This window comes from Mus caroli, unplaced genomic scaffold (assembly GCF_978045245.1).
Source record: "Mus caroli unplaced genomic scaffold, Mus_caroli_1 scaffold_18, whole genome shotgun sequence".
In the NCBI taxonomy this organism is placed as follows: domain Eukaryota; kingdom Metazoa; phylum Chordata; class Mammalia; order Rodentia; family Muridae; genus Mus; species Mus caroli.
Window position 1 is genome coordinate 74,171,499 of NW_028227273.1, and position 72,089 is coordinate 74,243,587.

Genomic DNA, 72,089 nt, shown 5'->3' on the forward strand with positions numbered 1-72,089 from the left:
TGTCCACACTTTGGTCTTCGTTATTCTTGAATTTCATGCGTTTAGCAAATTGTATCTTATATCTTGGGTATCCTAAGTTTCTTGGCTAATATCCACTTATCAGTGAGTACATATTGTGTGAGTTCCTTTGTGATTGGGTTACCTCACTCAGGATGATGCCCTCCAGGTCCATCCATTTGTCTAGGAATTTTATAAATTCATTTTTTTTAATAGCTGAGTACTCCATTGTGTAAATGTACCACATTTTCTGTATCCATTCCTCTGTTGAGGGGCATCTGGGTTCTTTCCAGCTTCTGGCTATTATAAATAAGACTGCTATGAACATAGTGGAGAATGTGTCCTTCTTACCGGTTGGGACATCTTCTGGATATATGCCCAGGAGAGGTATTGCTGGATCCTCCGGTAGTACTATATCCATTTTTCTGAGGAACCGCCAGACTGATTTCCAGAGTGGTTGTACAAGCTTGCAATCCCACCAACAATGGAGGAGTGTTCCTCTTTCTCCACATCCTCGCCAGCATCTGCTGTCACCTGAATTTTTGATCTTAGCCATTCTGACTGGAGTGAAGTGAAATCTCAGGGTTGTTTTGATTTGGATTTCCCTGATAATTAAGGATGTTGAACATTTTTTCAGGTGCTTCTTAGCCAGTCGGTATTCCTCAGGTGAGAATTCTTTGTTCAGCTCTGAGCCCCATTTTTTAGAAGTCAAAATATCACTTTTTGCAGATGATATAATAGTATATATAAGTGACCCTAAACATTCCACCAGAGAACTCCTAAGCCTGATAAACAGCTTCAATGAAGTAGCTGGATATAAAATTAACTCAAACAAGTCAATGGCCTTTCTGTACACAAAGGATAAACAGGCTGAGAAAGAAATTAGGGAAACAACACCCTTCTCAATAGTCACAAATAATATAAAATACCTTGGTGTGACTCTAACTAAGGAAGTGAAAGATCTGTATGTTAAGAACTTCAAGTCTCTGAAGAAAGAAATTAAAGAAGATCTCAGAAGATGGAAAGATCTCCCATGCTCATGGATTGGCAGGATCAACATTGTAAAAATGGCTATCTTGCCAAAAGCAATCTACAGATTCAATGGAATTCCCATCAAATTTCCAACTCAATTCTTCAATGAATTAGAAAGGGCAATCAGCAGATTTATCTGGAATAACAAAAAACCTAGGATAGCAAAAACTCTTCTCAAGGATAAAAGAACCTCTGGTGGAATCACCATGCTGGACCTAAAGATGTACTACAGAGCAATTGTGATAAAAACTGCATGGTATTGGTATAGTGACAGACAAGTAGACCAATGGAACAAAATTGAAGACCCAGAAATGAACCCACACACCTATGGTCACTTGATCTTTGACAAGTGAGCTAAAACCATCCAGTGGAAAAAAGACAGCATTTTCAACAAATGGTGCTGTCACAACTGGTGGTTATCATGTAGAAAAATGTGAATTGATCCATTTCTATCTCCTTGTACTAAGATCAAATCTAAGTGGATTAAGGAACTCCACATAAAACCAGAGACACTGAAACTTATTGAGGAGAAAGTAGAGAAAAGCCTCGAAGATATGGGTAAAGGGGAAAAATTCCTGAATAAAACAGCAATGGCTTGTGCTGTAAAATCAAGAATTGATAAATGGGACCTCATAAAATTGCAAAGCTTCTGCAAAGCAAAAGATACCGTCAATAAGACAAAAAGGCCACCAACAGATTGGGAAAGGATCTTTACCTATCCCAAATCGGATAGGGGACTAATATCCAATATATATAACGAACTCAAGACGGTGGACTCCAGAAAATCAAATAACCCCATTAAAAAAATTTCTCTTTCACAGTCAGGTCTCCCAGAACTTCTGGGCATGGCTGCCAAAATGAATGCATCCACTGATGCAGATAAATATTTGGATAACTGTCACAGGAGCCAGTAACTTTTTCTTTAAAATAGGCTACTCGGTCTGCACATACTGCTTACTCAGGTAAAAATATTCCATCTCAGGTATTTTGTGGGTTTCAAAAGTTGATTAATGGTGGGCATTCCAAAGTACAATGGTGAACATTAATCAGCAAAGTTCTGATAATATTACCTTAGTCACAAATCCAAAAACTAACATTTCTCTAGGTTGCTTTCTAAGTATAAACTTTAAATGCACTTTTCATTGTGCTCATTTGACAAAAATCCTTTACAGAACTTTGAACTAAATATGATAGAAGTAATTTGTTGAAAATGGTTAAATACAAATGAACTGAACATTGTAATTGTACTTCTTACTGTGATATTTCTCATAAGCTTTCATATTGTATAAAGTTTACAGATATTAAAAATAAAGTCCATTATTGGGCTAAAAACAGAAGATGTTGAGATCAGCTACATCAATCCATATTGTAAAAACTGGTTTGGAAGATTTTTCCCATATCTCACACTTGTCAGCTTCCACTAAAAGCTTTACAATATATTAATTTTGAGTGGTTATACCTGAAATACTTTCTTTTTAGCCTTTTCCTTTTCACTTAGTTGATCAGCTCTAATGTAAACAGTGGGAATCAACCTAAATTGTTTTTCATATTAAACGTTTCTTGCATCATATGCTTAGCCAATTTATCCCAAGAGAAGATCAACCCAGAGTTCTTGGTGTTTGTAGAGTTTGATGAAGTCAAAGTGCCTTTGGCTACAGAAGAATATGAACAATTATCTTTCTCAACTTGTTTTTCACATGAATAGTGGGCATCAGCAGCAGAGTCTAAAGGAAAGAATAGTTTCAAAATTCCCATTGACATTTTTAATCCCTTAGAGTGATTTGTGTGACAGACTGAGTTATGAACAAATTCAAACATACATGGTCACAAAAACTTGATCCCAGCATATATATACTGGACATTTTGTGATCTACATCAAGCTGACCCATGTATTAATAGGATGTTCTCCTGGATTTTTTGGGGGTGGCTCGTGCAGAATCACAAAGTTTGCTCTGACTTAATTCCTATCAGGGGAAATGTTAGTAAATGTTTCTATTCAATTACTGGACAATTTCAGCATGAAGGAGATGTGATGATTGGTGCATTTTTCCCTGTTCATACTTTCTACACTGAAAAGAGAAAGCCACATTCATTTCTACCATATCAATATGTGGACAATTATGTACAGTAAGTACCTTAATTTTTTTTCTGAGTTCAGAATTCTTATGATTTTGAGGGTGTAGTCATTAAAATTTATTTACTGTTTTTTTTTTTTACCTTGAAAAATTTGCTCTGAGAGTTTCTAAAATCTTTCATCATTTTATTTCCTTTTAGATTATTTTCCTCACTCAAGTGGAAACTTTGACTATTTTCACCTTAATTTCCTTGTTGGATTGCTAACCATTAACTTCTATTTGACATTCTTGTTATGCCACAATGTCTGAATACTTTTCAGTGTTAAGATTTCAAGGAAGAATGACTTATTCTAAGCCTGACCTTGTTGCTCTTAGCATTTTTGAAGTCATGTTAGTGCCTGTGTTATTAGATGATGTCACTTTTCTGTGTTCCTTAGATGTTTCATCTATCTCTTGATTTATTATAAATGTTTGTTTGATAATTTAATTTTTATTGTCAGACAGATTTTCTGTGTTTACCTGTTTATTCCATTGGTTTGCAGGATTTATTCTTATTTTATATATGTGTGTACCAAGACATAGTGGTTATGAGAGTTTCACCTTGGTGTTGTTTATTACTTTGGGTTAAATAATCCACGCTAATGGATAATGTCAGACAGGAATTGCTGATTCACACAGAAGTATTCATATATTTTTCTTAATAAAGTAAATAAGATGATTTATCCAAACCAGACCTTTCTTTTCCAAGAATACCTTCTTATATCTATATGGACATAGATAGTATGTTATGGAAATAGAACTAGAACATTAACAATTCCCTGTTAGTATACAAATAAATGTGTTGGAAATTAATAAGTGGAAAATGATGAAAAGAAATTCATGAAAGATTTTAGAATCTCTAAAAGTGATTTCATTGAAATAGTAATTTAAAACAAAAAAGAGGTGTTAATCTGAATTATGCTCAATGAGACAATATTCTGTGCTGGGAACAATCTTTAGAGTTAGTACTGCATTAAATCAAAGACTGTGGAGGAGAAAAAGTTTTAGATATATATTAAAACTTAATGGTTTATTTCCTTAACAAATATATTTTGAATGTCTAAAATATATCATACATGGTTATATAAAATTTGTTATTTGGATAAATTATTTCATGGTCTTCCTAGTTTTTTAGAGATACATGTGTTAACTCAAAGGAAATCATAATATTTTCTCATATGCACAGTAGTTGGGACAACTTTGGTTGTTAGGTGGGACCTCTTCTACTTCAATATAATTAATGCTCCTTACAAAATCACTGTTCTGGTGCCTTTTCCTCTCAGCTATTCAGGTACCAATGTATATGGGTGTGTGTTTCTCTTTGTTTTGTGCAGCAGGAAATTATTCACTGCAAAGATTCTACTTCCAGATATATGAGCAATTAATGTCTGGTTTAGTCCTTATAAATAAGAGGATTGACTTCTATGAAAGCATTGAATTTGCATAATATCATGAAAACATAAGCTAAATTGATGGCAAAATTCAGTGTCTTTTATTATAATATATTAAGAGCATTTGTTGTATAGAGTTTATCTTGTGAGTATGGAAAATTTTGAATAGAAAAGTGGCTTGCTTTATAGTCAAATTTATGGCACAGTCATTACAAAGTTATTATCCCATTTATTATTTGCATGTGTGTACATACTTTTGACATAGAATACATTTGCAGGTGAAGGTAAAACTGTTTGATCAAATATATATATTTGATCAAATATATATTCGTTTTTACTGTGCATGGCTTGATAAAACTGATGTATCACAAAAATTCAATTCTAGGCAATTTTGTTTTGAATAAACTTTATTTTACTGGAGTTATGAACCATTCTTCAAAATTCTATATATTAAAAGACTAGCCAATTTTCTAGAACATTTCTCATGTGGATAATGCCATTCTGGATTCTCTCTACCATGTTTTCCCTCATATATATTAGTAGTGAACATGGCTCCACTCCTAACTATATTGAGATTCTGACTTGGCATTATAATTGATCTCACTCTTTCTTTGAATTTCAGCAATGCCATTTTTCAGTACAAAAAATTTTGAATCCCAACACAATTCCTTGGATACCTAATTTACTTTATTATTAGATATTTTCTTTATTTGCATTTCAAATGTTATCCCCTTTCCTGGTTACCCCTCTGAAAATCCCCTGTCTCCTTCTTCCCTTGCTCACCAACCTGCTTACTTCAGCTTCCTGGCCCTGGCATTTCTAACTACACTGAGGCATAGAGCCTTCACAGGAACAAGGGCCTCTCATCCCATTGATGACCAAATAGTCTATCCTCTGCTTCATATGCAGCTGGAGCCATGAGTCCCACCTCATCTATTCTGTGGTTGGTGGTTTAGTCCCTGAGACCTCGGAGGGTACTAGTTAGTTCATATTGTTGTTCCTCCTATGGGCCTGCAAATTCCTTCAGCTCCTTGGGTACTTTCTCTAGCTTCTTCATTGGGGGCCCTGTGCTCAGTCCAATGAATGGCTGTGAGTATTTACTTCTTATTTTAATTAACTACAAAAGTTATTCATTGTTGCCTACCCTGTTGTAACTATTGGCCTTCATTCATCCCATTTGCACTTTTCCTTGGCGGTAAAGTCTTTTCAATGAGCTCTCTTTTTTCTGTGTTTATTCTAAGGAAGACATAATCTGCAGAGGTATATTCGATCAAATGTAAAAATACAAACAATAGCAGCCCATAGCATATACTGTAGACTATGTGGCATACGTTTTTTTGACAAGTTCTCACTGTGGTAACAACTGATGGCCCTTTTTTGTCAGCCCTGTAAGGACTATTGTACCATTCATCCCCTAGAGGTGGATGTGTTGTCCAACTAACACATTCACATTCCATAACTAATTAGACAGGTATCAACTGATTTTAGGTAAAATTTTCCTGAGGAAAATTATAACCTTTCCTATAAAAAAATATTATACCTGGGTAAATTATTTCATAGTAGTCCTTAGTTCCTTGCAATTGTGTGTGTGTGTGTGTGTGTGTGTGTGTGTGTGTGTGTGCGTGTGTTGTGCAAGTTTAAGTCCTTCTGGGCAATTAATCAAAATGAGTCCATGACATTAAAATGAGAAGGGAAGTGTATAAGAATTTGTTTAAAGAGAATGTAAGGAGGAAATGACACAATCATTGTATAGTCTCAAGAAAAAAATGATACAAATATTTTTCATTTTCAATATATATTTATTATAATTAATGTTCTTTAAAATTTATGTGTGCAAAAGAGTGTGATCAACTCTGTTTTATTGAAGTTGCCTCTGATCATTGTTTTGTGACTGTAGATTTTGAGTCCTTTTTTCTTTTATTAGTGAGTATTACTTAATTCCTCATATGTGTGGAATTCTCTAAAATAATGTATCTTTAAATTTTATATGTATATATTTAAATATTTAATATTTATACATGAAAAATTGTCATTGACCTTATTTCTCAAATTAAAATTAGTACTTATCAATTCCTGTCCTTTGGACTATACTACTTTATTTCTATTTTTATCTTTCTGCTTTCATTTAAAAGTAATTTCTGAAATTTTTTGTCATTTCTGTTGGTGATATCAAAGATCTTCATTAATCATTTCAGTAAAAAAATGAAATTAATTTTAGAACACATGCATGTATTCCCCCAAAAGAACACTATATTTATTTTCCTAGATATACTTAAGGAGATACAATAAGCAATTTTCATATACTCAGGCTACCAGGTTATTGATCTCGCTTTTTATGTTCAACACCTCTGTTGCTTGCAATCACGTTAATGCTATTATGACTAACTTATTTCTTTCTTTTCGTCTATGTATGTGTCTGTATTTATGTGTGAATATATGAGCCTTTCATGTTTGTACCCATTCAGTCCAGTACTTGTATTGAATTCTCAAAATTTGGATGTTTGTGAGATGCCTAATATTATTGCCAGGAAACAGACTTGGATTCTCTGGAAAAATCAGACCCTTAATTGCTGAACAAGTCCTCCTACACATCATAAAAAATTTCCTTTAAAATCTTAATAATGATAATATATTTACACTTATTAGCAATTTAGTGAATTGATCAAATTCTCAAAAGCACCCACCTAATTAAGAATCTACCCTCTCTGCCCATATATCTAATCCCACACTTTTAAGTTTTCTCAGGAGCCATGAGAGGACAAGCTAATAGCCACCAGGTTATTTTTCTGAAATGTGTTTACTTAAGATTATATCTTTGAGAAAGGTCCAAAAGGCAAGGCCCAGGAATAAATCATTTTAGGAAAGATTCCTGCTGTAAATATGCTTTTCCTCTTTGTATTAAATATATATAACCATCATAAGGTATTTACCCACAATTTAGAGCAGATCTTTGTAGATGCAGGAAAATGTACTGACTTATAGTGGTGCTATATATACAAGTAAATGATTTTTTTTTTTACTTAGTTATTTTCTTTATTTACATTTCAAATCCTAGCCTCTTTCTGGAAATCCCCTAATCTTCCCCCCATCCCCTGTACCCCAACCAACCTACTCCTGCTTCCTGGCCCAGGCATTCCCCTACACTAGGGCATAGAATTTTCACAGGACCAAGGGCTTCTCCTGCCATTCATGACAAACTAGGCCATCCTCAGCTACATATGCAGCTAGAGCCATGAGTCTCTCCATGTGTGTGTTTTCTTTGATTGGTAGTTTATTCCAATGGAGCTCTGGGATTAGTGATTAGTTCAAATTGTTGTTCCTACTAGGGGATTACAAAACCGTTCAGCTCCTTGGGTATTTTCTCTAGCTCTTCAATGGGGATCCCATACTCTGTCCAATGGATGTCTGTGAGCATCGACTTTTGTATTAGTCAGTTACTGGCAGAGCCTCTCAGGAGGCAGCTATATCAGTTTCCTCTAAAAAATATCTTGCTGGCATTTGCAATAGTGTCTGTGTTTGGAAGTTGTAAATGGTATGGATCCCCAGGTGGGGCAGTCTCTGGATGGTCATGCCTTCAGACTCTGCTCTGAACTTTGTCTATGTAACTCCTTCCATGGATATTTTGTTCCCCCTTCTAAGAGTGATTGAAGTGTCCACACTTTGGTTTTCCTTCTTCTTGAGTTTCATGTGATTTGCAAATTGTATCATGGATATTATGAGCTTCTGGGCTAACTTCCACTTATCAGTGAATACATATCATGTGTGTTCTTTTGTGACTGGGTTACCTCACTTAGGATGATATCCTCCAGATCCATCCATATATCTAAGAATTTCATGAATTCATTGTTTGTAATAGGTGAGTAGAATTTCATTGTGTTATTGTACCATATTTTCTGTATCTATTCCTCTGTTGAGGGACATCTGGTTTCTTTTCAGGTTCTTGCTATTATAAATAAGGCTGCTATGAACATAGTGGAACATGTGTCCTTATTACAAGTTGGAGCATCTTATGGGTATATGCCCAGGAGAGGAATTGATGGATCTTCTGGTAGAACTATATTCAATTTTCTGAGCAACTGCCAAACTGATTTCCAGAGTGGTTGGTTGTACCAGCTTACAATCCTATCAGCAATGGAGGAGTGTTCCTCTTTCTCCACATCTTTGCCAGCATCTGCTGTCACCTGAATTTTTGATCTCAGCCATTCTGATGGGTGTGAGGTGGAATCTCAGGGTTGTTTTGATTTGCATTTCCCTGATGATTAAGGATAGTGAACATTTTTCCCCCCTTTAGTTGCTTCTTAGCCATTCAGTATTATTCAGTTGATCATTCTTTGTTTAGCTCTCTACCACATCTTTTAATAGGGTTATTTGGTTTTCTGGAGTCCAACTTCTGAAGTTATTTTCATGTACATTGGACATTAGTCCAATATTGGGTTTAGGATTGGTAAAGATCATTTCCCAATCTGTTGGTTGTCCTTTTTTCTCATTGAAAGTGTCTTTTGCCTTACAGAAGCTTTGCAATTTTATGAGGTCCCATTTGATGATTCTTGATCTTACTGAACAAGCCATTGGTGTTCTGTTCAGGAATGTTTTGCCTGTGCTCATATTTTCAAAGCTCTTCCCCACTTTCTCCTCTATAAGTTTCAATGTCTCTCCTTTTATGTGTAGTTCCTTGATCCACTTAGACTTGAGCTTTGTATAAAAGGAGATAATAATAGATCAATTTTCATTCTTCTACATGCTAACCTCCAGTTGAGCCAGCACCATTTGTTGAAAATGATGTCTTCTTTTGGTTTTAGCTCTTTGTCAAAGGTCAAGTGACTAAAGGTGTGTGTCATTTCTGGGTCTTCAATTCTGTTCCATTGATCTACCTCTTTGTCACTGTACCAGTACAATGCAGTTTTGTTTTATTTTGTTTTTTGGTTTTTGGTTTTTGGTTTTTTTTTCACAATTGCTCCTTAGTACAGCTTGAAGTCGGGGAAAATGATTCCACCAGAGGTTCTTTTACTGTTGAGAATCGTTTTTGCTATCCTTTGCTTTTTGTTATTCCACGTGAATTTTCAAATTCCCCTTTCTAACTCTGTGAAGAATTGATTTGGTATTTTAATGGGGATTGCATTGAATCTGTAGATTGCTTTCCACAAGATAGCCATTTTTAATACATTAATCCTCCAATCCATGAGCGTGGAAGATCTTTCCATCCTCTGAGATCTTCTTAGATTTCTTTCTTCAGAGACTTGAAGTTCTTATCATAGAGACCGTTCACTTTGTTAAGTACAGTCACACCAGGATATGTTATTTTGTTTGTGACTATTTTAAAAAGTGTTGTTTCCATAATTTCTTTCTCAGCCGGTTTATCCTTTGTGTAGAGAAAGGCCACTGATTTGTTTGAGGTAATTTTGTATCCATCTCATTCACTGAAGTTGATTATCAAGTTTAGGAGTTCTCTGGTGGAGTTTTTAGGATCACTTATATATACCATCTTATCTTCTGAAAATAATGATATTTTGACTTCTTCCTCTCCAATTTGTATTCTTCAATCTCCTTTTGTTGTCTAATTGCTCTGGGTAGGACTTCAATCACTATATTGAATAGGTAGAAAGAGAATGGGAAGCCTTGTCTAGTCTCTGATTTTAGTGGGATTTCATCAAGTTTCTCTCCATTTAGTTTGATATTGGCTACTGATTTGCTGTATATTGCATATATTATGTCTAGTTATGTGCTTTGAGTTACTGATCTTTCCAAGACTTTTATCATGAACAGATTTGGAATTTTGTCAAATGCTTTCTCAGCATCTAATGAGCTGATCATTTGGTTTTTGTTCTTGAGTTTGTTTATATAGTGGATTATTTTAATAGATTTCCATATATTGAATCATCCCTGCATCCCTACTTGATCATTATGTTTGATGTGTTCTTGGATTCGGTTCGCACAAGTTTCATTGAGTATTTTTGTCTTGATATGCATAAGGGAAATTGGTCTAAAGTTATCTTTCATTATTGGGTCTTTATGTGGTTTAGGTATCAGACTAATTGTGGCTTCATAGAATGAATTTGGTAGAGTACCTTCCATTTCTATTTTGTTGAATAGTTTGAGGAGTATTGGAATTAGGTCTTCTTTGAAGTTCTGATAGAACTCTGCACTAAACCTATCAGGTCCTGGGAATTTTTTGGATGGGAGACTAGTAATGACTGTTTCTATTTCTTTAGAGAATGTGGGATTGTTTAGATCTTTAATCTGCTGATTTAACTTTGGTACCTGGTATCTGTCTAGAAAATTTTCCATTTCATCCCTGTTTTCAAATTGTGTTGAATATAGGCTTTTGTCATAGGATCTGATAACTTTTCGATTTCCTCAGATTCAGTTGTTATGTCTTCCTTTTCATTTATAAGTTTTTAATTAGGATACTGTTCCTGTGCACTCTAGTTAGTCTGGCTAAGGGTATATCTATCTTGTTGATTTACTCAAAGAACCAGGTTCTAGTTTGGTTGATTCTTTGTAAAGTTCTTTTTGTTTTTATTTTGTGATTTCAGCCATGAGTTTGATTATTTCCTCCTATCTATTCCTCTTGAGCAAATTTGCTTCCTTTTGTTCTAGAGCTTTTTGGTGTGCTGTCAAGCTACTCATGTATGCTCTCTCCAAATTCTTTTTGGAGGCACTCATAGCTATGAGTTTCCTCTTAGGAATGCTTTTATTGTGTCCCATAAGTTTGTATATGTTGTGGCTTCATGTTCATTAAACTCTAAAAATTCTTTAATTTCTTTCTCTATTTCTTCTTTGACCAAGTATCATTGAGTAGAATGTTGTTCAACTTCCACATGTATGTGGGTTTTCTATTGCATATGTTGTTATTGAAGATCAGCCTTAGTCTGTGTTGATCTGATAGGATACATGAGATAGTTTAAATGCTTTTGTATGTAGAGGCCTGTTTTATGACCGATTATATGATCAATTTGGGGGAAGGTACCATGAGGTGCTGAGAAAAAGGTATATCCTTTTGTTTTAGGATAAAATGTTCTATAAATATCCGTTAAATCCATTTGTTCCATAACTTCTGTTAGTTTTACTGAATCTCTGTTTAGTTTCAGTTTCCAGGATCTGTCCATTGATGAGAGTAGGGTGTTGAGGTTTCCCACTACTATTGTGTGCCGTGCAGATTATGTTTTGAGCTTTATTAAAGTTTCTTTAATGAATATGGATGCCCTTGCATTTGGAGCATAGATGTTCAGTATTGAGAGTTCATCTTGGTAATTTTACTTTTGAAAAGTTGTTGTTGTTTCCTGATATTTTTGTTGTTAGGATTGGAATTTTGTTCATGTGGCTATCTTCTTTTAGGTTTGTTGAAAGATTACTTTCTTGGTTTTCCTAGGGCATAGTTTCCCTCCTTGTGTTGTTTTTTTCCCTTTAATTATCCTTTGAACAGATGGATTTGTAGAAAGATATTGTGTAAATTTGTTTTGTCATAATATACCTTGTTTTCTTTAGCTATGGTAATTGAGTGTTTTGCTGAATATTTTACCATATGCTGGCATTTGTACTCTCTTAGATTCTGTATGACATCTGTTTAAGATCTTCTGGCTTTCATAGTCTCTGGGGGAGAAATCAGGTGTAATTCTTATAGGTCTGCATTTATATGTTACTTGACCTTTTTCCGTTACTGCTTTTAATATTCTTTTTCTTTTTCTGTTTTGTTTTGTGCATTTGGTGTTTTGATTATTATGTGACAGGAGGAATTTGTTTTCTGGTCCAAACTATTTGGAGTTCTGTAGGCTTCTTTTATTTTGATGGGCATCTCTTTCTTTAGGTTGGTCAAGTTTTTTTCCATAATTTTGTTGAAGATATTTTCTGGCCCTTTAAGTTAGAAATCTTCCTTCTCATCTATACCTATTATCCCTAGGTTTGGTCTTCTCATTGTGTCCTGTATTTCCAGGATACTTTGAGTTAGGAACATTTTGCATTTCATTTTTTCTTGGATTGTTGTGTCAATGCTTTCTATAGTATTTACTCTACCTGAAATTCTCTCTTCTATCTCTTGTATTCTCTTGGTGATCCTAACATGTATGGCTCCTGACTTCTTTTCTAGGTTTTCTATTTCCAGAGTTGTCTCCACTTGTGATTTATTTATTGTTTCTAATTCCATTTTTAGTTCCTGGGTGGTTTTGTTCAATTCTTTCACCTGTTTGGCTTTGTTCTCCTGTATTTTTTTTTAAGGGAGTTACTTATGTCCTTCTTATAGTCCTCCATCATCATCATGAGAAGTGACTTTATATCCATATTTTGCTTACCTATTGTGATGGTGTATCCAGGACTTGCTATCGTGGCAGAGTTGGGTTCTGATGATGCCAAGTAACCTTGGTTTCTGTTGCTTTTTTCTTATGCTTGCCTCCTACCATCTTGTTATCTCAAGTGCTCCCTGCCCTGGATATGTCTGATTGGAGCCTGTCCTTCCTGTAATCCCAGTTGAGTTAGAACTTCTCAAAGTCCAGCTTTCTTTGTGATTCTGTGATTCTGGCATCCTGTGATGCTGAGATTTTGAGTGTGTCACAATTCTTGGCAGTCAAGCTTCCTCTGAGACCCTAATATCCTGTTGTGTCCAAGCTCCTTGGATCCTGAGATCCTGAGATCCTAACACCCTGAGTGTGTTAGAGCACCTGGAAATGGTACCTCCTCTGGGGACTGTGGGGCTGTCCACTGAGTTCGAAACGAAGGTAGACCAGCACCAACTGGAGGGAACCTGAGCCACTGATCAGACAGTCTTCCTGTGTCTGTGCTACATCTGTCCACAAGCACTCCTGGTTCTGTTGGAACAGATATTGTGTTCTACTCACCAGTGATCCTAAGATCCTGGATGTGGTAGAGCACCTGTATGGTGCACAGTCCTCAAGAGACCGTGGGACTGTTCAGAGGGTTGCGGCTCAATGTGGCCTGGCATTAGTGCCAGCCTGAAGGATCCTGAGCCACTGACAGGGCAGAGTTCTTGTGTCTGTGCTACAGCTGTTCCCAGGTGCCCCATATTGTACTGGAATAGTTGTTGTGTTCCACTCACCTGTGATTCTTAAGATCCTGGGTGTGCTAGGGAGCCTATGGGGTGGAGAGTCATCTGGAGACTCAGGTACTATCCAACAAGTACGGGGCCAAGATGGCCTGGCACTGGTGCCAACTGGAAGGAAACAATTTTTTAGTTCTTAATGATGAGCCTATAAGAATTTTTTATGTTATATTGGTGTTTATTAATTTTTTTAAATAGTGGGACTCCAATTATGTCATTTTTAGATAGTCAAAAATGCAAAGAGAACTCTGACAGTCTCCCATGTGACACCAGTTAATTGCTTCTAGATAGTAACCGGACTTTCTCATACTCAGAGCACATTCCAAGAGGTTGTAAAACAATTAAACAAAGGTCATAAAAAGGGAACCATGATTTATTATAGGTGCTAGGAAAAAGATATTATATTGACTGAATTTATCTATACATAACTTCACTAATAACTTAATTTTGGTTTTTAACTTTCAATGAACCTCTGGAGCTGTGACAGATGATGAATGTTTAGACAGATAATTACTCCTAATGGATATGCATATAAACATTCTTTGTTATAAACCTCTATTTCAATTAATTATTTGATTTTATGTGTGAAATTGTGATGAAGTTTTTACCCAGTAATCATGTACTTTGAAAGATATATATGTGCTGAGGACAAAGAGAAGAGTCAGAGGAACTGAGCTGAGGAGAATTTTTTTTTTTTTGAAAGAACACTTCTTCCACAAAGAGGAGAAGGAAAAATATTTTATTTTCAATTACCCGAATTGGGATCTTTCTTCTTTTCTGTATTTTCTTAGATAACTTTCTTCACAAACTATTTACAACTTAGAAATAAACTTGATAATTACTTTTCAAAGTGTCCCTTTTTCTCCCTGAGACACACACACACACACACACACACATACACACACGTGCGCACACACACACATATATATGTGTGTGTGTGTGTGTGTGTGTAATTCACTAACAATTTATATGTGTGTGTGTGTAATTCACTGACTATATATATATATATATATATATATATATATATATATATATATATGAATGAATCAAATACTACAGTTTTAATCAGGCTCTAAGAACAATGCTTATTCCTCTACATATGTATATGAACTCAAAAAGAGTTATCTAAGATGTCTGTAAAAAAAGAGGAGAATGAAAGAGTTAAAATATGAAATGTTTATGGAAATGGGGAACGGTTTGAAAACACAACTCACTAAAAATGACAAAGGAGGTTCTAGTAAAAATAGCAGCTGCAACTCTAAAAGAATGGAGATTCTTGCTAGGTAGAGAGACAAATACACAATGTTTGCTAATATAATCCAGAAAGCAAAAATATACTACACCTTGGCAAGGAATGGCCCCATAGACAGTTCTGTTCAGATGTTTTGACCATATTATATGGCACTATTAGGATATGTGTCCTTGTTATAGTAGACATGGACTTATTAGAGGAAGTGTGTTACTCTGTTGGTGGTGCTACAGTCTAAGAAAAACAACCCTAGCCAGTGTGTCTCAGTTTCTACCTTTGCTGCCTGTGGATTAAGATGTAACATCCTGAGATAAATTTTGAAGACCATTTCTACAGGTGTATTTCATGGTTCCCAACATGAGGATAATAGACTCTGATATTGTAAGCTAGACTCAGTAAAATGTTTTCCTTTATGAGAGTGACCATGCTCATTGTGTCTCCTCACAACAATAAAACCCTAAGAAGAATTCCCTCTTATTTAGCGTTTGGAATTAATGCTGAACATCATTTTTCTTGCTGGTGTCTTGATTCACGTGAACATTCACAGTTCATTGCATACTTTTATTTTTAATGTAAGATCATAAATATAACTTCCCTCTTATCCAGAGAATTCATTGTTTCACTGAGGTTTAGCTAACCACTAGTTCTTAGTTTCTTTCCTCTGCTTTTGACCAACATTTTTAAGCAGTGTTGGAGAAGAAATATATATATATACAATGAAACTCTAATGAAGTCTTGTTTTGTTTTGTTTTTGTGATCAACTCACTTTGACAGAAAAATTAAGTGACAATCTTTTGTCAGTGTAGATTTGGCACCATTCACAGTACTATATATATATATATATAGTACTGTGAATTTTTGTAGAAAAACTTTTGTAGAAAAACATATATATATATGTTTTTCTACAAAGGTTTTCTATATATTTGTAGAAAATTTTCTACAAAAGTTTTCTATATATTTGTAGAAAAACATATATATATGTGTGTGTATATATATATATATATATATATATATATTTCAACAAAAGTTGTTATTAAGTAAAGGAAGAGATGTTTTGGAGTAGAACACTCCAAGTGTGAGGAATTCAGTTCATACTTCCCAAAAGAATATCAGTACATGCCTGTAATCCAGTAACCATATGGAGGCTAGGAGAGAGAAACAAGAGAATATCTATAGGTTTGCTTTGTAGAGATCTAGGAGGTTTGCTTTGTAGAGATCTAGGCATATGTGATAAGAAAATAAAGAAATCCAGCAGGTAGATATGCTAGAGAAAGACTTTATTCCCAGTAGGCTAGAAAAGAGACAGATGGGTATTTCTGAGTTCAAGATTTGCCTGATATACAGAAAAACTCACAGTCAAGTCATAGGCACTGTGTTTTTGAGTAAGCCAATGAAGACACTGAGCACCAATTGAATGAAATTCACAAATGCATAAATACATAAATATATAAAATATAAATAAAATATAATATAAAAAATGTATATATCTAGGAATCAACCTGGAGTTTCCTTGACTTCAAATCATTCCTTCTGTACTCCATACAACTGTACATACTGAGTCATGCATGCACACAGTCACACATAAAATTACCATAAATAGACATAATGACAAAAATTCCAAGGGCATGTTGCTGCCTTCATTTAATCTCATCTATCAGATACAGAAGCAGGCTTTTCTATGGTTGTTCTATGACACTAGCTTTTCCATGCTGCCATATTCAAAAAATTATATTAGAGAAATACCTACAATGGCCACATGCAATGTAATAAACTTCAGAATATCATTTAATTTAATTAAGATGCTGTATTTAAAATTACATTGGGTTGATAGTTAAAGAGTGGGTTTTTATATACATTCCAACAGATATGCTATTTGTGGTCAAATGATTCCTAACCTGTAAACAGAATGTGTAAAGAATCAAACTATGAAATATGAATAGCATATGCTTCAGGATTCATAAATAATGAATAGTAATGATAAAAGGTTTTGCTTAAACCTAACATATTTACCTAATCTAGTTCATCTATTCTTGGTGAAGAAATTAAATTACATGGTTTATATAATCAAGGTTGAAGTATAAAGTTTATTGTACTAAATATGTAGATGGTTTTTGCTGTATATGATCATCTGCTTACATGTTTCTATGCGATTTACACAGGTATAACTTCAAGAACTATCAGTATATTCTGGCTCTGCTATTTGCCATTGAGGAGATCAACAGGAACCCCAATATATTACCCAACATATCTCTTGGATTTGATTTCTACAATAATGACTACACTGAAAAATTAATTCTTAAATTTACTTGTCGTTGGCTCACAGCCCATGTAAAGAGAGTGATGATACCTAATTACACTTGTAAAAAGAGAAATCTCATTGCTGCACTCACAGGATCATCATGGATAACATCTGCCCGAATAGGGACATTGCTTCAACTCTTTAAATTTCCACAGGTGAGAAAATTTGGATTGTGGGAACTGACAGTCAGTTCTCTTTGTTCATATTATAGGAATCTTTAAACCGAAAGTGTGATTGATCAATTATCCAAACAAAAAAGTACGATACAGACACAAGGAGATCAATCTATAAATCTCTTGCTTATAAGAAAAGTTTGGTATACTAAATAAAACTGCATAGGTCCTTGAAACTTACAGGCATAACAGAAATTTCTGTAAAAGGTTTTAAATTTAATCTTCCTTTAAAAGGTTCTTCTGTTATCATCTATTGATTCAGGAAGGAAATTTTGTTTGATATTAATATTCTTTCTCTTCTTTCCAATTTGCTTCAGATTACCTTTGGATCTTATGATACAATATTGAGTGACCATGGTCAGTACTCTTCTCTCTACCAGATGGCCTCCAAGGACACTTCTCTTACACTTGCCATTGTTTCTTTGATGGTTCATTTTAGGTGGACTTGGGTTGGTCTCATCCTCCCTGATAACCACAAGGGAAATAAAATTCTATCTGATTTTAGGGAGGAGATGGAGAGGAACAGCATATGTATAGCTTTTGTAAAAATGATCCCAGCCACAGTGACCACATATTTTACCAGATTATGGGAAAATATGGATGAGACAAATGTAATAATTATTTATGGTGACATTGATTGTCTACAAGGTCTAATGAGAAATATTGGTCAAAGGATCTTGACATGGATTGTCTGGGTCATGAACATTGAACATACTATTGCTCATGGTTCTGACTATTTCATGTTAGACTCATTCCATGGAAGCCTAATTTTTAAGCACAATTATAGAGAGAATTTAGAGTTTACCAAATTTATTCAAACAGTTAATCCTAATAAATACCCTGAAGACATTTATCTTCCTAAGTTTTGGAATTACTTCTTCAAGTGCTCATTTTCTGACACTAGTTGTCAAGTTTTGGAAAAATGTCAAACCAATGCTTCTTTGGATGTATTACCTAGTTACATATTTGATGTTGTCATGAGGGAAGAGAGCACAAATATTTACAATGGTGTATATGCTCTGGCTCACAGCCTCCATCAGATGAGACTTCAGCTACTTCAAATGCAACCATTTAAAAATGGAGAAGGGATGGTATTCTTTCCATGGCAGGTAATAATCTTTCTACAGTATTTTATTGTCAACACTCTGACATATGAAATTTGCAACAACACCAATTAAGTATTGTAAACTTCAGGTTACCTTGTCTACAATCAATGGATTGTTAGTGTTTCAAAGCTTACCTAGAAGTCAAGATAGTTTCAAGTGTATGATGTTGTGATACCAAGAGTATATATGCTTAGTCACAATCAAGCTCTTGTGATCAATATCTAGCTATACAATCTTTTTATGGAAATAGTTGCAATTAAAAATTCATTGCTTTATATATTTGTTATCAGAGATACTATAACTGGGACACTTAAGTGAATCAATGATAGCTGTTCTATAACAAATTAAAGTCTTTTAATTAATTTCTAGAAATCAGGATACTCATTTTATACAGTGGAGTTCTGAATAAATTTTAGAAGCCACTAGTTCTTGCTAGGTTTCAAGAATGTTGATGTTTTCATAGAACAGTAATGACTGACTGCTTACTTGAGCTTGTTTCAAAGATTTCACTTGAAGATTAATAATAATTCAGAAACAGAATGGTGTTCTGAACATGCAGGTTTTCACTTAGTCATCAGTAATTGAATCTTCATTATGTTGATGTTCACAAAAGAAATTAAGAACAATAACACACATACCAAAACCTCCATTTTTTACTGCACCTTGGGCACAATGTAATATAAATTATGTTTCTCTTTCAGCTTAACACTTTCCTCAGGGACATTGAAGTGAGAGACAAAAGGAGATTAGATTTGAGACAGACAAAAGATGAAGAATATGACATTCTTAACCTGTGGAATTTACCAAAGGGTCTTGGACTAAAAGTGAAAATAGGATCCTTTTCTGCAAATGCTCCCCAGGGTCAACAGTTGTCTTTATCTGAACAGATGATACAATGGCCAGCAATATTTTCAGAGGTGTGTTATGTATTATCTAAATGCTTTATGCTTATATTACTAACACAATTAGGTTTTCTGATATAATGACGAGTGACTCAAGTTCCATTATACTTGGAGTACCAGTATAAAATACAATAAATCAAAAATAGTATACTGGCTTTTGATATTTCTTGACTCAGATCAATGGAAGTATACAATGTTCAACAAGTCCCCCATTTTCAACTTCTATGAGGATTAGGTTTCCTCCATTTTTCACAAACAATGAATGGGGCCCATGGTAAAATGAAATTTTCATCTCTGAATGACTCATGTGTTAATGTACTGGAAAAAAATCTCTCATTTGGCATCAATATTATAAAATATATCCAATTTAGCTTTATTGTATGTTCAAAAACTATGACCAAAAATGACTTTTATAAGGAAGACTATATTTTATTTTATGGTTCTATTTGTATCAGAGTCTCCCAAGAATAGAAACATGATAACAGGTGTTCATACTGGAGACAGGCAAAGGAAGCAAAAAGAAAACATTTCTATCCACATGAATTAAAAGTAAATAAAATTAGAAATCTGCAATTGAGTTAATATTTCAATTTTTCAATACCCCACCACTTTGCCATAATTTTACCAGGAAGCCTGAATCCCCTACAGTTTCAACAACTTCTCATATAATGTCACCAAATAGAACATAAGCACTCAAATTCTTTAGCATTTGTGGAATTTTTCTTTCAAAATACAATATAATAACACCCTTAGCATCCCTTAATTGTCCTTTGATTCTCAATATGTCCTATGTCATCTAATATTTACTAATAATTTGTAAGAACTTACAGAACTATTGAGGCGGCAGTGCATTATGCTTGAAAATGCATGATTTTCACATGTAAGAGGTGCTGATGATATAATATCCTCTGAATGCAGGAAGCAATGAATACTGCTGCTCTGTTCTATCTTGTCTGCTATTGTGACATTTAAAATTTAACTGAACCTTTTAACCTTAGCTAAATTTTTTGGTATATTTCTTACTACAAAATATATGTTTATTTGCTTCCATGTTAATTATAAATCCTCTCAAGTTGACATTTAAGAATCACAATAATAGTGGAAGTTGAGATGTCCAACCCAGGTATCAGAAAGTAAAAAGATATTGTTAGACTAAATAGACCCCATGGACTCTTATATCATGTTTCTAATCACTAATGTTTCACAAAGTTATACTTAACTCATTAATCCCAAATTTTTTAACACTATGATAATTCTCAGACTAAAATTTAAACACATTTGCCTTCTCAAGGCCATGATCTTTTATTTCTTTTTTAAAATTTCTTTTTAAAAATCTTTATTGGTTTTTTTATTATGCTCCTCTCAACCCTATCCCATTCCTGCCTCACTTCCCTAGCTAGCATTTCCCTATGCTGGGCATCAAGCCATCAGAGGACCAAGGTCATCCCGTCCTGTTGATGCCAGATAAGTACATCCTCTGGTACATATGCTGCTGTAGCCATGGATCCCTCCATATGCATTCTTTGGCTGGTGATTTAGTCACTGGCATCTCTGGTGTTTCTGGTTGCTTAAAATTCTTGTTCTTATGATGGGGTTGCTAAACCCTTCACACCCTTCTGTCCTTTCCCTAACTCCTCCATTCAGGTCCCTGTGCTGAGTCAGATGATTGGCTGTAAGCATCCTCATCTGTATTGGTAAGACACCGGCATAATCTCTCAAGAGACAGCTATGTCTGACTCATGTCAGCAAGCACTTCTTGGCATCCTCAATAGTGTCTCTGTTTGGTGACTGTATATGGGATGAATACCCAGGTAGGGCAGTCTTTGGATAACATATACTTCAGTCTCTGCTCCATTCTTTGTCCTGTCCATTTCTTTAGATAGTATCAATTCTGGGTTAAATTTTTTGAAAGTTTTGATTGGCCCTATCCCTCAAGTGGGGGCCTTCCCCAACCTATTAATATTTTCTCTACAGCTTCTTTATTCCCATTTATGGGTATTTCAGCTAATGTCATTCCAGATGGATCCTGGGAATCTCTTGATTTTCTGACATCTGGTGCTTTCTGGTGGCTACCCCCAGTTTCCCCTACCCCGTTACAAAAATAATTCTTTTAAATAACTCTTGGTGTTAAAATCAGTACTTCACCTTTCAGTTTTAAGACTTTAAAGAACTCCATTTTTATGATTTTTCATAAAACCCTAAGCATTAGATAACATTCTTTTCATTCTTCTCAGATCCCTCAGTCTGTGTGCAGTGAGAGTTGTAGGCCTGGATTCAGGACAGTAACTCTGCAGGGCAAAGCCATCTGCTGCTACAAGTGTACTCCTTGTGCAGACAATGAGGTTTCTAATGAGACAGGTAAATGAAGTTTTATGGAAAACTTCTTATTTCTCCAATGGATTCCACAATGTGGTAGCAAATGACAAAGATTTGCGTATAACTCTGATATTAACATTTTATTTTGTTTGTAAAGGAATTTAAATGTTGTAGTTCATCACCATCCCATTGAAATAGCTCAATACAGCCATTACAAATCATTCTTAATTTATATCTTTAATCCTGTGACATTATTAAAATTGGAATATAAAATATATTCCCGTGTACTTTTCATTTCACTGTGCCTTTTAACATGTATTAATACATTATCAAAGATAGTTTTTCATTGATTTTTTTTATTATTGGGTACTTATTTCATTTACATTTCCAATGCTATCCCAAAAGTCCCCCACACCCTCCCACACCCACTGCCCCATCCACCCACTCTCAACTCTTGGCCCTGGCATTCACCTGTACTGAGGCATATAAAATCAGCATGACCAATGGGCCTCTTTTTCCACTGATGGACGACCAGGCCATCTTGATACATATGCAGCTACAGAGACGAGCTATGGGGGTGGGGGGTACTGGTGAGGTTATATTGTTGTTCCACCTATAGGGTTGCAGATTCCCCCAGCTCCCTGGGTACTTCCTCCAGCTCCACCATTGGGGGCCCTGTGATCCATCCAATAGCTGACTGTGAGCATCCACTTCTGTGTTTGCTAGGCCCCAGCATAGTCTCACATGAGAGAGCTATATCAGGGTCCTTTCAGCAAAATCTTGCTAGTGTATGCAATGGTGTCAGCGTTTTGAGGCTGATTATGGGATGGATCTCTGGGTATGGCAGTCTCTAGATGGTCCATCCTTTCGTCTCAGCTCCAAACTCTGTCTCTGTAGATCCTTTCATGGGTGCCTTGCTCCCAATTCCAAGAAGGGGCAAAGTATCCATACCTTGGTCTTCATTCTTCCTGAGCTTCATGTGTTTTGCAATTTGAATCTTATATCTTGGGCATTCTAAGTTTCTGGGCTAATATCCGCGTATCAGTGAGTACATATCATGTGAGTTCTTTTGTGATTGAGTTACCTCACTGAGGATGATGCCCTCCAGGTCCATTCTTTCCCTAGGAATTTCATAAATTCATTCTTTTTAATAACTGAGTAGTACTTCATTGTGTAAATGTACTACATTTTCTGTAACCATTCCTCTGTTGAGGGGCATCTGGGTTTTTTCCAGGTTCTGACTATTATAAATAAGGCTGCTATGAACATAGTGTAGCATGTGTCCTTCTTACTGGTTGCAACATCTTCTGGATATACGTCCAGGAGAGGTACTGCAAGATCCTCCTATAGTACTATGTCCAATTTTTTGAGGAACCACCAGACTGATTTCCAGAGGGTTTGTACAAGCTTGCAATCCCACCATCAATGGAGGAGTGTTCCTCTTTCTTCACATCCTCGCCAGCATCCGCTGTCACCTGAATTTTTGATATTACCCATTCTGACTGGTGTGAGTTGGTATCTCAGGGTTGTTTTGATTTGCATTTCACTGATGATTGAGGATGCTGAACATTTTTTTCAGGTGCTTCTCACCCATTTGGTATATCTCAGGTGAGAATTCTTTGTTTAGCTCTAAGCCCCATTTTTTAATGGGGTCATTTGATTTTCTGGAGTCCACCTTCTTGAGTTCTTTATATATATTGGATATTAGTCCCCTATCTGATTTAGGATAGGTAAAGTTCCTTTCCCCATCTTTTGGTGGCATTTTTGTCTTATTGATGGTGTCTTTTGCCTTACAAGCCATTACTGTTCTATTCAGGAATTTTTTCCCCTGTGCCAATATCTTCAAGGCTTTTCCCCACTTTCTCCTCTATACGTTTCAGTGTCTCTGGTTTTATGTGGAGTTCCTTAATCCACGTAGATTTGACATTAGTACAGGAGATAGGAATGGATCAATTCCCATTGTTCTACATGATAAACTCCAGTTTTGCCAGCACCATTTGTTGAAAATGCTGTCTTCTTTTCCATTGGATGGTTTTAGTTCCCTTGTCAAAGATCAAGTGACCATAGGTTTGTGGGTTTCATTTCTGGGTCTGCAATTCTATTCCATTGTTCTCCTTGTCTGTTGCAATGCCAGTATCGTACAGTATTTTATAAAAATTGCTATGTAGTTCAGCTTTAGGTCAGGCATGGTGATTCCACCAGAGGTTCTTTTCTCCTTGAGAAGAGTTTTTGCTATCCTAGGTTTTTTGGTATTCCAGATAAATTTGCAGATTTCCCTTTCTAATTCGTTGAAGAATTGATTTGGAATTTTGATGGGGATTGCATTGACTCTGTAGATTGCTTTTGGCAAGAGAGGCATTTTTACTATATTGATCCTGCCAATCCATGAGCATGGGAGTTCTTTTCATCTTCTGAGATCTTCTTAACTTCTTTCTCTAGAGACTTGAAGTTCTTATCATACAAATCTTTCACTTCCTTAGTTAGAGTCACCCCAAGGTATTTTATATTTTTTGTGACTATTGAGAAGGGTGTTGTTTAACTAATTTCTTTCTCAGCCTGTTTATCCTTTGTGTAGAGAAAAGCCGTTGACTTGTTTGAGGTAATTTTATATCCAGATACCTCAGTGAACCTGTTTATCAGGTTTAGGAGTTGTCTGGTGGAATTTTTAGGGTCACTTATATATACTAACATATCATCTGCAAAATGTGAATCTTTCACTTCTTCCTTTCCGATATATATCCCCTTGATCTCCTTTTGTTGTCAAATTGCTCTGGCTAGGACTTCAAGTACAATGTTAAATAGATAGGGAGAAAATGGGCAGCCTTCTCTAGTCCCTGATTTTAGTGGGATTGCTTCCAACTTCGCACCATTTACTTTGATGTTGGCTACTGGCTTGCTGTAGATTGTTTTTATCATGTTTAGGTATGGGCCTTGAATTCCTGATCTTTCCAAGACTTTTATCAAGAATGAATGATGTATTTTGTCAATTGCTTTCTCCGCATCTAACGAGATGATCAGGTGGATTTTGTCTTTGAGTTTGTTTATATAATGGATTACTTTGATGGATTTCCATATATTAAACCATCCCTGCATCCCTGGAATGAAACCTACTTGGTCAGGATGGATGATTGTTTGGATGTGGTCTTGGATTCTGTGAGCAAGAATTTTATTGAGGATTTTTGCATCGATATTCATAAAGGAAATCGGTCTGAAGTTCTCTATCTTTCTTGGGTATTTCTGTGCTTTAGGTATCAGAGTAATTGTGGCTTCATAGAATGAATTGGGTAGAGTACATTCTGCTTCTATTTTCTGGAATAATTTGTGAGGAACTGGAATTAGATCTTTGAGGGTCTGATACAACTCTGCACTAAACCTATCTGGTCCTGGGCTTTTTTTTTTTTTTTTTTTTTTGGTTGGGAGACTATGAATGACTGCTTCTATTTCTTTAGGGGATATAGGACTGTTTAGATCATTAACCTGATTCTGATTTAACTTTGGTACCTGGTATCTGTCTAGAAATTTGCCCATTTCATCCAGGTTCTCCAGTTTTGTTGAGTATAGCCTTTTATAGAAGGATCTGATGGTGTTTTGGATTTCTTCAGGTCTGTTGATATGTCTCCCTTTTCATTTCTGATTTTGTTAATTAGGATGCTGTCCCTGTGCAGCTAAGGGGTGAGTCTGGCTAAGGGTTTATCTACCTTGTCGATTTTCTCAAAGAAGCAGGTCCTTGTCTGGTTGATTCTTTGAAGAGTTCTTCCGGTTTCCACTTGGTTAATTTTGTCCCCGAGTTTGCTTATTTCCTGCAGTCTACTCCTCTTGGGTGAATTTGCTTCCTTTTGTTCTAAAGCTTCTAGGTGTGTTGTCAAGCTGCTAGTGTGTGCTCTCTCTAGTTTCTTTTTGGAGGCACTCAAAGCTATGAGTTTTCCTCTTAGAAATGCTTTCATTGTGTGCCATAAGTTTGGGTATGTTGTGGATTCATTTTTATTAAACTCCAAAAAGTCCTTAATTTCTTTCTTTATTCCTTCCTTGACCAAGGTATCATTGAGAAGAGTGTTTTTCAGTTTCCATGTGAATGTTGGTTTTCTATTATTTATGTTGTTATTAAAGATCAGCCTTTGTCCACTGTGATCTGATAGGATGCATGGGACAATTTCAATATTTTTGTATCTGTTGAGTCCTGTTTTGTGACCAATTATATGGTTAATTTTGGAGTAGGTACGATGAGGTGCTGAGAAAAAGGTATAACCTTTTGTTTTAGGATAAAATGTTCTGTAGCTATCTGTTAGATCCATTTGTTTCATAACTTCTGTTAGTTTCACTGTGTCCCTGTTTAGTTTCTGTTTCCATGATCTGTGCATTGATGGAAGTGATGCGTTGAAGTCTACCAAAATTATTGTATGAGGTGCAATGTGTGCTTTGAGTTTACAAAAGTTTCTTTAATGAATTTGGCTTTCCTTGTATTTGGAGCATAGATATTCAGAATTAAGAGTTCCTCTTGGAAGATTTTACCTTTTTAGAGTATTAAATGCCCCTCCTTGTCTTTTTTGATGACTTTGGGTTGGAAGTCAATTTTATTCGATATTACAATGGCTACTCCAGCTTGTTTCTTCAGACCATTTCCTTGGAAAATTGTTTTCCAGCCTTTCATTCTGAGGTAGTATCTGTCCTTTTCCCTGAGATGGGTTTCCTCTAAGCATCAGAATGTTTGGTCCTGTTTGTGTAGCAAGTCTGTTAGTTTATGTCTTTTTATTGGGGAGTTCAGTCCATTGATATTAAGAGATATTAAGGAAAAGTAATTGTTGCTTCCTATTATTTTTGTTGTTAAAGTTGGCATTCTGTTCTTGTGGCTGTGTTGTTTTAGGTTTGTTGAAGGATTACTTTCTTTTTCTAGGACTTGGTTTCCATCCTTGTATTGTTTTTTTTTTTTGTTTTGTTTTGTTTTGTTTTTTTTCTTTTCTGTTATTATCCTTTGAAGGGCTGGATTAGTGGAAAGATAATGTGTGAATCTGGTTTTGTAGTGGAATACTTTGGTTTCTCCATCTATGGTAATTGAAAGTTTGGCTGGGTATAGTAGCATGGGCTGGCAATTGTGTTGTCTTATTGTCTGTATATCATCTGTCCAGGATCTTCTGGCTTTCATAATCTCTGGTGAAAAGTCTGGTGTAATTCTGATAGGCTTGCATTTATATGTTACTTGACCTTTTTCCCTTACTGCTTTTAATATTCTATCTTTATTTAGTGCATTTGTTGTTGTGACTATAATGTGTTGGGAGGCATTTCTTTTCTGGTCCAGTATATTTGGAGTTTTGTAGGCTTCCTGTAGGTTCATGGGCATCTCCTTCTTTAGGTTTGGGACATTTTCTTCTCTAATTTTGTTGGAGATATTTGCTGGCAATTTAACTTGAAAATCTTCATTCCCATCTACTCCTATTATCTGTAGGTTTGGTCTTTTCTTTGTGTCCTGGATTTCCTGGATCTTTTGAGTTAGGATCTTTTTGCATATTGCATTGTCTTTGATTGTTGTGCAGATGTTCTCTATGGAATCTTCTGCATCTGAGATTCTTTCTTCCTTCTCTTGTATTCTATTGCTGATGCTTGTATCTATGGTTCCAGTTTTCTTTCCCAGGGTTTCTATCTCCAGCATTGCCTCACTTTGGGTTTTCTTGTGTCTACTTCCCTTTTTAAGTCTAGTATGGTTTTGTTCATTTCCATCATCTGTTTGCATGTGTTTTCCTCTTTTTCTTTAAGGACTTGTAACTCTTTAGCAGTGTTCTCCTGTATTTCTTTAAGTGAGTTAGTAAAGTCCTTCTTGATGTCCTCTACCATCATCATGAGATATGCCTTTAAATCTGGGTATAGCTTTTCGGGTTTGTTGGGGTGCCCAGGACTGGCTGAGATGGGAGAGCTGGATTCTAATGATGGTGAGTTGTCTTGGTTTCTGTTAGTAAGATTCTTATTTCTGCCTTTTGCCATTTGGTAGTCTCTGGAGTCAGTTGTTATAGTCGTCTCTGGATAGAGCTTTTTCCTTTTGTGATTCTGTTAGTCTCTACCAGTAGACCTGGGAGACTAGCTCTCTCCTGAGTTTCAGTGGTTAGAGCACTCTCTGCAGGCGAGCTCTTCTCCTGCAGAGAAGGTGCACATATATCTGTTGTTCAGATTTGTCTCCTGGGAGAATATGAAGGCCTGAAACATGGCCTGTCCCAGAAGCTGTTAGCTTCTGTATTCCATACTCTCACCTGTGCAGACTAGTCTTGGTGGGGTCCAGGAAGGAAGATGGCTTTCTTGGATAGTCCGGCAAAGACCTCTTGGGCGGGGTGGACACCTCTCCTCTGACAGGGAAGATGCCTGGATGTCTGGAGCATGAAAGGGGTTCAGCCACAGAAGCTCTGTGGCTTCTGGTTGTCCCAGAAGCTGTTAGCTTCTGTATTCCACACTCTCACCCGTGCAAACTAATCTTGGCAGGATCCAGGAAGGGAAATGGCTCAGGCGGATGCTCCAGCTTCATTGATTTTTTTAAGAAGCATGCAAGACTCATATCTGTTGCATCTTCATAGTGATTATTAACAGCTCATTTTTCATTTTTAGATGTTTGAGAATTTTCATAAAATGTGTTTTCTTCACATTCTTCAATTTCAATCCTCCCAGATTTATTTCCCTCTTCCCTCACTCCCAAAATTTTTAATTAAACTATCTAATACAGTTCATGATCCTCATTTGTGTGCATATCACTTAAAGGTTGTTAACCAACCAAGTGTTACACACTGAAAAATAAAACAGATTCCCCTTCCAGTAGGTATGAATTGTTAATACCTAATTTTCTAGGGAAGGGATTGTCTTCATGACTACCTTTAATATCTATGCTGAACATTTTCAGAGTTAAGTTTCGTGCATCTAACAGATCTTGTCATGTGTTATGAATTATGGGAACACTTTCTCTGTGTTCAGAAGACAGTATTATTTTGTAGTCTTCTGTACACTGAAGATCTTGCTAACTTTCTGGGTTCTCTTGGATTACAGGTTTTACAGAACATTCATTTTATTACTGGACCCATTAGGAAAGGTTAGAGGTTTTGGCCTTTTAGGGGGAGGTGTAGGGCTAGGGACTGGCTTTAGGATTAAAATGTCCCTGAGACATCTGCTCTCTTTTTTGTTTGTTTTGTTTTGTTTTGTTTTGTTTTGTTTTGTTTTGTTTTATTTTGTTTTGTTTTCTGCTTCTGCCTTCAGGTCAGGATTTAAGCATTTAACTTGTGTTCTAATGTGATCTATCCCTGACTCTTTTTATGCTTCCTACTATAATGGAAATGAATAAAAACTCTAAATCTAGAAGCACACACCACATTTAAAGAATTCATTTATTTATTTACAATCCAGCCATGGTCTGAACTTTGTGTCCAACATCCCACAGTTCCTTATCCCATTCCTTTATCAGACCCTGTTTTGGCCTTTATGCTTTGTAAAGTTCTTAAACTCTGTGGGTGGTGTCCTAGGTACTCTGTGATTTTTGAATAATATCAAATTATTAGTGACTACATATGATGTATGTTCTTTTCTGTCTGTGTTACCTCACTCAGGATTATATTTTATAGTTTCATTCATTTTTCTTCAAAAGCAATGGTGCCCTTATCTTAATAACCTAATGATATTCTGTTGTGCAAACATGCCACGTATTCTGAATCCATTCTTCTGTTGTAGGTTATTTGGGTTGCTTCCAGCTTTTGCTCTTACAAATGGGGCCACTATGAACATATTCTAGCATTTTTCCCTGTGATATGATGGGGGATTTTGGGGGGAATATGCCCAAAAGTGATATAGCTGCATCTTAAAATAGGGCTATTTCCAAATTTCTGAGGAACTGCCAAAATGATTTCAAGAGTGTTTGTATCAGTTTGCAACCCCAGAAGCAATAGAGGATTGTTTCACTTTCTCCCCATCATTGACAGCATATACTCTCACCTGAGTTTTGACTTTAGCCATTCTAGTTGGTGTAAGGTGGAATCTCTATGTCATTTTGATTTCCATTTCACTGACCACTAAGGACTTTAGTTCTTAAATGCTTTTTATCCATTAGAGATTCCTCTGTTGTGAATTCTATGGTTCATGCTGATTTCCTTAATCCACTTGGACTTGAGTTTTCTGAAAGGTGATACATATGGATCTATTTTTATATTTAAATACAAACTGTTAATTAGACCAGCACCATTCATTGAAAATGCTTTCATTTTTTTCTTTCTTTCTTTCTTTTTTTTTTTTTTTTTACTGTTTTATGCTTCTTTGTCAAATGTAGTATCCATGTATATGTGGGCTTATTTCTGGGTTTTCAGTTCTATTCCATTGATTGAGCTGTCTACATATATACCAATACAATATGGATTTTAACACTATTGTTTTGTAGTATAACACAATGTTAAGGATGGTACTTCCTCCAGAAGTATTTTTTATTTTAAGTATTGTTATTGCTATGGACGGCTTTTTGTTTTTTAAACGAAATTGAGAATTGCTCTTTCATTGCATGTGTCGAAATGTGTTGAAATCTTGATGGGGATTGCATTGAATCTGTTGATTGCTTTTGGAAGGATGGCCAATTTGCGATGTTAATCCTACAAATCTATAAACATGGGAGATCTCTTGATTTTCTGAGGTCTTCTTCAATTGCTTTCGTGAAAATCTTGAAGTTATAGTCATACAGATATTTCCCTAACTTTGAAAAAGTTACATCAAGATATTTTATACTATTTCTGCCTACTCTGAATGGTGTTGTTTTTTTAATTTTTTTTCTCATCTTGCTTATCTTTTGTGTAGAGAAAGGTTAATAATTTATTTGAGTTAATTTACTATCCAGCAACTTTAAATTGTTTATTAGCTGTAAATCTGACTTGTGTAGATTTTTTTTTGTGGTATCTTATGGAATCTAATATATCATGCACAAATTGTGATACCTTGACTACTTCTTTTCAAATATGTGTCCCCATGATCTACTATTGTTGTCATATTGCTCTATCTAGAACTTTGAGTACTATATGGAATAAATATTGAGAGAATGGACATCTTGTCTTGTCCCTTAATTTCATAGGATTCCTCAAGTATCTTTCCATTTAATTTGAAGTTGGCTCATAGTTTGCTGTGTATTGTTTTTATTATATTTAGGTAAGGGCCTTGAATTCCTAGCCTCTACAATACTTTTAACATGAACAGGTGTTGTATATTCTCAAATTCTTTTTCAGCTCTTTTTTTTTACTTATTTTTTATTGTGTATTTTATTGATTTACATATCAAATGTTATACCCTTTCCTGATTTCACTTCCTCCCAGAAGTACCCTATCACATACTCATTCCCCCTGCTTCTATAAGGGTGTTCTTCCACCCACCCACCCATAGTTACCTTCTAACCCTAGATACCCCTACACTAGGGCATCTATGGAGCCTTCATAGGACCAAGGACCTCTCTTCCATTGATGCATGATAAGGCCATCCTCTGCTACAGATGCAGATAGAGCCAGATGTACCCCTTTGTTGACAGCTTAGTCCCTGGGAGTTCTGGTGTTAGTAGGAGGGTCTGGTAGGTTGGTATTGTTGTTCTTCCTATGGGGTTGCAAACCCCTTCAACTCCTTCAATTCTTTATCTAACTCCTCTATTGGGGACCCCATGCTCACTCCAGTGATTGACTATGAACACATACCTCTGTATTTGTAAGGCTCTATCAGGGCCTCTCAGGAAACACTTCAATGTAATTGCCCAAGCAAGACACAAGTTAGTTGGTCAAACTCCAAATTATGGAACACCATGTCTGATGTCAAGGAGGTCTTTAGATCTCCACTACGTTTTCATCTTCGTTTACTGCAACAAACTTCTTTCTCCTGGGCTGGTTCCACTGCTATCAGCTTTCCTCAGCAGATTTCCCATGGCTCTGGAATCTTGAACATTTTGGGGGTTCCAATCACCGTCAATATTATTGCTTCTACTTCCAATGTCTGGAATCTATACAAGATCTTGGCTCTTCCAAAGGACTTGCATTATATCTTCTACTCTTCCCTGTATACCAGTCTAGGTTCTGGTTGACTCCACTCTAATTTTTCTGGGGGTTTTAGTGATCATCCCACACTAGTGTCATCTCCAGTACACTGGGACTTGCACTGCAGCCAGGCTTCACCAATAGTCTCTCACAGGCTCTCCTCATGTTGCTAAGTCTCAATTTCTTTGTCTGACTCCTCTACTCCTGGGCCATCAACTATAATTAAGGCTTTACCTTCAAAAATGCCATTTCCTGGTTTCTCACAGTGCCAAGTCTCAGCTACACTCCATGAAATCTTCATACTTTCAAATCCACTACCACCTACGTGACTCTAACATCAAGCTCATCTGCAGCTCCGTGTAAAACCTTGGATATCTCTGGAATAGAACAGCATTTACTCTCAGAAAACACTCCCAGATGATTTCCCCTCAGTGATTCTGATCTATTCTTAATCATTGCTAATTTCTTAGCTCAAGCTAAACAGTGTCAATTGTTCTAATAGTCTCCTCTTTCTGAAACATAAGCCAGTGTCACATGGCCAAAGCTGCCAAGTTTGGCTACATATGGGGGGATGTAATGTGTTTCCCCCTTATTCTATTATCAGCTTTTGTTTCACAACTCTTGACTGCTTAAGCTTAGTTCTCTTTAAACTTGCTCTGTAAATTGACCTTGAACTCAAAAATCTGGATGACTCTGTCTCTAGAATGCTGAGCTGTAAAACAAAGTACACCTGGATTTAAGCTTTCTCTACTTGGAACTTGCTCTGTCACAGGCTGGGCTTAAACTCAGTGATATGCTCATCTTTATAAACTGGAATTAAAAGAGTGTACCAACATGCCTTGGCCTGTTTCTCATGGCCACTCTTTTCAATGATCCAGGTCAAAGGCTGTGTCTGCCAGCCTCAAGATCTGGATCACAAGTTTGCCCACTATTTCTGTATTCTTGTTCATTCCATATTACATCTCCAAAGTATTACCTTTTCAACTCCAAATACAAACTATAGCTTTGTTGGATGAAATCTTACAGAGATCAACTACTGTCTTAACTTTTTTCCCCTTGACAATAGCATTTGGTTTCATTTCATTTCCTGGTGCACCTGTATTATTACTTGATCCATATGTTACCTATTTTCCTTTCTAAGCTTGATATGCTTGTATGAAAATGATCTTAATGCTCTTCATGAGACTTGACCAGAGATCAAAGTCTCTGTTCAGCTTTTGGGGACTTCCTTTGTAAATTCAGTTAATATAAATCCCTTTATCTTAGCTTCAGGTAGGCTCTTTAGACAAGGGCAAAATGTGATCACATACTTTACCAAAATACCACAAGAACAGTCCCATATAAGAATTCTTTTCCTCAGAAACGTTTAGAATCAGGATTCCCCAGTTCATATCACATTCAGCAACAAGTTTCCACATTCCTACAAGGATGGCCCATTAAGGCCCACTTAAAACATTTTACTGCTTTCCAAATCTCAGAATCCACATTCTTCTCACCAAAAACCTGGTCAGATCTACCACAGAAATATCAGACTACATGTACTAACTTATGTCTTAGTTTTTTACTGCTTGTGATGGTTTGTATATCCTTGGACCAGGGAGTGGCACCATCTGAAGGTGTGGCCTTGTTGGAATAGGTGTGACATGGTTGGAATGGGTGTGTCACTGTGGGTGTGGGTATAAGATCCTCACCCTAGTTGCCTGGAAGTCAGTCTTCCACTAGCAGCCTTTGGATGAAGACAGAACTCTCGGCTTCTCCTGCGCCATGCCTGCCTGGATACTGCCATGCTTCCACCTTGATGATAATGGACTGAACCTCTGAACCTGTAAGCCAGCCCCAATTAAATGTTGTTTTTTATAAGACTTACCTTGGTCATGGTGTCTGTTCACAGCAGTAAAACCCTAACTAAGACACTGCTGAAAAAAATCACTTTGACAAATTCAAATTTTATAAGGACAACATTTATTTGTGACGGGCTTACAGGCTCAGAGGTATAGTTTATTAACCTCAAAACAGAATGACAGCATCCAGGTAGCCATAAGACAAGAGGATCTGAGAGTTCTATATTCTCAGGTGAAAACTTCTAGGAAGTGACTGACTTCCAGTTAACTAGGATGAGGGTCTTAAAGCCCACTTCCACAGTGGTATACTTCTTTCTACAAGGCCATACTTCAAAATAGTGCCTCTTTCTGGACCAAGCACGTTCACACTACTATCCCAATATAATGTAATTTTAAAAATTTGGAACATCTACTTTATGTTAATATTAACATTTATAAAAAATTTTAAAAGTTCCAGAGCATAGTATTATACTTGTTTCTCAAAAATCTCCCATATTTTTTTAATTTATTTATATTTTCACTACATATTTTATCTCCTCATCCACCCTTCAAAGTATCCACATCCCATTACCTCCTCCCCACTCACCTGTCACCAAGTGAATGTCCCCAAGCCCCACGCCAACTGACCTCTAAAATCCCTGGGGACTCAAGACTGTAGAGCATTAGGTGCATCATCTCTGAATGAACACAAACCCCAGAGTCCCCTACTGTATGTGTGTTGTGGACCTCATATCCATTGCTATATGCCGCCTATTTGGTGGTCCAATGTTTGAGAGATCTCAGATGTCCTACTTATTTGAGACTGCTGGTCCTCCTACAGGTCTGCCCTTCTCCTCAGCTTCTTTGAGCCTTCCCTCATTCAACAACAGGGGTCAAATGATTCTGTCTATTGTTTGGGTGCAAACATCTGCATCTAATTCTTTCAGCTGCTTATTGGGTCTTTTAGAGTTCACAGAGACCTCCCCTTGAGCAGTATCCCAATTTAGACCCACTTTTCCTTAGGCTCTTCTCCACTTCCTTCCCTGTAATTATTTCAGACAGGAACAATTATGGGTCAGAATTGTGACTATAGGATGGCAACCCGATCCCTCATTTGATGTCCTGTCTTCCTGCTGTTGTTGGGTTCTATAAGATTCTGCTCCCTACTGTTGAATATTTTCCAAGAATATTCTATCTACTTGCACCTATATGCTTGCTTTAAATGCCATGAAAACATATTATTGGGTGATTTTTGAGAAGTATCTTATGTAATAGGGTCTATTTTCTAACCTCCAGCAGGGAATAAACAGCATTTGAAAGCACAAGGAATGTTAAGGAGAAAAGTAAATTTAGGATTCACATATAAGAAAGCATAATCTAAAAAATAAGTGCAAAAAGAAATCCAACAATCTAGATTTTCCATATTTAAGGAAGAAAATTCTATGAATTATGAGTACTATCAAAAATACAGTAAGTTTTTGCAACATAAATCAGTATTCTATTTACTTTTAAAAGAGGCACAGCATTGTCAGTAAAGGAAGAGAAATAATGTGTGAAAAGAGAACAGAGGCATTTAGGTAGTATAATTTAAATTGCAATCATGAAGACTGTTAAGGAATTTACTGGAAGTTGATACCTGCCTGGAAAGATACAATACTATTCTTTATAAAGCTAGGATTTGAAAGGGTACATATTTTCCCAATGAAACCTTTCTTAGTTGTACATAACTGGTTTCCTGAATTTAATCAGTGACTACAAAAATGTAAAAAGTAGATATAGAGAGCACAGGGAGATGTGAGTAAAAACTAATGGAATCAGACGTGTATGATGGTAGTAATTAAAGAAAGGTTGCATCAAGTTCTTTTATATGGGAACATGAATACAGAAAGAAATATGTTGGGAACAAGGTGAAGTTTAGAAATCTAGAATTATGCATACCAGTGTACTAATTACTTTGTTCCCAAGAAAACAAAGTACAGTGACTTTTGTGTTATTCCCTGTAGTTAGAAATGTCTCATAATGAAAGGAATCAGAACAGACCACACTCCTGATCTCATTTAAACCTATATTTCTGACCAGATGTAGAGGAGTGTATGAAGTGTCCTGAGAGTCATTATGCAAATACAGAGAAGAACTACTGCTTCCCAAAATCTGTGAGCTTTCTGGCCTATGAAGACCCCTTGGGGATGGCTCTAGCCAGCATAGCTTTGTGCTTATCTACACTCACTGTCTTTGTTATTGGCATCTTTGTGAAAAACAGAGACACTCCTATTGTCAAGGCCAATAATCGGGCTCTAAGTTACATTTTGCTCATCACACTCACCTTCTGTTTCTTATGTTCTTTGAACTTCATTGGTCAGCCCAACACAGCTGCCTGCATCCTTCAGCAGACTACCTTTGCAGTTGCCTTCACTATGGCTCTTGCCACTGTGTTGGCCAAAGCTATTACTGTGGTCCTTGCCTTTAAGATCAGTTTTCCAGGGAGAATGGTAAGGTGGCTAATGATATCAAGGGGTCCAAGATACATCATTCCTATCTGCACACTGATCCAGCTTCTTGTTTGTGGAATATGGATGGCAACTTCTCCACCATTCATTGACCAAGATGCTCATGCTGAACATGGATACATCATCATTTTGTGCAACAAAGGTTCAGCTGTTGCCTTCCACTCTGTCCTGGGATATCTCTGTATCTTGGCCGTTGGGAGTTATACCATGGCCTTCTTGTCTAGAAATTTGCCTGATACGTTCAACGAATCCAAATTTCTGTCATTCAGTATGCTGGTGTTCTTCTGTGTCTGGGTAACCTTTCTTCCTGTCTACCATAGCACTAAAGGGAAGGTCATGGTGGCTATGGAAGTATTCTCTATCTTGGCTTCCAGCACAGCACTCCTTGTCTTCATATTTGGTCCCAAGTGTTACATTATCTTGTTAAGACCAGAAAAGAATTCATTTACTCATATCCGGAAGAAAACACATTCTAGAAGGAAGAATTCTCCTCAAATATAGTTGATAAAAATAAATTTAGCTTTAAGTTAACAACTTTATAAAAGGGATCATTCATAAATTATTCTAAAATATGTTATACAATTATAGTTATGAATGCAATTTTATAAGGTTTTATTACTTTATTCAACTATATTATAGTGTTATAGTATGAAGGTCATTTATTTTCCATGTTTGAAAACCACAACTTTTCTGGTGATTCAATATCTCTGAGTCAAAGACTTGATGTCTGCATTCCTGTATCATTTCAAATTTTTATATCCTTACTTGATAGAAATTCTTCCTCTTCATTTACTGTCTTGATTTCATTGAACTTCATGAGTATTCCTCTTACTGCCTAAAATACCAAAACATTTAGAAAGTGTATTGGAATATAATTTCTTATGGTCCATTAATTAATCGTACAAAATCTTGATTGCCATATAAGTAGTGTTTAAAATTATTGTATATTTGATGTTCAGCATACCAGGTTTGAACCTGAACAACATGGTATATGTAAAACTCTCAAGGTATTTACTTACTTGATAATGGTCTGCTTGAATTTATCTTTTTTATATTTAAAGCCACAGTCTGTCATAATTTAAATGAAAGGCTTAGTAATATAATAGCATTCTAGTCCTGGAATTATATTTTGCATTATATCTTAGTGTGAAGGTTCATTTAGAAATGCATTTTATTGTCCAAAGTGAAATATGATTTAGAGAACAATCCATTTAGAGTCCATATTCATCATTTGAAAAAAAAATTATTACATGTCCAACTGTTTGAAAATTAGTTGACTACCCTAACATGCTTTTAAATTTAGATATTTACACATACATAGTATTTGCCTTTCTTGTGATTCAAATCATCTGAAAATTACTGTTGTCACAAGTAGCTCATGTTGAATTTCTGTATTATTCTCTAATATAAACTGTTTATTTTAATTTTATTCATTTAATTTTCTCTCATTTCATTTTTATATATTGATATAAAATAGTAAATCACTCAGAGCCTTCCATTTTATTACAACCTATTCCTCTAATATTCATTGTTATTTTGAAAACATAGTAGACATTATACTTAAAATAATCTTCTTTATATCCACATTGTTATATGAAAGAAAACAAATATAAAAACTTTAGAGCAATAGCATATGATTTTTGTCTTAGTCATGGTCTACCTTTCCTCTTATCACTATATCCTTCCAAAATTTTCTTGGCGACTTTGCTTTTTGGCTTATGACCAGCTCAACTAGAAGGATACCATGTCTTAACTGGAAATCTATTTTAGTCTATCCAGTTGCAGAAATTCCATGAGCCTTAGAGGGAAACCTACACCTCCCATATTACTAAGGTAACATTGGAACACCCGTATATAATGGGAACAGTGAAAGTCAAAAAGCCAGCACAGCTGTTTGACAAAGATCCAATAAAGCAGACATCCAAGTTGAGATCAGGATCAACTGTTTTTCAATTTTTCCACCAAAATATTTTTTGAAGTTAGACTCAAACTAGGTAGCAAACAGTAAAGTTTGGTACACATGCACTATGATCAATATTTAATTTTCAAAAATATAAAGATCTGATCACTATAATAGTTCAAAGTTATATGAGTTTTCCAGCAGTTAAATAAATATTCTGTATTTTTGTAATTTTTGTAACTCTTTGTCCTGAGAAATGAATTGATATAAAGCAATAAAGGGTGTGGAAACTAAAAGGAGGGCTGGGGAAAGAGTGGGGAGGGAGGAAAACCCACGGAGGCCAGAGTTCCTCCTATGCTCTGGGCCTGCGGATATGGGAGGGCTCTTGGATGCTTTCCACCCAGCCCCAGGTGGGCATCTAAGCCTCTAACCCCACTCGACAGCTGGTGGACAAGGGTCATCGCCCAACCAGGGCCCCGGGGCAATACCCTGTAGACCTGAGGTTACAGGAGTACGGGCATAGGGAGAGAAGTTCCCATGCAGGTAACTGCAGTGGGCCTTGATATACAGAGACAGTCTATGGTTTTAGAGCTTTATTATAGAAAGGCTGGGGGAAGGAGAGAAGGTAGAAAGAGAGAAGGAGACAGAGACAGAGAGAGAGAGGGAGAGAGGGAGAGAGGGAGAGAGGGAGAGAGGGAGAGAGGGAGAGAGGGAGAGAGGGAGAGAGGGAGAGAGGGAGAGAGGGAGAGAGGGAGAGAGGGAGAGAGGGAGAGAGGGAGAGAGGGAGAGAGGGAGAGAGGGAGAGAGACCATGGCCAAGAGGAAAGAAGGGGCAAAGAGAAAGAGAGAAAAAAGGCTAGAGAGAAAGAGGGAGAGAGAGGAAGAGAATGAGAGGAGCGAGGAGAGGAAAGAGAAGAGTAAGGGGAATAAGAGCAAAAGAGCAAGAGATCGAGGTGGGGCCAAGCAGGCCCTCTTATGGTATGCTCTTTTCTTTACTGTTGCTAGGTAACTGGGGAGGAGTCTAGCCTGAAAGTGAGAAGCTTGGAACATTGCCTCTGTTTCTATTAACCATGCTTCTCTTGTGGGGGCTGAGGGGATGGTAATTTCGACAGTAACTAGGGTTCCATGCATGAGAGAACTCCTTCTGACCCATGTAGAATAGTTATCACCACTGGGTCCTGGGGTTCAACATATACCCTCAACTGGAAACCAGGCAGTCTGTGCATAGCCCAATGCCCAGCAAAAGGGTACAGTAGTAATTTGTTTCATTGTTTTAGGTAGATTTCAGTATATCAAGGCAGAGAAAGAGTAATGGAAGGGTCAGGCTAATGAGAATACTGACAACTTCTCAAATCATAGAGAGTGAGGGAGCAGATAAGTTGGGTATAAACAAAATATACAAAACTGTTTACTTTGTGACTAATTGTTGATGTCCCCTCAATATTCAAAGATATGAAAATTTATATAATATTCTAAACAGCAAAGTGCTGAACTAAAGGACTTAAGGTCAAAACATGTAGCCTATATCAAAGCAAATACCCAGCTAGCATATAGTTGTTTCAGTTAGACAACCCCACACAACTCAGTACTATAATACTTACTACCTCTACCTTGGTCAATATCCATTCTTAAGTACAGCCTTTTTTGATTACTTTCCTCTTCAACACATGTCCAATCCAGGCCTCATTGCAGGCTATTTGAGTTTGCTTTTTACTGCTTGGCAGAGTGGCTATATAAAGTCTTAGTAAAAGCTTCTATATATTCCTCATCAAGAACTCATTTCTGCCTATTTACTACTACCTTGTAGATGATTCTGCCCCAATTTTCTCTCATCTCAAATCAGTTTCTATCTCCACATATTGTATTTGCAGTTTATAATGTGTGACAACTCATAAAGATATGTTCTTACTTTTTCGATAGCATGAACCCTTGATCATCACTCAATGCATACTATATCTCTCTCCAATAAAAAATATGATTTTACTTTCTTTTTTTTTAATTTTTTTATTAGGTATTTTCCTCGTTTACATTTTCAATGCTATCCCAAAAGTCTCCCATACCCACCCCCCCAATCCCCTACCCACCCACTCCCCCTTTTTGGCCCTGGGGTTCCCCTGTACTGGGGCATATAAAGTTTGCAAGTCCAATGGGCCTCTCTTTGTAGTGATGGCCGACTAGGCCATCTTATGATACATATGCAGCTAGAGACAAGAGCTCCGGGGTACTGGTTAGTTCATATTGTTGTTCCACCTATACGGTTGCAGTTCCCTTTAGCTCCTTGGATAATTTCTCTAGCTCCTCCATTGGGGGCCGTGTCATCCATCCAATAACTGACTGTGATCATCCACTTCTGTGTTTGCTAGGCCCCGGGATAGTCTCACAAGAGAGAGCTATATCTGGGTCCTTTCAGCAAAATCTTGCTAGTGTATGCAATAGTGTCAGCGTTTGGAAGCTGATTATGGGATGGATCCCTGCATATGGCAATCACTAGATGGTCCATCCTTTCATCACAGCTCTAAATTTTGTCTCTATAACTCCTTCCATGGGTGTTTTGTTCCCATTTCTAAGAAGGGGCAAAGTGTCCACACTTTGGTCTTCATTCTTCTTGAATTTCATGCGTTTAGCAAATTGTATCTTATATCTTGGGTATCCTAAGTTTCTGGGCTAATATCCACTTATCAGTGAGTACATATTGTGCGAGTTCCTTTGTGATTGGGTTACCTCACTCAGGATGATGCCCTCCAGGTCCATCCATTTGCCTAGGAATTTCATAAATTCATTCTTTTAATAGCTGTGTAGTACTCCATTGTGTAAATGTACCACATTTTCTGTATCCATTCCTCTGTTGAGGGGCATCTGGATTCTTTCTAACTTCTGGCTATTATAAATAAGGCTGCTATGAACATAGTGGAGCATGTGTCCTTCTTACCGGTTGGGACATCTTCTGGATATATGCCCAGGAGAGGTATTGCTGGATCTCCGGTAGTACTATGTCCAATTTTCTGAGGAACTGCCAGACTGATTTCCAGAGTGGTTGTACAAGCTTGCAATCCCACCATCAATGGAGGAGTGTTCCTCTTTCTCCACATCGTCGCCAGCATCTGCTGTCACCTGAATTTTTGATCTTAGCCATTCTGACTGGAGTGAAGTGGAATCTCAGGGTTGTTTTGATTTGCATTTCCTTGATGATTAAGGATGTTGACCATTTTTTCAGGTGCTTCTCAGCCATTCGGTATTCCTCAGGTAAGAATTCTTTGTTCAGCTCTGAGCCCCATTTTTTAATAGGGTTATTTGATTTTCTGGAGTCCACCTTCTTGAGTTCTTTATATATATTGGATATTAGTCCCCTACCTGTTTTGGGATAGGTAAAGATACTTTCCCAATCTGTTGGTGGCCTTTTTGTCTTATTGACGGTGTCTTTTGCCTTGCAGAATCTTTGCAATTTTATGAGGTCCCATTTATCAATTCTCAATCTTACAGCACAAGCCATTGCTGTTCTATTCAGGAATTTGTGCTCTGTACCCATATCTTCGAGGCTTTTCCCTACTTTTTCCTCTATAAGTTTCAGTGTCTCTGTTTTTTTTGTGGAGTTACTTAATCCACTTAGAATTGACCTTAGTACAAGGAGATAGAAATGGGTCAATTCGCATTTTTCTACATGATAACCGCCAGTTGTGCCAGCACCATTTGTTGAAAATGCTGTCTTTTTTCCACTGGATGGTTTTAGCTCCCTTGTCAAAGATCAAGTGACCATAGTTGTGTGGGTTCATCTATGGGTCTTCAATTTTGTTCCATTGGTCTACTTGTCTGTCACTATACCAATACCATGCAGTTTTTATCACAATTGCTCTGTAGTACAGCTTTAGGTCTGGCATGGTGATTCCACCAGAGGTTTTTTATCCTTGAGAAGAGTTTTTGCTATCCTAGATTTTTTGTTATTCCAGATGAATCTGCTGATTGCCCTTTCTAATTCGTTGAATAATTGAGTTGGAATTTTGATGGGGATTGCATTGAATCTGTAGATTGCTTTTGGCAAGATAGCCATTTTTACAATGTTATTCCTGCCAATCCATGAGCATGGGAGATCTTTCCATTGTCTGAGATCTTCTTTAATTTCTTTCTTCAGAGACTTGAAGTTCTTATCATACAGATCTTTCACTTCCTTAGTAGAGTCACACCAAGGTATTTTATATTATTTGTGACTATTGAGAAGGGTGTTGTTTCTCTAATTTCTTTCTCACCCTGTTTATCCTTTGTGTAGAGAAAGGCCATTGACTTGTTTGAGTTAATTTTATATCCAGCTACTTCATTGAAGCTGTTTATCAGGCTTAGGAGTTCTCTGGTGGAATTTTTAGGGTCACTTATATATACTATCATATCATCTGCAAAAAGTGATATTTTGACTTCTTCCTTTCCAATTTGTATCCCCTTGATCTCCTTTTTTTGTCTAATTGCTCTGGCTAGGACTTCAAGTACAATGTTGAATAGGTAGGCTGAGAGTGGACAGCCTTGTCTAGTCCCTGATTTTAGTGGGATTGCTTCCAGCTTCTCAACATTTAATTTGATGTTGGCTACTGGTTTGATGTAGGTTGCTTTTATCATGTTTAGGTATGGGCCTTGAATTCCTGATCTTTCCAAGACTTTTATCATGAATGGGTGTTGGATTATGTCAAATGCTTTCTCAGCATCTAAGGAGATGATCACGTGGATTTTGTCTTTGAGTTTGTTTATATACTGGATTACGTTGATGGATTTCTGTATATTGAATCATCCTTGCATTCCTGGGATGAAACCTACTTGGTCAGGATGGATGATTGTTTTGATGTGTTCCTGGATTCGGTTAGCAAGAACTTTATTGAGGATTTTTGCATCGATATTCATAAGGGAAATTGGTCTGAAGTTCTCTATCTTTGTTGGGTCTTTTTGTGGTTTAGGTATCAGAGTAATTGTGGCTTCATAGAATGAGTTGGGTAGAGTACCTTCTGTTTCTATTTTGTGGAATAGTTTGTGAAGAACTGGAATTAGGTCTTCTTTGAAGGTCTGATAGAACTCTGCACTAACCTGGGCTTTTTTTGGTTGAGAGACTATTAATGACTGTTTCTATTTCTTTAGGGGATATAGGACTGTTTATATCATTAACCTGATCTTGATTTAGCATTGGTACCTGGTATCTGTCTAGAATCATTTCCATTTCATCCAGGATTTCCAGTTTTGCTGAGTATAGCCTTTTGTAGAAGGATCTGATGGTGTTTTGGATGTCTTCAGGATCTGTTGTTATGTTTCCCTTTTCATTTCTGATTTTGTTAATTAGGATGCTTTTCCTGTGCCCTCTAGTGAGTCTGGCTAAGGGTTTATCTATCTTGTTGATATTCTCAAAGAATCAGCTCCTTGATTGGTTGATTCTTTGAATAGTTCTTCTTGTTTCCACTTGGTTGATTTCACCCCTGAGTTTGATTATTTCCTCCCTTCTACTCCTCTTGGGTGAATTTGCTTACTTTTGTTCTAGAGCTTTTAGGTGTGTTGTCAAGCTGCTAATGTGCGCTCTCTCTAGTTTCTTTTTTGAGGCACTCAGATCTATGAGTTTTCTTCTTAGGAATGCTTTCATTGTGTGCCATAAGTTTGGTTATGTTGTGGCTTCATTTTCATTAAACTCCAAAAAGTCCTTAATTTCTTTCTTTATTCCTTCCTTGACCAAGTTATCATTGAGAAGAGTGTTGTTCAGTTTCCACGTGAATGTTGGCTTTCTATTAGTTATTTTGTTATTGAAGATGAGCCTTAGTCCATGGTGATCTGATAGGATGCATGGGACAATTTCAATATTTTTGTATCTGTTGAGGCTTGTTTTGTGACCATTTATGTGGTCAATTTTAGAGAAGGTACCATGGGGTGCTGAGTAGAAGGTATATGCTTTTGTTTTAGGATAAAATGTTCTGTAGATATCTGTTAAGTCCATTTGTTTCATCACTTCTGTTAGTTTCACTGTGTCCCTGTTTAGTTTCTGTTTCCATGATCTGTCCATTGGTGAAAGTGGTGTGTTGAAGTCTCCCACTATTATTGTGTGAGGTGCAATGTGTGCTTTGAGCTTTACTAAAGTGTCTTTAATGAATGTGGCTGCCCTTGCATTTGGAGGATATATATTCAGAATTGAGAGTTCCTCTTGGAGGATTTTACCTTTGATGAGTATGAAGTGCCCCTTCTTGTCTTTTTTGATTATTTTGGGTTGGAAGTTGATTTTGTTAAATATTAAAATGGCTACTCCAGCTTGTTTCTTCATACCATTTGCTTCTAAAATCATTTTCCAGCCTTTCATTCTGAGGTAGTGTCTATGTTTTTCTCTGAGATGAGTTTCCTGTAAGCAGCAAAATGTTGGGTCTTGTTTGTGTAGCCAGTTTGTTAGTCTATGTCTTTTTATTGGGGAGTTGAGTCCATTGATATTAAGAGATATTAAGGAAAAGTAATTGTTGCTTCCTGTTATTTTTGTTGTTAAAGTTGGCATTCTGTTCTTGTGGCTGTCTTTTTTAGGTTTGTTGAGGGATTACCTTCTTGTTTTTTCTAGGGCATGGTTCCCTTCCTTGTATTGGTTTTTTTCTGTTATTATCCTTTGAAGGGTTGGATTCGTGGAGAGATAATGGGTGAATTTGGTTTTGTCGTGGAATATTTTGGTTTCTCCATCTTTGGTAATTGAGAGTTTGGCTGGGTATAGTAGCCTGGGCTGGAATTTGTGTTCTCTTAGTGTCTGTATAACATCTGTCCAGGCTCTTCTGGCTTTCATAGTCTCTGGTGAAAAATCTGGTGTAATTCTGATAGGCTTGCCTTTATATGTTACTTGACCTTTTTCCCTTACTGCTTTTAGTATTCTATCTTTATTTAATGCATTTGGTGTTCTGATTATTATGTGTCAGGAGGAATTTCTTGTCTGGTCCAGTCTATTTGGAGTTCTGTAGGCTTCTTGTATGTTCATGGGCATCTCTTTCTTTAGATTTGGGAAGTTTTCTTCAATAATTTTGTTGAAGATGTTTGCTGGTCCTTTAGTTGAAAATCTTCATTCTCATCCACTCCTATTATCCATAGGTTTGGTCTTCTCATTGTGTCCTGGATTTCCTGGATGTTTTGGGTTAGGATCTTTTTGCATTTTCCATTTTCTTTTATTGTTGTGCTGATGTTCTCTATGGAATCTTCTGCACCTGAGATTCTCTCTTCCATCTCTTGTATTCTGTTTCTGATGCTCACATCTATGTTTCCAGATTTCTTTCCTAGGGTTTCTATCTCCAGCGTTGCCTCACTTTGGTTTTTTTTTTTTTATTGTGTCTACTTCCCTTTTTAGGTCTTGGATGGTTTTATTCAATTCCATCACCTGTTTGGTTGTGTTTTCCTGCAATTCTTTAAGGGGGTTTTGTGTTTCCTCTTTAATGTCTTCTACCTGTTTGGTTATGTTTTCCTGCAATTCTTTAAGGGATTTTTGTGTTTCCTCTTTAATGTCTTCTACTTGTTTAGCAGTGTTTTCCTGTATTTCTTTAAGTGAGTTATTTAAGTCCTTCTTGATGTCCTCTACTATCATCATGAGATATGCTTTTAAATCCAGGTTTAGCTTTTCAGGTGTGTTGGGGTGCCCTGGACTGGGCAAAGTGGGAGTGTTGGGTTCTGATGATGGTGAGTGGTCCTGGTTTCTGTAAGTAAGATTCTTATGTTTACCTTTTGCCATCTGGTAATCTCTGGAGTTAGTTGTTATAGTTGTCTCTGTTTAGAGATTGTTCCTCTGGTGATTTTGTTACCCTTTATGAGCAGACCTGGGAGACTAGCTCTCTCCTCTGAGTTTCAGTGGTCAGAGCAGTCTCTGCAGGCAAGGTCTCCTCTTTCAGGGAAGGTGCACAGTTATCTGGTGTTTGGACCTCCTCCTGGCCGAAGATGAAGGCCCAAAACAGGATCTTTCCCAGAAGCTGTGTTGCTTTGGCCTGTCACAGAAGCTGTTGTTTCAGTAGTCTACACTCTCACCTGCGTAGACTACTTTCTGAGGAATTCTAGGACCAAGGTGGCTCCCGTGGAACCTGAGGCAGAAGCCTCTCAGGCCGGGCGGGCACCTGTGCTCTGACCAGGAAGGTGGCCTGTTGTCTGGAGCCGAAAATCTGATTTTACTTTCTTGAGTCATCTATGTGTCTCTACCACAAGAGGCCTCTGCTATTTATTAACCCTTTATAGAAATTAATTTTTTTCTCTTCTTTTCTTTTCCTTTCCTTTCCTTTCCTTTCCTTTCCTTTCCTTTCCTTTCCTTTCCTTTCCTTCCCTTCCCTTCCCTTCCCTTCCCTTCCCTTCCCTTCCCTTCCCTTCCCTTCCCTTCCCTTCCCTTCCCTTTCTTTTCTTTTCTCTTTTCTCTTTTCTGTTCTTCCTTTATTTATTTCTTTCATTCTTTTCCCTGTCTTACTTTTTTCATTCATCCTCTCTTTTTTCTTCTTCCCTTTCTTTCCTTAATTTCTTCCTTCTTTCTTTCTTTCTTTCTTTCTTTCTTTCTTTCTTTCTTTCTTTTTCCTTCCTTCCTTCCTTCCTTCCTTCCTTCCTTCCTTCCTTTCTTTCTTTCTTTTTTCTTTCTTTCTCTCTCTCTTTCTCTCTCTCTCTCTCTCTCTCTCTCTTTCTCTCTCTCTCTCTCTTTCTTTCTTTCCTTCTTTCTCTCTTTTGAAAACCAATGATTTTTTTGGAGGGGTTCTGCAGGCGTATGTGTGAGGAGTTAGTTACAAGTGCATAGACATCAGCTGTCCACTGAATAGCCTACCTCAGCAAGGTAATACATCATGAAAATTTATATCATTGGACTTTACTCTAAAACATTCACCTAACTCAACACATCTTATAATTCTCCTCTTTATCTGAAAGATATTACTGGTTTTGTGATGACAAGATATATCATTTTGATATTTTTCTTAACATTAGAAAGTTTCAGAGGCTTGTGACTTGTTTATCTCTGAGTCTAAAGGAATTACTATATGTAATTGAATGTTTCAAGGTAGAAATTACTGAATCATGAAGAACATCACCAGAATGAATATGATTTAGTTTGGAAGGCTATGGCTACCCTACATCCAATGTTATCTGTGTTGTATAAATATCCTTTACTCTTTTGAAACTACAGAATCTGTCATCTCAAGGAGTGGAACATTGTATTTAATACTCCATAACGTGGATCTGTGGATAATTATTAGGTGTAAGAAGAATGTGCTTCTCTTAAAATATAGGATTTAAGATGATTTAGAATTCTGTTTTCAAAGTACGTATAGATATGGTAAATATTTTAGATTTATTTAGTTGTTTTAATCACTATTTGAAACTTTAGAGCCAGGCCTTGTGAGGATGATAAGCTACATCATGTTTCCTCTGCTGCTGCAATCCCTTTAAAAAAAACAAAAAACAAAAAACAAAAAACTTCTTAATGATTCATCCTACCTTTAAAGACAGGCACCCCAATTCCACTAGTCGCTCTGTCCAACTGTACAACATTCTTCCTTTCAGCATTCCCCTGTAAAGTTCAAAAAAGGAAAAACAAAAATAAAAACAAAAACAAAACATGTAATGGTCTGTCAATATGTTCCACTCCACACCATATTGACCACATTTCTTTACTTACAAATGTTTATTTTTTGATACATTTATTTAGTCAGAGTCCTACAGCTTGTAATACACTACCCATTTGGGCTATTTACCAGGACTGCTCTGCAATATCATGTTCTTGCGCAGTGTGTTTGATATGCTGCAGCTTTGGACTGCAGTTCTGTGCCTTTCATACTCAAGCAGATCATAATGCAAGTGTGTGGGAAGACCACTTCAGTGTTTGGTATCTATGACTGGGAAGTTGTTGAGCCACATCCATACCACTAGATAGAGTTGCTGAGCTATGTACTGGCTACCTTACCTAATGTTGCAGCCAGCAAGAGGCAGAGCCAACCCTCCTACTCTCATGTCCTAAGGCTTATCTGTTCCACAATATGCAGAGCCATGACCAACTCTAACATGCTCACAAGGATAGATATTGGCCAAGTTCTTCCAAGTGTTGTAACCAGTGAGAGAAAAAGACAGTTCTCTTTCTCTCATTAACTCTGGCAAACTCTCTTGCCTGACATAGCCAGTGGGAATGAAGGAGCCTATAGGCATGTCTCCATAAAATGTACAGTATACAAATTAATGGTCCAGAGATTATATAATCGCACCAACAGAGTCTAATCCACTCAAGGATTGTTTAATATACAAGGTTGGTTTAATACAGTATTAAGAAAAAAAAAAAACACACACATTATCATCTCTTTAGATGTAGAAAAAGCATTTGAAAAAAATGCTGCAACATTTTATGTTAAAAAATATTGGAGATACCAGGAATTCAAGGCCTGTTCCTAAACTTATTTTTTTGTTTGTTAAGTTTTTTTTTTTTTTTAGATATTTTCTTCATTTAGATTTTAAATGCTATCCCTAGAGTCCCCTATACCCTCCCCCGCCCAGATGCTCCCCAACTGACCCACTCCCACTTCCTGGCAATGGCATTCCCCTGTACTGGGTCATATATCTTTGCAAGACCAAGGACTTCTCCTCCAATTGATGACTGACTAGGCCATCCTCTGATACATATGCAACTAGAGACAAAGCTCTGGGGGGTACTGGCTAGTTCATATTATTGTTCCTCTCATAGGGTTGCAGATCCCTTTAGCTCCTTGGATAATTTCTCTAGCTCATTCATTAGGGGACCTGAGTTCCTTCCAATAGATGACTGTGAGTACCCACTTATGTATTTGCCAGGCACTGGCATAGCCTCACAAAAGAGAGCTATATTAGGGTCCTGTCAGCAAAATCTTTCTGGCATATGCAATAGTGTCTGGGTTTGGTGGTTGTATATGGGATGAATCCCTGGGTGGGGCAGTCACTTGATTGCCCTTCCTTCTGTCTCATCTCTGAAATTTGTCTCTGTAACTTCTTCCATGGGTATTTTCTTCCCCATTCTAAGACAGAGCAAAGTATTCATACTTTGGTCTTCCTTCTTCTTGAGTTTCATGTGATTTGCAATTTTATCTTGGATATTCTAAGTTTCTGGGCTAATATCCACTTATTAATGAGTGCGTATCATGTGTGTTCTTTTGTGGTTGGGTTATCTCACTCAGAATGATTTCCTCCAGATCCATCCATTTGTCTAAGAATTTCATGAATTCTTTGTTTTTAATTGGTAAGAGTACTCCATTGTGTAAATATACCACACTGTCTGTATCCATTCCTCTATTGAGGAACATCTGGGTTCTTTCCACCTATTGGCTATTATAAATAAGGCTGATATAAACATAGTGGAACATGTGTCCTTATTACTATTTGGAACATCTTCTGGGTATATGCCCAGGAGAGGAACTGCTGGATCTTCCAGTAGTACTATGTCCAATTTTCTGTGAAACTGCCAGACTGATTTAAAGAGTGCTTGTAAAGGCTTGCAATCCCACCAAAAATGGAGGAGTGTTTCTCTTTCTCCACGTCCTTGCCAGCATCTGTTGTCACCTGAATTTTTTATCTTAGCCATTCTGATTAGTATGTGGTAGTATCTCAGAGTTGGTTTGATTTGCATTTCTCTGATGATTAAGGATGTTGAAAATTTTAGAAACTCACTTGGGTCCTCGATCCAGGAGCGAAACTTGGGTTCTGTTTATAGGTCGGCAAGGAGTCAGAGAGAAGGGGGTGACAAACAGATGGACGCAAGGGAGTGTGGATCTGAATGTATGTTGTCTCAAAGCAATCAGTAGCCTTATAAGTGATGTTTACACAAAACAGAGGAAAGCATGCAAAGGACTGGCAGGAACCAACTGAGATAAAATTCAATGTTAACAACTAGGATCAAAAGCAGACCCACCTAAGGTCAGCTTAATCTTAGAAGTCACAAAGCCCTTGCGATAGTTCCTATTCTACTCTACCATACAGTCCACCTCCCACCTAGGCCATTGCAAATTCCTGTGCATGGATGTAACTCAGCTATCTATAGTTCTAAGTATTTACTCTAGTTCCTTCTCAGACCACAGCTTTCCTTCTTCCTAGATAATGGCAAGTTCTAGCATATAGGAGTAGTTTGCCCTGAGATTTCTAACTCTTATTCAGTAAGATACTGTAAAAAAGCATGGAAGACCCCCCACCCCCCCAATTATTGCAGTGAGAAATCTGGGGCATTCTAGCTATGGGAATGCCAAATTTCCAGGAGACTATATTTCCGTAAACTTTTCGCCTCCAGACAGCATCCAGGTTTTTGGGGCCTGTTGCACATATCACTACTGGAGTGCATGTAGCATTTCAGGTGCTTCTCAACCATTCGGTATTCCTCAGTTGAGAATACTTTGCTTAGCTCCATACCCCATTCTTAATAGGGTTATTTGATTTTCTGGAGTTCATCTTCTTGAGTTCTTTATATCTATCAGATATTAGTCCCCTATCTGATTTAGGATTGGTGAAAATCCTTTCCCAATTTGTTGATGGCTCTTTGGTCTTATTGACAGTGTCTTTTTCCTTACAGAAGCTTTGCAATTTAATGAGGTCCCATTTGTCGATTCTCAATCTTACAGCACAAGCCATTGTTATTATGTTCAGGAATTTTCTCCCTGTGCCTATATCTTCAAGACTTTTCCCCTCTTTCTCATCTATTAGTTTCACTGTCTCTGGTTTTATGTGGAGTTCCTTGATCCACTTAGATTTGACCTTAGTACAAGGAGATAAGAATGGATCAATTCTCATTCTTCTACATGATAACCACCAGTTGTGCCAGCACCATTTATTGAAAATGCTTTCTTTTTTGCACTGGATGGTTTTAGCTCCCTTGCCAAAGATCAAGTGACCATAGGTGTGTGGGTTCATTTCTGGGTCTTCAATTTTATTCCATTGGTCTACCTATCTGTCTCTGTACCAGTACCATGCAGTTTTTAATCACAATTGCTCTTTAGTACAGCTTGAAGACAGGCATGGTGATTTGCTAAGCACGCTCCAGTGAAATTGCTTGGCAGGCTGAGAGGCCTGGGCACACTCACGGGGCAGAGTTTCAAAGAACCACACCTCCTGGAACTTTGGTGTTCTCATAACCCATATACTCACACCCTATCCCCGTGTTAGTTTGCTGTATGGATCCATGTGCTCCTTTTTAGTATTTTTTATTATAAGTGCCTTTAAAGATTGAATTCTGACATAACTAAGCCTTCACTAGTGTTCCAAGGTCCCAGAAAATCCTTGAAGCCAATAAACTTGGAATTCAATAGGAGTTGGAAAATCCCACTAAGATAGGAATCTTCACTACAGCCAGGTATAGCAAGTTACATTGCATATTAGAAGCAAGTTGGTGAATTCTGACAAATGGAGATTCTCCACAGATACTTAAAAGAACAGCCAAGTTACACTCATACAATAATTTATCAAGGCCCAGAAAATAGGGGGTTTGTGGTATTGCATTATTCATGAGAAGCTCTGCTAGAGGAGAACTCCTTGGTGCTAGCTTTCACAAGGGTCAAAGGAGTGGCACAAATTGTGACTAGGGTGTGAAATCCTTACCTGTCATTAAGCTGACTTTCAGCAGGACTGCTTTATCTTTACTGTAAACATTTACCTGGTTCCTGTAAGTCCTTTTGAAATCATTCCTTTGTTTTGTGTCAGGTAACTTCAATGTACTTTGCCTGCTGTGACTTCCTACCCGCTTTTTTTCTGTATTATTTAAGACTGGTGTTCACTTTGTGAAAATACATTCAGATTCTACCCAATCTCCTGTGTTGATCTGTCTGTCTGTCATTCGCCGACTCCTTGCCCATCTGCAACCAGAGACCCATCCTACACAGACAAGGGACCCAAGAGGGTCTGTGGCAGACATTTTTTTTTAACCTAGGTTTTTGTTATTCCAGATAAATTTGCAAATTGCCCTTTCTAATTCGTTGAAGAATTGAGTTGGAATTTTGATGGGGATTGCATTGAATCTGTAGATTGCTTTTGGCAAGATAGCCATTTTTACTATATTGATCCTGCCAATCCATGAGCATGGGCAATCTTTCCATCTTTTGAGATCTTCTTTGAAATCTTTCTTCAGAGACTTGAAGATTTTATCATGCAGATCTTTCACTTCCTTAGTTAGAGTCACACCAAGGTATTTTATATTATTTGTGACTATTGAGAAGGGTGTTGTTTCCCTAATTTCTTTCTCAGCCTGTTTATCCTTTGTATAGAGAAAGGCCATTGGCTTGTTTGAGTTAATTTTAAATCCAGCTACTTCACTGAAGCTGTTTATCAGGTATAGGAGTTCTCTGGTGAAATTTTTAGGGTCACTTATGTATACTATCATATCATCTGCAAATAGTGATATTTTGACTTCTTCCTTTCCAATTTGTATCCTCTTCATCTCCTTTTGTTGTCTAATTGCTCTGACTAGGACTTCAAGTACTATGTTGAATAGGTAGGGGAAAAGTGAGCAGCCTTGTCTAGTCCCTGATTTTAGTGGGATTACTTCCAGCTTCTCACCATTTACTTTGATGTTGGCTACTGATTTGCTGTAGATTGCTTTTATCATGTTTAGGTGTGGCCCTTCAATTCCTCAGTTTTCCAAGACTTTTATCATGAATGGGTGTTGGATCTTGTGAAATGACTTTTCAGCGTTTAATTAAATGATGATTTTTTCCCTTTGAGTTTGTTTATGAAGTGGATTACATTGATCAATTTCCATATATTGAACCATTCCTGAAACCCTGGGATGAAGCCTACTTGATCATGGCGAACGACTGTTTAGATGTGTTCTTGGATTCTGTTGGCAAGAATTTTATTGAGTATTTCTGCATCAATGTTCACATGGAAAATTGGTCTTAATTCATCTTTCTTTGGTCTTTGTGTGATTTACATACAAGCATAAGTTTGGTTCCATAGAACAAATGGTGTATTGTTCTTTTCCTATTTTGGGGAATAGTTTGAAGAGTACTGGTTTTAGGTCTTCTTTAAAGGTCTGATTGATAAATCCATCCTGGTCCTGGGCTTTGTTATTGTTGTTGTTGTTGTGAGACTATTAATAACTGCTTCTATTTCTTTCGGATTTACAGGAATGATTAGATGGTTATCTGATCCTGTTTTAACTTTGGTACTTGGTATGTGTCTAGAAAATAGTCCATTTCATCCAAATTTTCCAGTTTTGTTGAGTATAAGCTTTTGTATTAGGATCTGATATATTTTTTTAATTCCCACAGTTTCCAATGTTATGTCTCTCCTTTCATTTCTGATTTTATCAATTTGGATACTGTCCCTCAACAATCTGTTTAGTCTGGCTGAGGGTTTATCTATCTTGTTGATTTTTCTCAAAGAACCAGATCCTGGTTTGTTTGTTTGTTTGTTTGTATGTTTTTTGTACAATTGTTTTTGTTTCTATTTGGTTGATTACAGCCCTGAGTTTTATTATTTCCTGCCACAGACTCTTCTTGGGTATATTTACTTCTTTTTCTTCTAGAGCTTTTAGATGTCCTGTAAAGCTGTTAGTGTAAGCACTTTCCAGTTTCTTTTTGGAGGCAATTAGAGCTATGAGTTTTCTTCTTACCACTGCTTTCATTGTATTGCATAAATTTTGGTATGATGTGTCTTCATTTTCATTAAATTCTAAATGTCGTTAGGTTCTTTCTTTCTTTCTTTCTTTCTTTCTTTCTTTCTTTCTTTCTTTTTTCTTTCTTTCTTTCTTTCTTTTTTTCTTGACCAGGTTATCATTGAGTAGAGCATTGTTCAGCTTCCATGTGTATGTGTGTTTTCCCTTGTCTTTGTTGGATTTTAAGACCAACTTTACTCCATTGTGTTCTGATAGGTACATGGGATTATTTCAATCTTCTTTTCTCTGTTGAGAACTGATTTATGACCCACTATATGGTCAACTTTGGAGAAGGTACCACTAGGTGGTGAGAAGAAGGCATATTCTTTCGCTTTTGGATGAAATTTTTTATAAATATCTGTTAGATCTATTTGGTTCTTAACTTCTCTTAGTTACACTGTGTGTTAATTTCTCAATCTATGATCTGTTCATTGCTGAGAGTGAGGTGTTGAAATCTCCCTCTCTTATTGTGTGGGGTGCTATCACAATTTAAATATAGTCCTTTATAATGTAATAACATTTTAGTTCATGGCATAATATTTTGCGTACTACATTATTGTGAAGAATCATTTGGAAAATTATTTTGTTAACCAGACCAATCAAATTACAGCCCATATTCATAGTTTGAATACATTTGTGTCATGTCTAGCTATTAATTGAAATTGGCACTTTGGCCATTAAAAGTTGTTAATTTACCACTTGTTACATAGCAAGCTTCTTATTCTAGCATGATTTTAGTCTGTCTACTGACTTTGAAACCACACAATCTGTCAGACTGGGAATGGTCTCCTGGTTGTATCAGACCACCTGTTCGGCCTTCCAACTTGGGGGGGGGGGGGCGGTGTTCTTCACTGTTGCAGAGAAACTACTGATCTGTTGTTCAGGCTGTAGTAGATCTCCAGACTGTTGTGTCTTCCCTGGAGCATTTAAGCTGTTGTCCAACTGTGCTGAGTGCAGCAGATCCCTAACTGATCCTAGAGCAGCAGATCCTCAACTGCTCTGAGTGCAGAGGTTTCTCAGCCTCTTAACTGCTCTGAGTGCAGCAGGTTCTCAATTGTTCTGAATGTAGCAGGTCCTCTACGATGGATTGGGATATGGAGTCTTCATGGGACCAGACCAATTAGGGGTTTGCCCCAGCAGCACGTACCAGGGGGAAGGGGTGGGTGGGATGGAAGAAGGGGAGTGGAATTTGGGAGGGTGGGAATTTTGGTGGGTGATGGGTGCCAAGTCCAGCAGACACCCAACCACAGCACTGGGACATGGGGGGGGGTGTTGTTCTTACCAACTACTCTGAAGGCAGCAGGCACTCTAGGATGGATTGAAATATGGATTCTTCACAGGAGCAGATCAACTAGCGGTCTTCCCAAGCAGCATGGACCAGGCGTAAGGTCCTAGACCCAAAAGGACATGCACAGTATGTTCTCACTAAGTGGATATTAGCAAACAACAACAAAACAACAACAACAAAACAAACAAACAAAAACAACAAAAAACAAAAATACCCAGACAAACAAACAAACAAACAAACACCTTACATAATACCCAAGATTACAGTCCCCAGATCACAAAAAGATCAAGAACCTGAACTGTCCAAGTGAGGATGCCTCAGTAAAATTTGGGAGAGAGAAAAAAGCAATCACAAGTGGGGAGAGAGGGAGGGACCCTGGAGGGAAAGTGGCTGGAGTCCAGGAGGAGTCAGGATGGGGGTGGGGGGAGTGGAGAACCTGAGAGCCTACAGAAAAAAATGTAAACAGGCAACCTCAGGAAATAGGAGGTTGCAGGAAATGTCAGACAGAAGGGTAAGATAACTTATAGAGACCACCTCCAGGAGGAAGACAGGACATCAAGTGGGGAATGGGGTTGCCATGCCAACATCACACCTCTGATCCATAATTGTTCCTGTTTGAAAGAATTACAGGATGGAAATGAAGAGAAGCCTTAGAAAAGAAGGTCCAGCAACAGGCCCAAAGTGGGATCCAGCTCAAGGGGAGGTCCCAAGAGCTAACACTCTTACTGAGGCTATATAGCACTCACAAAAATGGTTCTATCATGACTGCCCTCTGAAAGATCCAATAAGCAACTGAAAGAGTCAGATGCAGATATTTTCACCCAAATAATGGAAAGAAGCAGATGACCCCTATCATTGAATTGGGGAAGGCTGAAAGAAGCTGAAGAGGAGATCCTGTAGGAAGACCAGCAATCTTTATTAATCTGGACCCTGATATCTTCCAAACAGTGGACCTCCAAAGAGACAGCATGTACCAGCTGATATGACGCCCCCAACACACATATAGTCGAGGACTTCCGGGTCTGTGTTCATTCATCGATGATGTATCTAACCCTAAAGAGACTGGAGTCCCTAGGAAATTTAGATGTCAGCTGGGGTGGGGTGGGGGGTGGGGTAGGGAAACACATTTGGAGACAGGGTGGGATGGTGAGGAGATGTGGGATATGCAGCAGTTAGAGGGTGAATGGGGGGGCAGGGAATAGAATAAGGAATGTAAAAATGAATTAAAAATAAAATTAAATTCAGAAGAAGAATGATAAAGCCAAAATAATAGGAATCAATCTTTGCTATGGAGTTTTATCTAAGTATAATTAAAAAGCACTCTGACTATCAGGCAGTCTAGGTTGCAATATTCTCCTGAATAGGAGGTCCAACTCATTTCTTACTATCTCCCTTATTACTTCTTCTCTGCTAAATGTCAGATACTGGAGCTTGCCCCAAGAACAACATAGTCTCTAAACATTCTAAATAGTGAAAATCATATTCACATGTAAATATTGTTTCATGTACTTAGAGGAATAACTCTTTTTAACAGATGCACATCATTTAAGAAAGCCACAACTAATCAAAATGCAGAATTGTGAAAATCAATCAAAATTATATATATATATATCTGCAACCCACTGACAAACAAAGGCTCAGGGTTAATTGGTAAAGAGGGAATAGAAAATTTTAAGAGCTAGGAAATCAGGATATTTGGTAAGAGTTTGTGTCTGTGAACAGGAATCAGATACACATGAAATTATATAAAATGTCATCAACATAACCTGAACAAAGGCAGAATTAATACATGCTGCTCTCAAGGTGGAAAGCTCACGAGACCAAAAAAAAAAAAAAAAAAAAAAAAAGAATTACAAACAACTAAGTGATTCTCAGAAAGCAATAAATACTAATGTTAGAAAACACATTCTGCTAAAAGAAATGCATAAAAATAGTCAGTAATAAAGATTATTGTTCATTAAACCACATATGTGCCTGTCATTTGATTTTGTTACTTTATTTTGTACATGTTTAGAATAGTATATGTTCTTTCCTTGTGGGTTGGTTACTAATGTAGTACTGTTGAGAAACTGAGCATTTAAGAATTTGTTTTGAGGACTTATATCTAGTTTCTTCTCCTCTTGTTTTAAGAGTAAATTTTGATTTGCATTTCCCTGAAGACTAAGGACTTTGAACATTTCTTTAAGTGCTTCTTGGCCCTTAATATTCCTATGTTAAGAATTTTCTATTTAGCATTGTGTGTCCCCATTTATAATTTGGGTTATTTGCATTGTAGGAGTATAACTTTTTAAGTTCTTTATAATTTTTGGATATAAGCTCACTCTCAGAGATAGTGTTGGCAAATGTTCCTTCACAATCTGTAGTCTTATGTTTTGTCCTATTGAAAGTGTCCTTTGCCTTACCTTAGCTTTGAAATTTCATGGTATCCCATTCATTAATTATTTTCTTAGAGCCTGAGCCATTGGTGTTCTCTTCAGGAAATTGTGTCCTGCTCCAATGCATTCATGGCTTTCCTCCCTTAAATTTCTGTAAGATTTAGTGTAATTGTTTTGTTGCTGTTGTTTTTGTTGGCATTTATCCACTTAAACTGGATTTTTGTGGAGGATGATAAATATGGATCTATTTTCATTCTTCTACATGTAGATGTCCAGTTACACCAGTGCCATTTGTTGATTGTTTGGATTTATTTCTGGGCCTCTGGTAAAAATTCACTGATCAATGTATCTGTTTCTGTACAAATAACAAGTACTTTCTATAACTCTTGCTCTGTGGTGCAGCTTAACATCAGGCTCACAAAGTTGGCAAAACAGTGTTCTTTTATTGATCAAGATTGCTTTGTTTTGTGTGTGTGTGTGTGCACGTGTATGAGTGCATTTTTTTTCCCAAAAGATGCTGAGAAAATTAATTGGGATATGGAGGTAGAGGGCCTCTGCAGGAAGAAAGCAAGTCTTAGGATATGGGAGACACCAAAGAATGAATGAGGGTGTCCTTAAAAGTGATACACTGTATTGAGAATATGGAACCTGGAGTTACTGCCTCCTGTACGCAGATGGTTAACCCATAGGACTAATAGGGACACCTACATACTCACCTAAATTGCGATCCAAAATTTATCCTGTTTTTAATAAATGAAGGGATAGTAAATGGAACACAGCCTTGAGGATTGGACAAACAATAACCAGATTAAATTGAGACCCATCCCATGGGCAAGAACTAATCCCTCATACAATTAATTAGGTACTATTATGAATACATATAGTATTTTAGCATGGTTGTCCTCTGAAAGGCTTCAAACAGCAGTGGTCTCATACTGATGTAGACACCAACAGACAGAATATTGATGGAACTTGTGAACTCTTATGGAAGAATAAGAGGAAGGATTTCAGTTTCTAATGGGAAAGGAAATCAGTAGGAAGATAAACAGAGTCAACTAACCTGGATCTTGGAATTCTCAGAGACTGAAAGACCAACCAAAGAGTATTCATAGGCTGATCCTAGGCCTCCCTGGATATATGTAATAGATGTACAGCTTCTCCATATGTGACCTGAACAACTTAAGTGGGAGCTGTCCCAAATGATATTCCCGGTCAATAAGATATGTTTTACTAGCTGTAATGCCTTGTGTAATATCAGTGGGAGGATGCACCTAGCTTCATATTGACTTTATTTGTCAGTGTGGGTGGATATCCGGGAGGGCACTCACACACTTAGAGGAGAGGAGTAGTGAGTATGGGCGAGTAGGATTGTGGAAGGAGGAAATCAGGATTGGGGCAGTGAACAGAATGTAAACTGAGTAAGCAATAATAATAGTAATAATAATACATTTTAAAAAGAATTTTATTTTCTTGGTCATCTCAGTTTCTCTTGCTCTGTCTATCTGTCTCTCTACTTTCTCTCATTCTCTGTATATAAGTATGTGTTTCAGTAAATCTCCTCCAAATATGCCCTGGCAATGAAAACACAACACAGTTAATATGATTACATGCTGTGCATCTGGATTGGGCAGATCTACTGCTACACTATCATCTTCCACACCTATGGGACCCCTTAGAACTTTGGTTTCTCCAGTCCATGAGCTTCTGCTCTGCTTTCTTTTTTTTTTCCTCCTCCTCTTCTGTGTCCTCTCCCTCTTCAAATATTTTCTTCTCTCCCTCTCCTTCTGTTCCACCTTCCCTTTTATCTGCCCAATCATCAGCTCTCCTTTATTTTACAAATTAAGGTGGGAAGCAGGTTTACAGGAAATCACCTAAGTGATGACTCATTCATTGTTTGCAGCCACTCACAGGAGAATGTAATTAACATCAAATATAATTAGTCCCAGGGCTATCCACAATATTTCCCCCTTTTTGTCCAATTAAAAGACTATTTTATCCCTGATATAATTGAACATAACTATTACTATTTTGTAATTTAAAAGTACAAGAGACCTACCACCCAATCAATCATGTTTTTTTAATTAAACAGAACCTCTGCCATCCACCCTTACTTAAAAGACTTATAATTCTATATCTGCCCATGTCTTGGCTTTAGATTGAATGCCACCTGAAAACCATCTTCTCAGAACTGTTCTTCTCAAAGTAAAAAGTCTGGATTGGCTAGGAGACTATGCAGTTTTTAAACCCCATCAGAAATGCAAGAATGACTGGTATTAACTGAAAATATATAGGAAACATAAAACAGCTTCTAAACCACAGTAAATTTATAGAGACAACTGATCACCAGGACAGTTCCATACTTCAACACATTGGAACATCATTCTTCAGCCTACTGGCCAGGGTCATCTGACAGACTTAGAGAAACCGTAATATTAAGGACTAGCCCACTCTGTCTTGGCAGAATCAAGCTGTCCTAACCTGTAATTGCGTCCTCTTTAGGATAGTTTTAAGTCTGTAAATGAAATGAACCAATTCTTTCCTAGTGGCTGTTTTGCCACAACTGGAGTAACTCAAAGATGCTCAGCTTCTTCTTTGAATGGAAGACAGGGAAAGCTGTCAGGAGCAGAATGGTCTCAACAATAAATGAGCCTTCTGTTCGGTGCCAGCACCAGGGCACGTTGGGAGCAGTGTCTACAGACACCCCCAAGGTCCCCAGAGGACTCTCCACGGGACCTGAGGACCTCTGGTGAGTGGAACACAACTTCTGCTCCAATCCAATTGTGCAGGACCTGAGACAGCATTAATTAGGGAAGTAGAAAACACAGCCTGACCAGGGGCACAAGTCCCTTCTGGTCAGTGCCATCACCTGGGCACCTTGAGCGCAGAGTCTGCAGACACCCCCAAGGTCCCCAGAGGCGTCTCCATGGGATATTAGAACCTCTGGCAAGTGGAACACAAATTCTGCCAGGAGACAGGTTCGAATGCCAGATATCTGGGCACCTTCCCTGCAAGAGGAGAACTTGCCTGCAGAGAGTACTCTAACCACTGAAACTCAGGAGAGAGCTAGTCTCCCAGGTCTGCTGATAGAGGCTAACATAATAACCGGAGAAACAAGCTCTAACCAGAGACAACTAAAACAACTAACTCCAGAGATTACCAGATGGTGAAAGGCAAAAGTAAGAATCTTACTAACAGAAACCAAGACCACTCACCATCATCAGAACCCAGTACTCCCACCCAACCCAGTCCTGGGCACAACAACACACCTGAAAAAATAGACCAAGATTTAAAAGCATATCTCATGATGATGGTAGAGGACATCAAGAAGGACTTTAATAACTCACTTAAAGAAACACAGGAGAACACTGCTAAAGAGTTACAAGTCCTTAAAGAAAAAATTGAAAACACAAGCAAACAGGTAGAAGTCCTTAATGAAAAACAGGAAGGCACATGCAAACAGGTGAGGGAAATGAACAAAACCATACTAGACCTAAACAGGGAAGTAGAAACAATAAAGAAAACCCAAAGTGAAGAAATGCCGGAGATATAAACCCTAGGAAAGAAATCTGGAACCATAGACGCAAGCATCAGCAACAGAATACAAGAGATGGAAGAGAGAATCTCAGGTGCAGAAGATTCCATAGAGAAGTTCGGCACAACTATCAAAGAAAATGCAAAATGCAAAAAAATCCTAACTCAAAACATCCAGAAATTCCAGGACACAATGAGAAGACCAAACCTACGATAATAGGAGTAGATGAGAATGAAGATTTTCAAATTAAAGGGCTAGCAAACATTTTCAACAAAATTAGAGAAGAAAACGTCCCAAACCTAAAGAAAGAGATGCCCATGAATCTACAAGAAGAATACAGAACTCCAAATAGAATGGACCAGAAAAGAAATCCCTCCCGACACATAATAATCACAACAACAATTGGACTAAATGAAGATAGAATATTAAAAGCAGTAAGGGTAAAGGTCAAGTAACATATAATGGCAAGACTATCAGAATTACACCGGACTTTTCACCAGAGACTATGAAAGCCAGAATATCCTGGACAGAAGATATCCAGACAATAAGAGAACACAATTGCCAGCCCAGGCTACTATACCCAGCCAAACTTTCAATTACCATAAATGGAGAAACCAAAGTATTCCACTACAAAACCAAATTCACACATTATCTTTCCAGTAATCCAGCACTTCAAAGGATAATAACAGAAAAAAAAAAAAAAAACAATACAAGGATGGAAACCACGTCCTAGAAAAAGCAAGAAAGTAATCCTTCAACAAACCTAAAAAAACACAGCCACAAGAACTGAATGCCAACTTTAACAACAAAAATAATAGGAAGCAACAATTACTTTCCCTTAATATCTCTTAATATCAATGAACTCAATTCCCTAATAAAAAGACATAGACTAACAGACTGGTTAAACAAACAGGACCCAACATTCTGCTGCTTAGAGGAAACCCATCTCAGGGAAAAAGACAGACACTACCTCAGAGTGAAAGGCTAGAAAACAATTTTCCAAGGAAATGGTCTGAAGAAACAAGCTGGAATAGCCATTCTAATTTGGAATAAAATCGAATTCCAACCCAAAGTTATCAAAAAAGGCAAGGAGGGACACTTCATACTCATCAAATATAAAATCCTCCAAGAGGAACTCTCAATTCTGAATATCAATGCTCCAAATGCAAGGGCAGCCAATTCAATAAAGTAACTTTAGTAAAGCTCAAAGCACTCATTGGACCTCACACAGTAATAGTGGGAGACTTCAACACACCACTTTTGCCAATGGACAGATCGTGGAAACAGAAACTAAACAGGGACACAGTGAAACTAACAGAAGTTATGAAACAAATGGACTTAACAAATATTTAAGGAATATTTTATCCTAAACAAAAGGATACACATTCTTCTCAGTACCTCATGGTACCTTCTCCAAAATTGACCATATAATTGGTCACAAAACAGGCCTCAACAGATACAAAAATATTGAAATTGTCCCATGCATCCTATCAGATCACCATGAACTAAGGCTGATCTTCAATAACAACATAAATAATGGAAAGCCAACATTCACGTGGAAATTGAACACTCTTCTCAATGATATCTTGGTCAAGGAAGGAATAAAGAAAGAAATTAAAGACTTTTGGAGTTTAATGAAAATGAAGCCACAACATACCCAAACTTATGGGACACAATGAAAGCATTTCTAAGAGGAAAACTCATAGATCTGAGTGCCTCCAAAAAGAAACTAGAGAGAGCACACATTAGCAGCTTGACAACACATCTACAAGCTCTAGAACAAAAGGAAGCAAATTCACCCAAGAGGAGTAGATGGCAGGAAATAATCAAACTCAGGGGTGAAATCAACCAAGTGGAAACAAGAAGAACTATTCAAAGAATCAACCAAAGGAGGAGCTGGTTCTTTGAGAAAATCAACAAGATAGATAAACCCTTAGCCTGACTCACTAGAGGTCACAGGGACAACATCCTAATTAACAAAATCAGCAATGAAAAGGGAGACATAACAACATATCCTGAAGAAATCCAAAACACCATCAGATCCTTTTATAAAAGGCTATACTCAACAAAACTGGAAATCCTGGATGGAATGGACACATTTCTAGACAGATACCAGGTACCAAAGTTAAATCAGAATCAAGTTAATGATTTAAACAGTCCCATATCCCCTAAAGAAATAGAAGCAGTCATTAATAGTCTCCCAACCAAAAAGAGACCAGGACCAGATGGTTTTAGTGCAGAGTCCTATCAGACCTTCAATGAAGATCTAAGTCCAGTTCTGTGCCCACAATTCCACAAAATAGATGTAGAAGGTACTCTATCCAACTCATTCTATGAAGCCACAATTACTCTGATACGTAAACCACAGAAAGATCCAACAAAGATAGAGAACTTCAGACTAATTTCCCTTATGAATGCCAATGGAAAAATACTCAATAAAATTTTTGCTAACTGAATCCAAGAACACATTAAAATTATCATCCATCCAGACCAAATAGGTTTTATTCCAGGGATGCAGGGATGGTTTAATATATGGAAATCCATCAATGTAATCCATTATATAAACAAACTCAAAGACAAAAACCACATGATCATCTCCTTAGACTCAGAGAAAGCATTTTATCCGGAGCTTTTGTTCCCGCCTGCAGAAACACACTAAGGACAACCGGAATCTTCTGAGGCAAAGCTTTATTGCTTACTTCTCAGGAAGACCCCGACTCCAGAAAATGGAGTCGCTTATAGAGCCCTCAGCATGATGTTTCAGCACCTGATGTGGCGTGACAGCTCCTGATTCATTGCTAGCCCATCACCCCATTACTATGCCTCCAGAATGGGCAGTGACTAGGAGTAAGTTCACTCTCGCACCTGCGTACAAGTCTTGTTTACTAGTTAGGCACTGCGGATGCCAGCACCATCTTATAATGGCGATTGCTAGCAGCACTCACGGCTCTCCACAGTGATTGCTCGCGGCATGGTTCTACACATCTCCCCCTTTTTATTTTATTAAATTGAGGCTGGACTAGGTCTGTGTAATTATGCCCATCCGCTGTGTCTCCTGTCTTAGGTCGTTCCTCCAATGTCACAGCCTTTCCTGTCATAGGGTAACCCTATCACCACAAGGCCCCGTGTCTTAGGTTGATCTGTGCATGAGGAATGTTGCCTGTCCCTGGATACTGCAGTGCTATGTGACAGTAACTACTAAATGACCTAGGGCAAACTCTACAAAAGAGGCCAGCCACCCATGTCAACTAATTTTTGAGCATAGATAGCCAGATTTCGGGGAAGGCCCCTTGCTCAATGGCAGCAAGTGCTTGAGCTATCACAACCTTGTCATGTGTTTGTTGGGTTTTGACCTTGCAAACCAACCAGAGCATGAACACAAGTCCACAGCAGGTGGCAACACCAAATAAACCTACCCCCAACCATTCCTTAAAATAAGAAAATGCAGATGAAATCCAGGAGGAGAGGCCCTCTGTCAATGACAGGTCCACTCGCAATGAGTTGATCTTTAAAACTGCCACCCTCAGGGCCTCAAGAGTCTCATTGAATCCCTTGGACCAATTTCCTGCAAGATACAAGGAAAGCTGTCTAGACAGATTAGCTGCATAAGTAAAATTTTCATATTGGACACTGGTAATACACAGAGATTCCAGTTTTCTTTCACAACCCAACTGGGCCATCTGGTATAGAACGCCTCTCTGTTCCTCTGCCAGGTCAAGGCGCTGATTCAAAATCATCAGCCCTCCCTTTAACTTGGTACTAGCAGAAGTTTTGACAGTGATGGTATCAGCCAGATCTGCTGAAAGCTGATTTAATTTTGTGCCTGATTGAACCGTACTAGCCATATTGTACCCTGGAGCTGTAGCAGCAGCTGCACTGGCTGAAATTGCTATGATCACGGCAGCACTAATGCCAAAATCTCTTTTTTGTTGAAACAGAGATAAGGTGGAGGGTGTTTCCACTGGAACAGGGATCCAACGTGGGATCCATGCCACCATGGCACAGATAACCTTTGTTACATCCCAACAATGAGAAATCCAACAAGAATCATTGGAACAGACTTCAAATGAATCATTTGAAAGAATAAACAAGAAAGGGGGGTAAACACAGACTGGGGTAGATGGATAATTAATCTGGTTTACCAAAGTTTTATTGAACCCAGTGATCTCTACACTGGTATTAGTATATCCATAAGAATCCTGGGAGGCAGCATGTATTCCCCAATACTGAGCAAATCTTGAGATGCCAGTAAAAGAAGCCTTTCCAACTGCTCCTCCCTGGATAAAGATCAAAGGATTGAGTTCTGTACAACTGCCATTGACTCCACAAAGCACCCACTTGTGAAAGGGATGCATTCTAAAGTCCTGTATGAAAAGTCCCTCTTTCATAACAAATTCCTTCTCTGGATCATCTATCATGTTGGGAGAAAAGGAAAAGGTTTTACTCTGATCTGCCCAATGAGTGATGGAGGATTGACAATCAGACCAAGGCAATATCAGCCCTTCATCCTTCCAAGCTACAATGAGGGGCTATTTTTGGTTGGTGGGGACGTTCTTTGTCTGAAAAGTTAGGTGGTAGAAATGTACCATTAACCCAAATTGCCTCCTGCCAAAAGGTCCGATTTGTAAAGGTTATATCTGCATTGGAAGTATCTTGGGTTGTGCTTACCCAACCTCCTCGGTGCTCATTAAACTTCCCCAAAGCTCGAGCTGTGAGGTTGATACATTTTCCTGGTCCATTAATTTGAAAACATAAAGAACCCTGTTCTAATAAAGAGCAATTTTCCCCTAATGGTGTTTGGGTGGGATCATAGGTTAGATATGGTAAATCTAATGTTTTATTAGTAGTAAAGAATTTTGGAAAAAACTATAGCATCATGGCGAACTGGCATTGGTTTAGGGAAAGTCGAGAGAATGGCCCATCTCTGTTCGCTCCTCATACTAGGAACCTGAGACAAGTTCAGCATTGTCAGGAACAGGAGCAGTCCTCAGGAGGTCAGCATCTTCTACACCATCCTTGATTACTATCTTGTGGGTGAGTCGTTCTGGCAGCCAAAATGGGTTGTCTTCACTCTTTGGAAAAACACAAACAGCTCCCCTGGATCTTATCAAAATAGGATCCGGGCCTTTCCACAGACCAGTTAAGACATCCTTCTATTTGACCATTTCTTTTGGTCTATCAGGGCCTGAGCTATGTCGATCGGCTGCAGAGCGACCTTGCTCGTCAAGATTCAAAAAATTAAGTATAAAGAGTGCCATAGATACAGCTACTCTTGGCACTGAGGGCAGAGTCTCATCAACTCCCCGCTTTTGTTTTATAAGATAAGACTTGAGTGTACGATGGGCACGTTCCACAATGCCTTGTCCTTGAGGATTATAAGGAAGGCCAGTCAAGTGAGTGACATCCATTTGATGACAAAATTACTGAAATTTAGTAGAGGTATATGCTGTCCCATTATCAGTTTTAAGAATTGTGGGCTTGCCCCAAGCACTCCATGCTTCTAAACAGTGCTGTATAACATGAGAGGCTTTCTCACCTGCTAAAGGTGTAGCAAACATAACACCAGAGCAGGTGTCAATGGAAACATGTAAATATTGATTTTTTCCAAAGGAGGAAATATGAGTGACATCCATTTGCCAGACCTGTAATGGTCTGATGCCTCGGGGGTTTACCCCTACATGAGGAGTAGGCAGAAACTGACAACAGTTTTGACATTAGGTGACAAGGTCACGAGCTTCGTTCCCGGTTAAAGTGAAACAGTGGTGTAATGTTTCAGCTGTTATGTGGAAGTGTTTATGAAACTCCCTTGCAGCCTCTGCCTGCGAGGACAGAGCAGCAGCCACGATTCTAGTGGCTTTGTCTGCCAACTCATTTCCATGAGACAAGGGGCCAGGAAGGCCAGAATGAGCCCTGCCATGAGTAATATACACAAGATGTCTTCTATGTAACAGGGCTGACTGAATTTGCTGAAAAATGTGAGAAAGCTTGCTAGAGGGTTTAATTAATCCAGCAATTTCAAGCATACTAACTGCATTGGCCACATATAAGGAATCAGATACAATATTGAGCGGTTCCGGAAAAGTTTCAAGGACTTCTACAACTACCAAACACTCTACAACCTGGGGTGATGTTTCATTGTTTATGGTGATGTCTATATTGTTTAGATGTTACTTGGCCATTTACTACATATGCACCTATACCAGATTTGGATCCATCTGTATACACTACTTTTGCCATAAGACTGCTGTTGGTAACTGTGCAGTTTTTAATATGCACAATTCAAATGACTTTGACTCGTCAATGCTTTGTAATTGAGCATCTTGTAAGGCTTTTTCTATCGTTTGTAAAGCTTGACATGCAGCTGGGGTAAGTGCTCTGTGAGTGGAGATGTGGGTATCTCCCTCTAATATGTCAAATAAGGGCTTTAATTCTGCTGATGGAGTTTTCAAAAATGGTCTTAGCCAATTAATATCTCCTAACAATTTTTGGAAATCATTCAATGTATGTAGTTGATCTTTGTGAATCTCTAATTTTTGAGGAACAATTTTGTCAGGATAAATGAGTGACCCTAGGAAGGCTCCCATTTGAGCAACTTGTACCTTTTTAGTGGCCACCTGCAATCCCCATTGCCCTAACGTTTTTATTAATATAGGGTATGCATCTTGCAATAACTGTGAATTTTTATGGCAAATCAGAATGTCATCCATATAAATTATCACCTGTAATGATGGAAAATGCTCTATAACTGACTTAAGTGCCAATTGCACATACAGTTGACACATGGTGGGTAGAGGCTCCTTTCCTTATGTGCCTCCCCAGCTCTTTCTCTCTTCTTCTCTCCCTTTCCATCCCCTTTTCTAATCTCACCCAATGCATTCTTTCCTTTATATCTCTTTTCCTCGGGCTCAAGGCCCGTGGAAAGGCCTAAATTCTTCAGTGCACCTTGTTTCGTCCCAACTTTCAATCTCTCTCCCCACTCTGCCTCTGATAGACTGTCTTGAATTTCGTCCAAAATTTTCTGCCCTGCTTCTACCATTTGCTGACAATCCTCATCTGTTAAGCACGATCTTACCAATTTCCACAACAGCATGATCCCTGCTTTAAGTTTGCCGTTCTGCTGTTCCCTAACTAGATCTCCTTTCAGTTTGTCCCATGAGGCGACAGTTAACGAACCTGAACAAGCATACCATGGTGCCACATGGTCTATCTCCCTGACCAATCCCTCTATAGTCTTAGTGGCAATTTTTAGGCCACACTGCTTCAGGGCCGACCTTAATACCACTACTACAGAGTGAGAAATTCCCATACTGCCGCTGTCCAGTCCTGACCACAACTGAAACTGGTCGCTGTCCAGGTGCTGTCCAGGCCTGACCGCGACTGGGAACCAGTCAGCAGTTCCAGAGGTGGAAGCAAAACGAAACCAAAAGGGAAAGTGCAATCGCAGTGCAAACAATCAAAAGGGCGTCTAACTCTGGAGAAATTTCAAGACTGCACGTACCTTGTAGAGCTGTAATGTCCCACAGTTCTGGTTCTGCCCCGCGAACGGGGGATCTCCCTTGAGCCGGTGTGATGGTATAAAGTCCCGGGTCTTTGGCACCACGTATCCCAAGCTTTTGTTCCCGCCGGCAGAAACACACTCAGGACAACTGGAATATTCTGCAGCAAAGGTTTATTGCTTACTTCTCAGGAAGACCCTGACTCCAGAAAATGGAGTTGCTTATAGAGCCCTCAGCATGACGTTTCAGCACCTGATGTAGCGTGACAGCTCCTGATTCGTTGCTAGCCCATCACCCCATTACTACGCCCTGAGAATGGGCAGTGACTTGGAGTGAGTTCACTCTAGCACCTGCGTACAAGGCTTGTTTACTAGTTAGGCACAGAGGAGGCCAGCACCATCTTATAATGGTGATTGCACGCGGCATGGCTCTCCACAGCATTTGACAAAACCCAACACCCATTTATGATAAAAAGCCTTGGAAAGATCAGGGATTCAAGGCCCATACCTAAACATGATAAAAGCAATCTACAGCAAACCAGTAGCCAACATCAAAGTAAATGGTGAGAAACTGGAAGCAATCCCACTAAAATCAGGGACTAGACAAGGCTGCCCACTTTCTCCCTATCTATTCAACATTGTACTTGAAGTCTTAGCCAGAGCAATTCAACAAAAAAAAGATCAAGGGGATACAAACTGGAAAGAAAGAAGTAAAAATATCACTTTTTGCAGATGATATAATAATATATATAAGTGACCCTAAAAATTCTCCCAGAGAACTCCTAAACCTGCTAAACAGCTTCAGTGAATTAGCCCGATATATGTCAGAGACCATCCCATGAGAAAGTGAGCCCTTCACAATCTCCCTAACAGGTCAAAGGGTCTTGTACTAAGAGCTGGTTGTCACCCCTTCCTCCTTATTCCCTTCTTAACACCTAAGGCTGTAAAATTTAAATAACAGTCCCCTCTTCCCTATCTCTTCCTGAGTTCCCATGACATCCAAGGACATGAGTTGCACCTGAGCCCAGCTTGACTCCCAAGGCTGTTACAGAGGATCCATGTTCTGGAGATAAGATGCAAAGTGCACGCTGCCTGGTGCCTGAATTTGGTCCCCATGTCAGCAGATGCCCATTTTTGTGTTCTTTGTATAATTCTCCCTCGACACCTCCCATATTCCCAGCGATGTATGCTTTAAAAGAAGGCACCTCAGCATAATAAACGAGACCTCGATAGGTACCCTTCCTGGTCTCCTATTCTTCTTTTTATTCTTTCCATCTCCTTCCAGGTTTGCGGTCTCCCTCGCACCCACGCATAACTGAATCCCGAGAGACGGGATAGACATAAAATTAACTCAAACATGTCAATAGCCTTTCTCTACACAAAGAATAAACAGGCTGAGAAAGAAATTAAGGAAACAACACACTTCTCAATAGTCAAAAATAATATAAAATACCTTGGCGTGACTATAACTTCAGAAGTGAAAGATTTGTATGATAAGAACTTCAAGTCTCTGAAGAAAGAAATTAAAGAAGATCTCAGAAGATGGAAAGGTCTCCCATGCTCATGTACTGGCAGGATCAATATAGTAAAAATGGCTATACTGCCAAAAGCAATACAGATTCAATGCAATCCCCATCAAAATTCCAATTCAATTCTTCAATTAATTAGAAAGGGCAATCTGCAAATTCATCTGGAATAACAAAAAACCTAGGATAGCAAAAACTCTTCTCAAGGATAAAAGAACCTCTGGTGGAATCACCATGCCTGACCTAAAGCTGTTCTACAGAGCAATTGTGATAAAATCTGCATGGTACTGGTATAGCAACAGACAAGTAGATCAATGGAATAGAATTTCAGACCCAGAAATGAACCCACACACCTATGGTTACTTGATCTTTGACAAGGGAACTAAAACCATCCAGTGGGGGGGGGGGAGGGAAGCATTTTCAACAAATGGTGCTGGCACAACTGGCGGTATTCATGTAGAACAATGTGAATTGATCAATTCCTATCTTCTTTTACTAAGGTCAAATCTAAGTGGATCAAGGAACTCCACATAAAACGAGAGACACTGAAACTTATAGAGGAGAAAGTGGGGAAAAGCCTCGAAGATATGGGCACAGGGGAAAATTTCCTGAATAGAACAGCAATGGCTTTTGCTGTAAGATCGAGAATCGACAAATGGTACCGTATAAAACTGCAAAGCATCTGTAAGGCAAAAGACACCGTCAATAAGACAAAAAGACCACCAACAGATTGGGAAAGGATCTTTACCAATCCTAAATCAGATAGAGGAGTAATATACAATATATATAAAGAACTCAAGAAGGTGGACTCCAGAAAATCAAATAACCCCATTAAAAAATGGGGCTTAGAGCTAAACAAAGAATTCTCACCTGAGGAATACCGAATGGCTGTAGAAACACCCGAAAAAATATTCAACTTCTTAATCATCAGGGAAATGCAAATCAAAACAATCCTGAGATTCCATCTCACTCCAGTCAGAATGGTTGAGATAAAAAATTCAGGTGACAGCAGATGCTGGCGAGGATGTGGAGAAAGAGGAACACTCCTCCATTTTTGGTGGGATTGCAAGCTTGTACAACCACTCTGGAAATCAGTCTGGCGGTTCCTCAGAAAATTGGAGATCGTACTACAGGAGGATCCTGCAATACCTCTCCTGGGCATATATCCAGAAGCTATTCCAACTGGTAAGAAAGACACATGCTCCACTATGTTCATAGCAGCCTTATTTTTAATAGCCATAAGCTGGAAAGGACCCAGATGCCCCTCAGCAGAGGAATGGATACAAAAAATGTAGTACATTTACACATTGGAGTACTACTCAGCTATTAAAAAGAATGAATTTATGAAATTCCTAGGCAAATGGATGGACCTAGTGGGCATCATCCTGAGTGAGGTAACCCAATCACAAAAGAACTCAAACAAAATGTACTCACTGAGAAGTGGATATTAGCCCAGAAACTTAGAATATCCAAGATATAAGATACAATTTGCAAAACACATGAAACTCAAGAAAATGAATACCAAAGTTTGCACACTTTGTCCCTTCTTAGAATTGGGAAAGAAACACCCATGGAAGGAGTTACAAAGTTTGAAGCTGAGATAAAAGGATGGACCATCTAGCGACTGCCAATTCCAGGAATCCATCCCATAATCAGCCTCCAAAGATGACACCATTGCATACACTAGCAAGATTTTGCTGAAAGGACCCTGATATAGTTGTCTCTTGTGAGACTATGCTGGGGCCTAGCAAAAACAGAAGTGGATGCTCACTGTCAGCTATTGGATGGATCACAGGGCCCCCAATGGAGGAGCTAGAGAAAGTACCCAAAGAGCTAAAGTGATCTGCAACCCTATATGTGGAACAACAATATGAACTAACCAGTACCCCTGGATCTGGTATCTCTAGCTGCATATGTTTCAATAGATGGCCTAGTCGGCCATCAGTGGAAAAAGGGGCCCATTGGTCATGCAAACTTTATATACCTCAGTACAGGGGAACGCCAGTGTCAAGAAGTGGGAGTGTGTGGGTAAGGGAGTTGGGGAGAGGGTGTGGGGGACTTTTGGGATAGCACTGGAAATGTAAATGAGGAAAATACCCAAGCAAAAATTTAAAAAAAATAAATGAACAAATAATCATTAAATGTCACATTTGTGGACTTTTTGAAAACCAACTGTGTGAAGTAATCTAGACTGTTGTCAGTTAACTACTTTCAGTCATTTCTAATTAAAATAACTGAAAACACCCTAACAATAAACTCAGAGCCATGAATTTTCTATTTGTTCCTTACCTCACTGGCTTAAAATCTCATATCTCTTTATAATAACAGCCATAGAAGGACTGGGTCTAAGTCTTGAACTTAAAAATATTTAGTATCAAAAACAACCTATAAAAGCCACCCCCAGACCCAAAGCTTAGGGA

The 72,089-nt window shown here is 37.8% G+C and overlaps 1 protein-coding gene across 1 annotated transcript; it reads left to right on the top strand.

Moving 5' to 3' along the window:
* Positions 1–2,587: 2,587 nt before the first annotated feature.
* On the top strand, positions 2,588–37,389 carry LOC110288695 (vomeronasal type-2 receptor 116-like). The gene is given in 7 exon segments (XM_021154975.3): positions 2,588–3,156; positions 16,992–17,286; positions 17,622–18,413; positions 19,112–19,327; positions 21,547–21,670; positions 35,538–36,448; positions 36,450–37,389. Coding segments are annotated over 7 exon segments (2,586 nt in total). The 5' UTR covers positions 2,588–2,929; the 3' UTR covers positions 36,471–37,389.
* Positions 37,390–72,089: the final 34,700 nt, after the last annotated feature.